At 47.4% G+C, this 64,859-nt stretch overlaps 1 non-coding gene and 1 pseudogene across 1 annotated transcript; one reads left to right on the top strand and one right to left on the bottom strand.

Annotated features, from left to right (window-relative positions):
• Positions 1-14,220: 14,220 nt before the first annotated feature.
• Positions 14,221-14,362, bottom strand: LOC139229544 (U4 spliceosomal RNA). Its single transcript, XR_011587746.1, has one exon. It is a non-coding gene; the product is annotated as a U4 spliceosomal RNA (small nuclear RNA).
• Positions 14,363-19,268: 4,906 nt separating this feature from the next.
• LOC139229457 (U2 spliceosomal RNA) lies at positions 19,269-19,506 on the top strand (annotated as a pseudogene).
• The last annotated feature ends 45,353 nt before the right edge of the window (positions 19,507-64,859 follow it).

Genomic DNA, 64,859 nt, shown 5'->3' with positions numbered 1-64,859 from the left:
TTAGAGATAGTAAGGGGAAAAAGTCACTGGTGGGTGTAGTTTATAGGCCCCCAAATAATAACTTCATGGTGGGGCGGACAATAATCAATGGAATAATAGAGACATGTGAAAAAGGAACGGCAGTAATCATGGGGGATTTTAACCTACATATCGATTGGTCAAATCAAATCGCACGGGGTAGCCTTCAGGAGGAATTCATAGAATGCATATGGGATTGTTTCTTAGAATAGTATGTTACAGAACCTACAAGGGAGCAAGCTATCTTAGATCTGGTCCTGTGTAATGAAACAGGAATAATAAACGATCACCTAGTAAAAGATCCTCTCAAAATGAGTGATCACAGTATCGTTGAATTTGTGATACAGATTGAGGGTGAGGAAGTAGTGTCTCAAATGAGCGTACTATGCTTAAACAAAGGGGACTACAATGGGATGAGGGCAGAGTTAGCTAAAGTAGACTGGGAACACAGACTAAATGGTGGTACAATTGAGGAACAGTGGAGGACTTTTAAGGAGCTCTTTCATAATGCTCAACAAAAATATATTCCAGTGAAAAAGGGCGGTAAGAGAAGGGATAACCAGCCGTGGATAACCAAGGAAATAAAGGAGAGTATCAAATTAAAAACCAATGTGTATAAGGTGGCTAAGGTTAGTGGGAAAATAGAAGATTGGGAAAATTTTAAATGACATCAAAGAATGACTAAGAAAGCAATAAAGAAAGGAAAGATAGATTACGAAAGTAAACTTGCGCAAAACATAAAAACAGATAGTAAAAGCTTTTACCGATATATAAAACGGAAGAGAGTGACTAAAGTAAATGTTGGTCCCTTAGAAGATGAGAAGGGGGATTTAATAATGGGAAATGTAGAAATGGCTGAGACCTTAAACAATTATTTTGCTTCGGTCTTCACAGTGGAAGACACAAAAACCATGCCAAAAATTGCTGGTCACGGGAATGTGGGAAGGGAGGACCTTGAGACAATCACTATCACTAGGGAGGTAGTGCTGGAAAGGCTAATGGGACTCAAGGTAGACAAGTCCCCTGGTCCTGATGAAATGCATCCCAGGGTATTAAAAGAGATGGCGGAAGTTATAGCAGATGCATTTGCATTTGTTATAATCTACTAAAATTCTCTGGACTCTGGGGAGGTACCATCGGATTGGAAAGCAGCTAATGTAATGCCTCTGTTTAAAAAAGGGGGCAGACAAAAGGCAGGTAACTATAGGCCGGTTAGTTTAACATCTGTATTGGGGAAAATGCTCGAAGCTATCATTAAGGAAGAAATAGCACGAATCTAGATAGGAATAGTGCAATCAAGCAGACGCAACATGGATTCATGAAGGGGAGATCATGTTTAACTAATTTACTGGAATTCTTTGAGGATATAATGAGCATGGTGGATAGAGGTGTACCGATGGATGTGGTGTATTTAGATTTCCAAAAGGCATTCGATAAGGTGCCACACAAAAGGTTACTGCAGAAGATAAAGGTACGCGGAGTCAGAGGAAATGTATTAGCATGGATAGAGAATTGGTTGGCTAACAGAAAGCAGAGAGTCGGGATAAATGGGTCCTTTTCGGGTTGGAAATCGGTGGTTAGTGGTGTGCCACAGGGATCGGTGCTGGGACCACAACTGTTGACAATATACATAGATGACCTGGAAGAGGGGACAGAGTGTAGTGTAACAAAATTTGCAGATGACACAAAGATTAGTGGGAAAGCGGGTTATGTAGAGGACACAGAGAGGCTGCAAAGAGATTTAGATAGGTTAAGCGAATGGGCTAAGGTTTGGCAGATGGAATACAATGTTGAAAAATGTGAGGTCATCCACCTGGGAAAAAAAACAGTAAGAGGGAATATTATTTGAATGGGGAGAAATTACAACATGCTGCGGTGCAGAGGGACCTGGGGGTTCTTGTGCATGAAACTCTTTTGAGTTTACCTGAAAAAACATAAACATTAAACTGTGCCACCCGCAGACATTTTCAAGGCCCCTTTTTTTTTCCTTTTTTTGTGTTTTTTTTTCTTTTTTTTTGGTTTTTTTTTGGGGCGCTAAAATCACATTTTTCCAAGTGCCCCCTATAAAAGGGGAGGGGGACACTAAAAGCACCGGCAATTAAAACAAATTAAACTTTAAAACGTAAAATCAAATTAAAATTTGGTTGCCGGGCGTGATGATGCACTCCAGTCCCTCCGGTGCCCACCTCTCGTGGAAGGCCGCGAGCGTACCGGTGGACACCGCGTGCTCCATCTCCAAGGACACCCTGGACCGGATGTAAGAGCGGAAGAGAGGCAGGCAGTCAGGTTGAACGACCCCCTCGACCGCCCGCTGCCTGGACCGGCTGATGGCACCCTTGGCCGTGCCCAGGAGCAGTCCTACGAGGGGGCCTTCGGACCTACCCGCTCCCCTCCGCACAGGGTGCCCAAAGATCAGGAGAGTGGGACTGAAGTGCAGCCAGAATTTCAGGAGCAGCCCCTTCAAATAATAAAACAGGGGCTGCAACCTTGTGCATTCCATAAAAACATGGAACACGGACTCTTCCAGACCGCAGAAATTGCAGGTGGCCTGGGAGTCCGTGAACCGGCTTAAAAATTTGTTGCACGGCACTGCTCCATGCACCACCCTCCAGGCCAAGTCCCGATGAATAGTGGGAAGACCCCTGCGTAGAGTGCCCTCCATCGGGGACCCCCGCCTCCTCCGGACGGCAGGATGGTACGCCATGGCGTGTCCGGACGGCCGGCGAGGATGGCAAAGTTGAGAGTGTGCAGGAGCAGCCCGTACAGGAAACCCCTCCGCGCGGAACTGAAAGGCATGGAAGGGATTTCCCCGAGGCGGCTCAAGTTGTGAGGCGCCGGCCCCCTTCTTGTGCATGAAACTTTTTTTGGAGTTCACCTGCAAAACATAAAACATTAAACGGTGCCACCTAAATTGGGACTTGAACCCACAACCTTCTGACTCAGAGGCCAAGAATCCCAAAAAGTTAGTTTGCAGGTGCAGCACGTAATCAGGAAGGCGAATGGAATGTTGGCTTTCATTGCGAGAGGGATGGAGTACAAAAGCAGGGAGGTCCTGCTGCAGCTGTACAGGGTATTGGTGAGGCCTCACCTGGAGTACTGCGTGCAGTTTTGGTCACCTTACTTAAGGAAAGATATACTGGCTTTGGAGGGGGTGCAGAGACGATTCACTAGGCTGATTCCGGAGATGAGGGGGTTACCTTATGATGATAGATTGAGTAGACTGGGTCTTTACTCGTTGGGGTTCAGAAGGATGAGGGGTGATCTTAGAGAAACATTTAAAATAATGAAAGGGATCGACAAGATAGAGGCAGAGAGGTTGTTTCCACTGGTCGGGGAGACTAGAACTAGGGGGCACAGCCTCAAAATACGGGGGAGCCAATTTAAAACCGAGTTGAGAAGGAATTTCTTCTCCCAGAGGGTTGTGAATCTGTGGAATTCTCTGCCCAAGGAAGCAGTTGAGGCTAGCTCATTGAATGTATTCAAATCACAGATAGATAGATTTTTAACCAATAAAGGAATTAAGGGTTACGGGGAGCGGGCGGGTAAGTGGAGCTGAGTCCACGGCCAGATCAGCCATGATCTTTTTGAATGGCGGAGCAGGCTCGAGGGGCTAGATGGCCTACTCCTGTTCCTAATTCTTATGTTCTCAATCAACATAACAAAAAAAAGACAGATTATCTGGTCATTATCACATTGCTCTTCGTGGGATCTTGCTGTGTGCAAATTGGCTGCTGCGTTACCTAAATTACAACAGTGTCTACACTTCAAGTAAGTATGTCATAGGGTGTAAAATGCCTTGGGGACATCCGGGGGTCTTGAACGGCGCTATTTAAATGCAAGTCTTTCCTTTCCAGTGGGGGATCTAGACCAAAAGGGCATAATCATATAATTAGAGCTGGGTCATTTAGAAGTGAAATCAGGAAATACTTTTTCACACAAAGGGTCGTGGAAATCTGGAACTCTCTCCACCACCCCCTCCCCCTTTTCCTGGCTCTATTTCTCTTTATAAGCTGTTCATCTGCAACATCTCCCAGTCGTGATGAAAGGTTTTTATTCCACTGATTTGTACCCCATGGCTGCAGGAGATTTATGAAATCAGTTGACATTTTAAATCACTAACAGTTTGAAGGATTAAAGATTCTCCTAATACCATTGGTGGCTGCTAGCACTTAATACAAGTGATGTCGTTCACACATATAAGCTTTGCTAATAACATTTCCAGCTTCATCTGAAGGGCGATGACCAGAATCTTAAGGCTGCACTTAAGGTGAAGGATGAGCTTGTTTAAGTGCAATATTTGCCCTTCGTGTTGCTAAGACTAATGGCAAATGCCCTGAAGGTACTTTGGAGTTCAGCAGGTAGAGATGAACAGTTCTGCAAGAGCTTGGTCAATGTGAACCTTGCCCGCAGCATGACTAAGACCACCTCTGTAACATCGGCCATCTCTGCCTTTGCCTCACCTCATCCACTGCTGAAGCCCTCATCCATGCCTTTGTTACCTCTAGACTTGACTATTCTAACATACACCTGGCTGGCCTCTCACATTCTACCCTATGTGATGATCCAAAACTCGGCTGTCCTAACTCGCACCAACTCCCGCTCACCCATCACCCACTGTGCTCGATGACCTACATTGGCTTCCAGTTAAGCAACGCCTCGATTTCAAAATTCTCATCCTTATTTTCACAACCCTCCATGGCCTCTCCCCTCCCTATCTCTGTAATCTCCACCAGCCCCACAAACCCCTGAGATGTCTGCACTACTCTAATTCTCTCTCTTGAGAATCCCTGATTAAAATTGCTCAGCCATCGGTGGCCGTGCCTTCTGTTGTTTGGGCCCCAAGCTCTGGAACTCCCTGCCTAAACCTCTCCGCCTCTCTACCTCTCTTTCCTCCTTCATGACGCTCCTTAAAACCTACCTCTTTGACCAAACTTTTGGTCACCTGCGTTCATTTCTACTTATACGGCTTGGTGTCAAATTTTTTAAATCTCGTATTACTCCTGTAAAGCGCCTTGGGATGTTTCACGGCATTAAAGGCGCTATATAAGTACAAGCAATTTCAACTTGCGCACTTTAATGGCTTCATGTTTGGTATCCAGTTGATCGCCATCCTTTACAATAATTGTGCACGGTCCAATCTGTTCAGAAAGTTATTAACCTTCACTCCTGGAAACTTTGATTGGGAAAAAAAAAACAGGGTCTCATAAAAGCATGATTGAATCCCCTGTGGCATTCTGTTATAGAGCCATCTGCCTTCTTAACCATTTACTATCTAATCTCCATTCAATGAATCTCTTTAACCTGCTGCTTTTGGATGATACACTAAACTAAGGCCCCTTCTCATCTGCCCGGTGGAATGTTAAAGATCCTATGGCACGTTTCAAAGTAGAGCAAGGGGGTACTCACAATGCCCTGACCAATACCATCAAAATAAACCACAGATTAAGCAGTCATTCATTCGTTGCTCTTTGTGAAAGAAAGAAGGAACCTGCATTTATATAATGTTTTTTTTTTACAGCCTCCAGATGTTCTGAAATGCATTGCAGTGCTTTTGAAGTGTAGTCACTGTCATAATGGAGGAACCACAGCAGCCAAATTCACACACATGTGCTCATGACCAGATAATCTGTTTTATTGGTTGAGGGATAAATATTGGCCAGGAGACTGGGGAAAACATCTCTGCTCTTCTTCAAAATAGTGCCATGGGATCTTTTATGTCCACCTGAGAGCAGACGGGGCCTCGGTTTAACATCTAACTCGAGAAACAGCACCTCCAACACCGTAGCATTTCTGTGCTCAAGTCTCTGGACTGGACTTTGAACCCAGGACCTTCTGACGCAGGGGTGAGAGATGTGCTCACTGAGCCACAGCTGACACCGTGTCAATTTGATAATCTGTTTTATTGGTTGAGGGATAAATATTAGCCAGGTTACAAGGCAAAACTCTTCTAAATAGTACCATGGGATGTTTTATGTCCACCTGAGAGGGACAGACAAGACCTCGGTTTAACATCTCCTCCAAAAGACAATTCCTCCAACAGCGCAACACTCCCTCAGTACTGCACTCCCTCATTATTGCACTAGCGTGTCAGCCTGGATTTTGTGCTCAAGTCTCTGGAGTGAGACTATGAATCCACAACCCTCTGACAGAGGCGAGAGATCTACCCACTGAGCTGCGACAGTAATGTTGTGGAACGTTACATAAGAACATAACAAATAGGAACAGGAGTAGGCCATATGGCCCCTCGAGCCTGCTCCGCCATTTAATAAGATCATGGCTGATCTGATCATGGACTCAGCTCCACTTCCCCGCCCGCACCCCATAACCCCTTATCATTTAAGAAACTGTCTATTTCTGTCTTAAATTTATTCAATGATCCAACTTCCACAGCTCTCTGAGGCAGCGAATTGCACAGATTAACAACCCTCTGAGAAAAGAAATTTCTCCTCATCTCAGTTCTAAATGGGCGGCCCCATATTCTAAGATCATGCCCTCTAGTTCTAGTCTCCCCCATCAGCGGAAACATCCTCTCTGCACCCACCTTGTCAAACCCCCTCATAGTCTTATATGTTTCGATAAGATCACCTCTCATTCTTCTGAATTCCAATGAGTAGAGGCCCAACATAATCAACCAATAAGTAACAGGTGCAGAATGGCAGTCACTGTGCTGCACTTGTCAACGCAATAGGATGCTTTAAAAATGCAAGTATTGTTCATTTTATTTACAAAAGAAAGACTTGGATTTATGTAGCACCTTTCACGACCACTGGATGCCTCAAAGCGCTTTACAGCCAATGAAGTACTTTTAGAGTGTAGTCACTATTGTAATGTGGGAGACACGGAAGTCGATTTGCGCACAGCAAGCTTCCACAAACAGCAATGTGATAATGATCAGATAATCTGTTTTTTGTTATGTTGATTGAGGGATAAATATTGGCCCAGGTTACCGGGGATAACCCCTCTGTTCTTCTTCTAAATAGTGCCATGGGATCTTTTACATCCACCTGAGAGAGCAGACGGGGCCTTGGTTTAACGTCTCACCCGAAAGACGGCACCTCCGACAGTGCAGCGCTCCCTCAGCACTGCACTGGGAGTGTCAGCCTAGATTTATGTGCTCTAGTCCCTGGAGTGGGACTTGAACACAAAGGAAATAGTGCTACCCACTGAGCCACGGCTGACACTAATTGATGATTATTTAGATTGAATATCTTCACCAGATTTAATGCTGTTTTAAAATGTGTCCAGTTCCCTTTGAAACAACCTCCAATATCTTTTCACCTGACCCAGTTATATGAGAGTAGCGCACCTGACACCCGTGCTACAGCCAAGGGCAGCTACTGCAGGTATTTATTGCTCCAAACAAGCAATAATTCAATCGCACCAAGGTCAGCTCAGACACCTAAGGAAGTGGGAGGGAGCAGGAAAGCTCGGACATTGCGCGTGCTTCTGAAATGACAAAACATGAGCAGTTTGGAGGACGGTGTGATTTTATTCAGTGTCTGAGTGATGGGACGAGCAAGCTGGATAAGAAAGAACAGCAAGGGACTGATTGATAGAAAAGCACACGAATTGAATGGAGCAATGTTGATATGGTGGCGGGCTGTGTATGGAGTCCCAGGAGCGGCTGTCAAAGCCTCTTCCCCCTGGGCTCTGCATCAAGGGCTGGCGTCTAGCCAAGAATTTTAGTATTCCAAACGGAAATGGGAAAGGACAAGGCTTTTTCCAAGGTTTCATTTTTAAACAGACTGCGATGGGCAGATATTCAATTTGCATTACTGTCCATTTCAATTGAACTGATGTTTCATGCAAAGTTCAGTGGTTAACTTTTGCTTTTGCAGATTTTACAACATGCCCATCACCGCCAAATGGGTCTGGCTCCCCCAGATTCCAACAGTTCTTTCTCTCTGCCCCAGCAGATTAAAGTGCATGCATCACAAGTACAACAACAGCACCAGGAAACTGTTTAAAAAGTAAATCAGACACGGTACATTGAGAATAATATTGCAACTATCATATTCAAATGCTGTCCAAGCCACATTAAAGACTTGCATTTATATAGCACCTTACACGGCCACTGGGCATCTCAAAGCACTTCACAGCCAGTTAAATACTTTTGGAGTGTAGTCACTGTGGTAATGTGGGAAATGTGGTAGCCAATTCGCACACAGCAAGCTCCCACAAACAGCAATGTGCTAATCTGTTTTTGTTATGTTGATGGAGGAATAAATATTGGTCCTAGGAGACTGGGGATAACTCCCCTGCTCTTCTTCGAAATAGTGGATCATTCACACCCACCTGAGAGGGCAGACAGGGCCTCGGTTTATTGCCTCATCCAAAAGACGGCACCTCTGACAGTGCAACGCTCCCTCAGCACTGCACTGGAGTGTCAGCCTAGATTTATGTACTCAAGTCCCTGGAGTAGGACTTGAACCCACAAGTGTCTGACCAGTTAAACAAATACTTTGGTTCTGTCTTCACGAAGGAAGACACAAATAACCTTCCGGAAATACTAGGGGACCGAGGGTCTAGTGAGAAGGAGGAACTGAAGGAATTCCTTATTAGGCGGGAAATTGTGTTGGGGAAATTGATGGGATTGAAGGCCGATAAATCCCCGGGGCCTGATAGTCTGCATCCCAGAGTACTTAAGGAAGTAGCCCTTGAAATTTTTTTTAAATTTCAAAATATACTTTATTCATATAAAAATTTGTACAGTACATTCAAAAGCAGTTCAGTACGTTTAGCTGCGGTCAGCAATCCCATACACTACATTTGGGTGCTGACGGCAGTTCCGTTCGATACATTTCCTTGCTTTTCAGTTCAAGTACAATTCGATACAATACGGGATACATTGTAGTACATTCAACAAATTACATTACATGTGTCACTACACAGTACACGGAATGGGTGACGGTACATTTACATTTTTCCTTTTCAACGTGCATTACGAAACAGACCTTGCATTGTACATGGCACTACATAGGTGTTTACAGATCATGGTGCTCCATGTACACAAAAAAGAAGTTACAAGTACAGCCCGAGGGGGGTTTTGGACTGATTCCTGCCCCTGGGTTGACCGTGGCGGAAGGGCTTTAAACTGTGGCCCTTCCCCACCGTGCCTTTGCGGCGACTGCACCAATTTTAAGTGCGTCCCTCAGCACGTAATCCTGGATCTTGGATTGCGCCAGTCTGCAACACGCAGACGTGGATATTTCCTTGCTCTGGAAGACCAGCAAGTTTCGGCAAGACCAAAGAGCGTCTTTGACCGAGTTGATGGCCCTCCAGCAGCAGGTGATGTCTGTCTCGGTGTGTGTCCCTGGGAACGGCCCGTAGAGCACAGAGTCCTGTGTTACGGAGCTGCTCGGGATGAACCTCGACAGCAACCACTGCATCTCTTTCCAGACCTGCCTTGCGAAGGGGCAATCCTGAAGTAGGTGGGTGACAGTCTCGTCCGCCCCGCAGCCGACTCGGGGGCACCGTGCCGTGCTGCTGAGACGTCGGCTGTGCATGAACGCTCTGACGGGTAAGGCCCTCCTCACCGCCAACCAAGCTACATCTTGGTGCTTGTGTGAAAGCTCTGGCGATGAGACGTTCTGACAAACGAGTTCGACAGTCCGCTCAGGGAACCACCCGACAGGGTCCACCCTCTCCTTCTTTCGTAGGGCGTCCAGGACCTTACGTGCTGACCACTGTTTTATAGCCTTGTGGTCAAAGGGGTTTTTTGTGAAAAACCTTTCCACGAAGGACAGATGGACAGGCATGGTCCAACTAGTGGGAGCAGCGTGGCCAGACCCATCCTTCGCAACACCGGGGACAGGTAGAACCTCAGCACGTGGTGGCACTTGGTGTTTGCGTACCGGGGGTCTGTGCACAGCTTGATGCAGCCGCACACAAAGGTGGCCATCAGGATGAGGGCCACGTTCGGAACATCCTTTCCTCCACTGTCCAGAGATTTGTACATTGTGTCTCTGCGGACACGTTCCATTTTGGACCTCCAGACAAAGTGGAAGACGGCTCGGGTGACTGTCGCGGTACAGGAGCGAGAGATGGGCCAGACCTGTGCCACGTGCAGCAACCCCGAGAGCACCTCACTCCTGATGACCAGGTTCTTTCCTGCCATGGAGAGGAAGCACAGCTTCCACCATCCCAGTTTTTGCTTCACTTTGGTGATACGCTCTTCCCAGTTTTTGGCGCACGCCCTGTCCGCTCCGAACCATATTCCCAACACCTTCAGGTAATCTGGTTTAACGGTGAAGGGAATAAAGGATCGGTCGGCCCAGTTGCCAAAGAACATGGCCTCGCTCTTGCTGCGATTGACCTTTGCTCCTGAGGCCAGTTCAACTGGTCGCAGATTGTGAGCAATCTGCGGACCGACTGCGGATCCGAGCAAAAGGTGGCCACGTCGTCCATGTACAGGGAGGTCTTGACCTGAGCGCCTCCGCTGCCTGGGATCGTCACCCCTCTAATGCCCACATCCCTCCTGATGGACCCGGCAAAGGGCTCGATACAACACACAAACAAGAGAGATGAGAGAGGACAGCCTTGCCTGACTCCAGATCTGATTGGAAAGCTTTCAGTTTCCCACCCGTTGATTAGAACTGCACTACTGATGTCTGTGTAGAGCAGTTGGATCCAATTGCGGATACCCTCCCCAAACCCCATTTTGGAGAGCACGTCCATCAGGTACGTGTGCGATATCCTGTCAAAGGCCTTCTCCTGGTCTAAGCTGATTAAACAGGTGTCCACCCTCCTGTCCCGCATGTAGCCGATTGTATCCCTGAGTAGCGCCAGGCTATCAGAGAGCTTCCTGCCGGGGACAGCGCAGATCTGGCCCGGGTGGATCACCAGCTCAAGAGCAGACTTGACCCTGTTGGCGATGACCTTTGACAGGATCTTGTCGTCCACATTGAGCAGCGAGATGGGCCGCCAGTTTTTGATTTCCTCCCTCTCCCCCTTCTGCTTGTAGATGAGGGTGATGATGCCTTTCCTCATCATGCGGCCGGCCAGAAGCATACCTCCGTACACTTCCAGCAGGTCTGGGCCCATCCAGTCCCACAGAGCGAATACAACTCGACCGGTAAGCCGTCGCTTCCGGGAGTTTTATTTGTCTCGAAGGACCGGACAGCCTTTGTCAGCTCGTCCAGAGTTAACGGGTAGTCCCGACTCTCCTGCTCGCTGTCATCTAAGATCTCCGAAATAGACGACAGGAAAGACTGGGAGGCTGCGCGGTCTGTGGGCTTGACGTCATACAGCCTGGCATAGAAGGATTTGCTGATCCTCAGCATGTCAGGCTGCGAAATCGTCACAGAACCATCTTCTTCCTTTAGGCTGGTGATCACAGAGCTCCCCCTGTGTACCTTTTGGAAGAAGAAGCGCGAACACGTCTCATCCTGCTCGCCGGAGCGGACTCTGGAACGGAAAATGATTTTGGAGGACTCTGAGGCAAAGAGCGAGGCTTGCTAGCCCTTCGCCTCTTCGAGTTCCTCCGCGACATCAGCCCCCATCGACTGCAACAGGAGCAGGTTTTGCTCTTCTGGAGTTGGGACAATTCCCTCTGTCTCCCTCTTGCCTCCTGAACACCTTTGAGGATGAAGAATCTCTTGATGTTCATCTTGATTGTTTCCCACCATTGCATTGGGGAATCGCAGAGGGGTTTTACGGTTCTCCAACCTTTGTAATCCCTCTTGAGTTCCTCAACGTTTTCCGGAGTCAACAGTTTTACGTTCAGCTTCCATATCCCTCTGCCAACTTTCTGGTTTTGCTGTGGGCGACAGTCGGCCAGTAGGAGGCAGTGGTCAGAGAAGAACACCGGCGTGATGTCGGTGGATCTGACCTTGAGCGTGTGGGACACAAACAGGAAGTCTATTCTGGAACGGACAGACCCGTCTGGTCTCGACCAGGTGTATCTGAGCGGTGCTCCGTCTGCAGGGTTGCTGAAGACGTCGCACAGCTTGGCATCTTTTACCGCATCCATCAGGAGTCTGGACGTGGTGCCCAGCTTGCTGTCGGCTCTGCTGGATCGTCCAGCCGCATCGATGATGCAGTTGAAGTCACCGCCCAGAATGACCGGCCCGGACATCGCCAGCAGCAGTGGGAGCTGCTGGAAGAGGGCCAGCCGCTCGTTCTTGTGAGCTGGGGCGTAAACATTAATTAACCTGAGAGGGGAGTTTTTGTACATTACGTCTGCTACCAGGAGGCGGCCGTCCACCACCTCCTTAACTTCGGTGATGGTGAAGTGGCCTCCCCGCAGCAGAATGCCCAGGCCGGAAGCCCGGCAGTCGTTGCCTCCTGACCATATGGATGGTCCATGGGCCCACCATCGTGACCACTGCCGGTAACCGCACTCCTGCAAGAACAACAGGTCCACTTTGACCTTGGCGAGGTACCCCAAGGTGGAAACACATCGTGCAGTGGATTTTACGCTACGCACGTTAATAGTAGCAATTTTTAAATCCATTTTAAAGCTATTGTTTACAGTTACAAACATTACACTTCAAATAACTCGTCCTTTAAGGCCGAGATCTGCTCAATGGCCAGTTCCAGCATGCGTAGGTTATTACTATGAAAGTCTACTGCACCTGGGCTGGCGTGGTCGTCATCCTCTGCCGTGGGAGTGTTTCGACCAGGGGACGGCTGCAGTGCTGTTATAAGGTCCGATACGTCCTCTGCACTGTCCTCGCCTGGTGTTGGTGGTTCCCTCCTTTCCTCAGTCGCGGTGGTCTCGAGCTGGTGTGCTTCGATCGCTGCGTCGCTCCCGGTATTCCGGAGGTGGGGTGTGCTGGGCTCTTCGCTGCTCCCGTTGTCCCGGAGCTGGTCTGCGTTGGTCGCTTCTTCGGCTCCCGGTGTTCCGGAGCTCGTGTGTGCTGGGCACTTCGCTGCTCCCGGGTTCCTGGAGCGAGGCTGTGCTGGTCACTTCACTGCTCCCGGTCGCCTGTGGCTGTGGGTTGGTGTATTGCCTCTTGTTTTGGTGGCGGTAGTGAGGGATTTTGTCTCGCCTTTCCTCATCAGACGAGCTGCCGTCTGTCGTGGACGTTAGCCGCCTCTTCCCTGTCGTTTCCGCAGGGGCCCTTGCTCGCCTGTTCTCCTTACGCTTGCGGGCCTTTTTCTTGACGGTCTCCCATCCCGCTTCATCGTCTGCTGTCTCCTCGTTCCTGGACTCGGTGCGCTGGGGCAGAGCTTCACTGCTGGCTGCTGGTGTGTCGCAGCTCGCGACAGCAGGCTTCTCTTCCTCACCGACTTGTTCCGAGTCCACGAGGGCAGTTGCTACTTTGCCCCGGGCGTTGGTCGGGGGGGGTGTGTGGGTCTCCTCTGGAGCGTTGTGTTCCTCAGCTTCCTCCTCCTCTCGTGCAATGTTCTTTGCTGCCTGCGCATAGCTGAAGTTGCGCTTCATTTCTGCACGCTCTCGGTGACGATACTCGAGGAGCTCAGCGCCCTTCCGGATGCACTTCCTCCACTTAGGGCGGTCTATGGCCAGGGACTCCCAGGTGTCACTGGGGATGTCACACTTTATCAAGGAAGCTTTGAGGGCATCCTTGTAACGTTTACTCTGCCCGCCTTTGGCTCGTTTGCCGTGGGCGAGTTCCAAGTAGAGCGCTTGCTTTGGGAGTCTCGTGTCTGGCATGCGGACAATGTGGCCCGCCCAACGGAGCTGATCAAGTGCGGTTCGTGCTTCAGTGTGAGGATAGCAGCATCAGGGCCAATGAAAATCAGCTGGAAACTCTGTGAATCCTGAGAGAGCAACTGGGGAGAGACAGAGAGAGAAAAAACAGAAACTGGGGGGTGTTGGGAGAGAAACAGAAAGTGGGAGAGTGGTATTTACTTGGTGATATGGTAGAAACATCCCAGAAGTTGCTTTTGTTTAAACATTACTTATCCTTAAATGCTTGTATTCTTTCTTTGATTTATGAATGATGGTACTCACCTGAGCATAAAAGAAAACGTCAAATATTTTATTCGAGGTTTAGCGATATTAAGACACAGAAATAAAGTAAATGCAGTAACATTTGCAAGTATTGGGAAAAATATCAGCGCAATAAATGTCCTATGAATAAATATTAAATGCTCACGAACACGTCAAAGCAGTGTTAACACAACCTATCCAATCCAAGAATGCTACATCGCACACGATTGGCTGCGGATAGTTTATTGTGAAAGTATATAACACCACAGGATATGTATTCACTTCTATTTTGTTTAAAAATGCAGTCTCCGCGGAGACTATCAAAAATTGCCGTTGCCGACTATATTTCAAGTCGTCATAAGCGGGGTATTGGGAAAAGTTTTCAATAAGCAATAATCGCGCCTCGGTTAAACCTCATCAGCTACGATACTGCCACTGCGCAAAGCTAATCAAATTACCCTGACGACCGGAGGTCTATCTGACGGATACTATTTACCGTTGTGGTGACCTATCTTAAAAACAAATTTTGTCATCAGATAAAGTTATGATTTCTTTTGGATCACATTATTTTCTCAACACAAATAGACAAAGAAATATTTTTTCAAACAAAATCATTGAGTTGGAAATAAAGGATTATGGGACGGTATCTAATATGTTAATCAGTGTATGATGTGCTGGCTACTTTGAAGTAACAGTGCGATACTGCTGAGATGCAAGTGGTATTGGGCAGAATGATGGAAACACACAGATCAGCTTTCAAGTCGATGATCTTGCATTAGAACTTTCAGATTTTCAGCATCGCCTGTATTTTGCTTTTGTTTAAACAGAATGCTGTTTGGCACTCTGAATATCTGCCGAATGTATTATTATCCTTTATTTGTATGCTAATAAAAATGGCAACTTTTGATTCTATTTTAGCAGTAGCAAAATGGATAGCAAATCATAGACTCATATAGCACAGAAGGAGGCCATTCAACACATTGTGCCTGTTCCTGTGGCTAAAAGAGCTATCCAATTTGTCCCACTGCCCTGCTCTTTCCTAATCTGAGGAAGGACGTTCTTGCTATTGAGGGAGTGCAGTGAAGGTTCACCAGACTGATTCCCAGGATGGCAGGACTGACATATGAGGAGAGACTGGATCGATTGGGCCTTTATTCAATTGGAGTTTAGAAGGATGAGAGGGGATCTCATAGAAACATGTAAGATTCTGACGGGATGGGACAGGTTAGATGCGAGAAGAACGTTCCTGATGTTGGGGAAGTCCAGAACCAGAGGACACAGTCTTAGGATAAGGGGTAGGCCATTTAGGACTGAGATGAGGAGAAACTTCTTCACTCAGAGAGTTGTTAACCTGTGGAATTCCCTGCCGCAGAGAGTTGTTGATGCCAGTTCATTGGATATATTCAAGAGGGAGTTAGATATGGCCCTTACGGCTAAGGGGATCAAGGGGTATGGAGAGAAAGCAGGAAAGGGGTACTGAGGGAATGATCAACCATGATATTGAATGGTGGTGCAGGCTCGAAGGGCTGAATGGCCTACTCCTGCACCTATTTTCTATGTTTCTATGTTGCTATAGATTATGGATCAATTCCTGCAGAGTGGAGGGTGGCAAATGTAACCCCACTATTTAAAAAAGGGAGAGAGAAAATGGGGAACTACAGACCAGTTAGCCTAACGTCAGTAGTAGGGAAAATGCTCGAGTCTATTATAAAGGATGTGATAACAGGACACTTAGAAAATATCAATGGGATTAGACAAAGTCAACATGGATTTATGAAAGGAAAATCGTGTTTGACAAACCTACTGGAGTTTTTTGAGGGTGTAACTGATAAAATAGATAAGGGAGAACCAGTGGATGTAGTGTATTTGGATTTTCAGAAGGCCTTTGATAAAGTCCCACATAAGAGGTTAGTGTGCAAAATTAAAGCACATAGGATTGGGGGTAATATATTGACGTGGATAGAGAACTGGTTGGCAGACAGGAAACAGAAAGTCGGGATAAACTTGTCCTTTTCAGAATGGCAGGCAGTGACTAGTGGAGTGTCGCAGGGCTCAGTGCTGGGACCCCAGCTCTTTACAATATACATTAACGATTTAGATGAAGGAATTGAGTGTAATATGTCCAAGTTTGCGGATGACACTAAACTGGGTGGCAGTGTGAGCTGTGAGGAGGACGCTAAGAGGCTGCAGTGTGACTTGGACAGGTTAGGTGAGTGGGCAAATGCATGGCAGATGCAGTATAAGGTGGATAAATGTGAGGTTATCCATTTTGGAGGCAAAAACATGAGGGCAGAATATTATCTGGATGGCAGTAGATTAGGAAAAGGGGAGGTGTAACAAAACCTGGGTGTCATGGTTCATCAGTCACTGAAAGTGGGCATGCAGGTACAGCAGGCGGTGAAGAAGGCAAATGGTATGTTGGCCTTCATAGCTAGGGGATTTGAGTGTAGGAGCAGGGAGGTCTTACTGCAGTTGTACAGGGCCTTAGTGAGGCCTCATCTGGAATATTGTGTTCAGTTTTGGTCTCCTAATCTGAGGAATGACATTCTTGCTATTGAGGAAGTGCAGCGAAGATTCACCAGACTGATTCTAGGGATGGCTGGGCTGTCATATGAGGAGAGACTGGATCAACTGGGACTTTATTCATTGGAGTTTAGAAGGATGAGAGGGGATCTCGTAGAAACGTATAAGATTCTGACAGGACTGGACAGGTTAGATGCGGGAAGAATGTTCCCGATTTGGGGAAGTCCAGAACCAGGGCACATAGTCTTAGGATAAGGGATAGGCCATTTAGGACTGAGATGAGGAGAAACTTCTTCACTCAGAGAGTTGTTAACCTATGGAATTCCCTGCCGTAGAGAGTTGTTGATGCCAGTTCATTGGATATATTCAAGAGGGAGTTAGATATGTCCCTTACGGCTAGGGGGATCAAGGGGTATGGAGAGAAAGCAGGAAAGGGGTACTGAGGTGAATGATCAGCCATGATCTTATTGAATGGCGGTGCAGGCTTGAAGGGCCGAATGGCCTACTCCTGCACCTATTTTCTATGTTTCTATGTTTCTATGTTTCTATGTTTCTAAAGGCTTACGTCCATAATAATGTAATGTGATTGAGTACTGTAGACGTGAGTAAGTGTGATCTTAATTCTTTATTCTAACTCCAGAGTGCTGGTACAGCATGGGAGGCCAGCTTATATACCGTGCTCCCAAGGGATGCTGGGATCCCTTGGAACTCCAACAGATACGCCCTCTGGTGGCGGTGGAATGCTAGTTACATAGGGTTGCATACATAACAGACAGGTTGCATACACGAGGGTAGTAGTCCCTTGAGTTTAGAAGATTATGGGGTGATCTAATCGAGATGTTTAAAATGCTGAATGGATCTGATGGGGTAGGTAGAGAAAAACTATTTGCTCTGGCGGAGGGAGTCCTGAACAAGTGGGCAATAAGTGGGGAAATATTGAAAAGGCTGTGGATGCTGGGGCGGAAATCTTCAGGTTTGCGATTGATAAAATTGTGAGGTATCTGTATTAAGGGACATGGAGCAAAGGCAAGTGAATGGGGTTGAATTACAGATCAGCCATGATCCAATTGAATGGCGGAACAGGATCCAGAGGCGGAATGAGCTACTCGTGTTCCTGTGTATGATGGACTGCACCACTCAGTCCTCTAACCGTGCTGAACATTTAATATCTTTTACTGGGGAAACTTCAGCTTGAGGAGCCATTAGAGATAAATTGGTTGAGACAACAAAACAGCTACTTACTGGAAGAAGAATACAGCTGCTATCACAATACATTTACCTGGTCAAGGTCCCGTTCTTCATGTGTAAGCCCAGACTAATTGACCATCGCAACCAAGCCTCACTTTACCTCCACACATCCAAGGACCTTTTCCAGCAGGAGTCAATGGACACTGAACAGAAGCAGGAGCCCTGGCTGAATTTTCCTTTCCCTCGGCCAGGGCACTGAATCAAATTGTAGCAGCGCCCAAACGATGTCCATTTAACTCAGCCTTGACCAAGGATCAGACCCAGGGCCTCCTGTTCGCAATGGCTGAGTACAACAACAGGCAATGCATTTACCTACTGGACCACAGGGGAAGCTATTCAGCGTTTGTTGGGATCTGGATATTTGATGAAGACGCATAAGAGGGCGGATTCCGGGGTGGGATGACCCCTGGTGAGAAGTGAAGCTTGTAGGACGATGGTTCAGGACATCACGTGCCCATGGCCCCAAAACCTGCCATCCTTTATCACATGCCTATCCTTTCCTGAACTTTGCCCCTTGCCAATGCCTGAGCATGGAATCAGAGCTAAGATCCTAAAGGGATGCAGGTTGGAGCACCAATATGTGGAGTCACAGTAGAGTGAGGTGCCTCCGTGACTAGGGTTGTTGCCAACACACCAGGATTTCCCTGGAGTTTCCCGGAATTAAAGATTCACCTCTTGGTTACAGCTGTGAAACACTCCCGGGACAAATATCATAGGAGCTTTTCAAAAATGGTGCGTTTTGTTCATTTTATGTGAATACTTTCATTTATTAATTATAGCAATATTGGAGATGGAGAAAAAAGCGCTGCTTGACTGGGTGAGGCAGCTGGAGGTGGGAGATCATGTGATGAAAACTCCAGGAATACGTCCAAGATGCACTGCAGCAACTCGCCAAGACTTCTCCGGCAGCACCTCCCAAACCCATGACCTCTACCACCTAGAAGGACAAGGGCAGCAGGGGCATGGAAACACCATCATCTACAAGTTCTCCTCCAAGTCACACACCATCCTGACTGGGAAATATATCGGCCGTTCCTTCATCGTCTCTGGGTCAAAATCCTGGGACTCCCTCCCTAACAGCACTGTGGGAGCACCTTCACCACACGGACTGCAGCGGTTCAAGAAGGCGACTCACCACCACCTCACGAGGGCAATTAGGGACGGGCAATAAATGCTGGCCTTGCCCGCGATGCCCAACTCCCGGAATGAATTAAAAAACACAGAGAGAGCAACCCTATTCATACCGGAGATACTCCCCTCCCCATTCAATACTGAGTGTCCAATCCTTCCCAATCCCGACTATTACATTGGGATAGTACTGAGAAGAAGTGCAGAGGCAGATACTTGCTCCAAAGGGAGGGAAGGTATTTCCAAAGTAAAGGCACTTTCACCCTCCAAGTCACACACCATCCTGACTTGGAAATATATCGGCTGTTCCTTTATCGTCAGTGGGTCAAAATCCTGGAACTCCATCCCTAACAGCACTGTGGGAGCACCTTCACCACACGGACTGCAGCGGTTCAAGAAGGCGGCTCACCATCACCTTCTCAAGGGCAATTAGGGATGGGCAATAAATGCCAGCCTTGCTTCTCGGCCTTTTGGCTAAGATCATGCGTAACTGACCTGACAGGGGAGTAACCATGACCCCAACGTGGTTCTCCCTGGATCAGGAAGGTGATTCTCCTATGCTTTTTGGAAATAGGAGGTGGGTGGGATGGTTTGACCCATCCATCTCCACAGAGGTGTGTGGGGGGCCTGACCCATCCACCTCCATGGCACGAACCTGGTATTGCAGTACTACCAGGAACGGTGCAGTGGCTCTAGGCCTTTTGGCTAAGAGCATTGGCGCAGAGTGATCCTTGATGTGTGCAAGGTGATCTCTGGCGTTTGTGATTTGACAAAGAATTGGAAAGATTGGCAACGAATTAAAAAAAAAAATGCCAGCCTTGCCAGTGACACACACATCCTAGGAATGAATACAAAAAAAATGTTACGATATTATTTTGACTCAGTTATTTATTATGAACTGGTGGAGCTGCTGTCCCAATGACAGCAAAATATAATGAGGCAGTGGCCTTTCAATGGAATGAGTTATGATAACATTTAAAAAATGTAATCCCAATCATTGTATGATAAAAAATGTGTCAACTTCAATGCTACCAGAAATATTGGTTTTGAAAAATATGTATCTTCAAGTAACATTCAAGTGTGGAGATTAGATAGGGCATGAATTATTCATCATTGTTACATCAAAGTGAGGAGAAATCCCATCACATGTTTCATTGTCAGCATCTTCTTCCACCTGTTGGGAACTAGCTCTGATGCAGTGCTGAGGCGAACAAGGCACTTTGATGCGCACTGCAAATATGCTCATGTTCTCAGCAGGAGTCCACAGGCGGGATTGTTGCCTCTGTGTCTTTATGACATGGTGTTTAAAAACAAAGCCTCTCTCTTTTTGCATCATTTTTTTTTTTGCTTCATCCCTTTCTCTTCTGAAGGCATTGACTTCCTGTGGGGGCACGTTTCCATGGACACCAGGCACCCGCTGGTGTGTCGTCATCAAGTCAGTCCAGACAGTGAGTGTAGGGGGTATCACAGCCAAGCCCAATCCTGTCTTCACACAATACCCAAATGTGCACTTTGACTGTGTTCTTTCTCCGACAGAACCTCCCAAACTGGCGCCCTCTACCACCTAGAGAGACAAGGGCAGCAGGCGCATGGGAACACCATCACCTCCAAGTTCCCCTCCAAATCACACACCATCCTGACTTGGAACCACATCGTTGGTTCCTTCATCGTCACTGGGTCCAAATCCTAGCACTCCCTCCCTAACAGCACTGTGGGAGCACCTTCACCACACGGACTGCAGCGGTTCAAGAAGGCGGCTCACCACCACCTTCTCAAGGGGCAATTAGGGACGGGCAATAAATGCTGGTCTTGCCAGCGACACTCACATCCCATGAATGAATAAAAAAAGAATAGGTGTCACTGGATACTAAACAGGAGCAGAAACCCTGCCAGTTCACCCCTCATTCATCCAGTCACTGAGGCTAATTGTACTTACCACTGCCTTTCCTGAGGTTAGCTAACATTACAGGCAAGGGATTGCCCGGATCTGGCCGATCTGTATGTCTCAGTGCTACACCAGGCACTGCATGTCAAAAAAAAAATTATTGGGACGTGAGTGACACTGGTAAGGTTGCATTTATTTTTATTGTCCATGCCATTTGCCCTGAGAAGATGATGGTGGGCCTTCTCCTTGAATAACTGCAATCCTTGTGGTGAAGGTACTCCCACAATGCTATTAGGTAGGGAATTCCAGGATATCCCAAGGCTCGGGGGGGGTCTATGGCCAAGTCAGATGGTATGTGATCTAGAGGAGATGGTGCTCCCTCGATTTTGCTGCCCTTGTCCTTATGGGCGGTAGGGGTCGCAGGGGAGGGGGACGCTGTCAAGGTAACCCTGGTGAGTTGCAGTGCAACCTGTTCATTATACATACTGCAGCCACAGTGCACCAGCGGTAAAGGACATTTACCCACTCAGTCAAAGGGTATGAAAAAATAAAGCAAGCAAACCAGGCAGGCAGAATGTAACACCAAAATCTTAATCTTTCAGCTTATCATAAAGAAAATAAAGTCACACTGAAGAGAGATGACATCCAAATAGTTTCACAGCGATCTTATCTGTCCAACTTTTGAGGCAGCCTGAGCAAACAATGTCACTGGCTTATTTGAAACTGTATCCCTTCCTGTGTTGCCTTCATTCTGTATGATAGGCACCAAGAGTTGGCCAGTTTATCATTCTGTTCTGTTACTTAGTGGCTGCAATAAGACCTTTTCTTTTCCTAAAATCAATACTATTTTTTAGTTGGCTTCTGTACTGACAGATTGAGAGAGGGATATTGTTTCTGATCACAAGATCAATACAGACAAGATGGCCATTTAGCCCATCTTAGCCCATCCAGAAAGACAGAAAAACCCCATTGGCAGCCAACAGGGTCTTGAATGACCCTAAGGTTTTGTCTCCACTACTCTACCCGGAAGTCTATTCCAAGCGCTGTGTGAAGACATTCTCCCTGACGTCAGTCTTCAATTTGCCTTTCACAAGTTGGAACCTGTGTTCCATTGTCACGGTTTACCATGGCGACTATTACAGACAGAATGGCATTTACGTAGCCCCTTTCACTGACCAAAATGCGAACATACGGACAATGATGGACAGGTCCATCGAGCCTGTCCCACACAATTGCGATACCTTGTGTATCACAACATATTCACTCCACCCCACCCGAAACCATGTGATCTCCTGGGAGAGGCAAAAAAACATTAAAAATCCAGGCCAATTTGGGAGAAAAACAATCCGGGAAGTTCCTCTCCGACCCATCTAGGCGATCGAAACTAGTCCGGGAGATCACTCTGACCTTGCATTCCCTGCAGTACCTATCTTCTGTAAGAGGCAATCTCCACCACAGCCAGAAACAAATCCTGCTTTCACTTGAAGGAATTCAGTGAGGTCTGCATCCACCACACGAGAGGGCAGCTTGTTCCGGAGGTCTACTATTCTCTGGGAAAAGAACCGCCTCCTGAAATCTAACCTAGATCTAGCCCTATACAACTTAAATTTGTGACCCCTGGTCCTACCTAACCTATTCCCAATGTCCCAAGGGTTTCTTCACTGACAAAGAGCTAGGCATCGAGCAGGAAGCAAGAGAGATGTCCAAAGTCACGATGGACCAAGTAGGCTTTGTGGATGCTTTTGAAGGTAGGGAGTGTGGTCGCGAGACAGAGGGCATTAAAGGAAGAAAGTCACAGAGCAGAGTGCAATGGAGCAAGGCCCTGCCACTGGAATGGAGGGGCAGGATCTACAGTATTACAGAAAGGTGCAAACCACTGAGCTGTATCAAATAGTCGGCGGCCCACCACCACCTTCTCAGGGCAACTTGGGATGGGCAATAAATGCCAGCCTTGCCAATCGCACCCACATCCTGAGAATGAATAAAATAATGATACAGTGGCCCATAACTTCTGGAGCAGGCCCTGCCTCTGCTCTGCCAGGGGAGGTGCAGTGGAGGCGGACTTCTGGCCTTGGACATTGACCGCGTCCCAAATGCCGGGGATGGGGTCATTTTAATAATCAGGGTGGGCGGTCCGTGCCTGTAAAGGCACTGCAGAGCAAACCGCGCACGCCCCGTTTCAATGGTTTTTACCACAGCTGTGGTTGAGGTCACCTCTTGAGCGAAATTTTTATTCCGATCCGGAAGTCGCTCTGAATGGGGGTGGAGACTACACGAGAGGGGCGGATCCGTGGTGATGGCAACACCTGAATCGCGGAAGTTGGGGGCGATGCGGAGTGACCGCCGCGATGATGTCATCACGGCGCCGCGCCAAGACGGGCTCTTCCCTTAAAGGGGAGAGCCTTCGCGATTTTAAAACTACGGTCCACTGGGCCACCAGGGAGGGTTTTGACCGGGCCCGGCCGAACCCAGGGGCATAATTGTCGGGCCAACACGGCAGCCGGCCGACAAAATAAAACACAGCGGCAACAGCAGTGCGCCCTCCCCTTTAAGGGAAACCGCACCGCCATTGCAGAAAGCCACAGCCTCGCTGGCCCACCGGGGAAAACAGGTTTTGGCACTGACGGGCGGGCCGTGGATTTTCAGAGGGGAATGTCGCCGTCGGAGGGATGGATCGGCGGTGCGTACGGTGATGACGCACTTAACACGGATCGGCAGCAGCGGAGCGGTAAGGAGGGGATCGGGGAACTGGCAGAAATCCTCTGGAGGACAATTGGGCTATCAGCAGCCATTCCACGCAAAGTCAGCAGCCACTCCACTTCGCAACGTGGCCGCCGATTTGCGGTGGTAACAGGCCTTGAGGAGAGGGGCAATTTTGGCCCCCATGAGTATTACCTAAATCACCAAAAAAAATTCCTCTCCCTGGCAACTGTCTGAGGCTTTGCCAGACCGCTCGAAACCTTGGTGTCGAACTTGACCCCGAGGTGAGCTTCCGACCACATATCCACTCCATCACTAAGACCCCCCCACTTCCACCTCCGTAACATTGCTCCACTCTGTTCCTGCCTCAGCTTATCTGTGGCTGAAACCCTCATCCGTGCCTTTGTTACCTGTAGAGTCGGCTTTTCCAATGCTCTCTTGGCCGACACCCCGTCTTCCACCATGTATAAACTTGAGTTCATCCAAAACTCTGCTGCCTGTGTCCTAACTGGCACCAAGTCCCGCTCACCCATCACCCCTGTGCTCGCTGACCTACATTGGCTCCCCGGTCCAGCAACGCCGCGATTTAAATCATCTCTTCCTTGTTTTCAAATTCCTCCATGGCCTCACCTCTCCCTATCTCTGTAAGCTCCTCCAACCCTACAACCCTCCGAGATCTCTGCGCTCCTCCAATTCTAGCCTCTTGCGCATTCCTGATTTTAATCGCTCCAACATCGGCGGCCATGCCTTCAGCTACCTGGGCCCCAAGCTTTGGAATTCCCTCCCTAAACCTCGCCACCTCTCTTCCTCTCTCTCCTCCTTTAATTCTCTCCTTAAACCTACCCCTTTGATGTAGCTTTTGGTAATCTGTCCTAATACCTGCACATGAGGCTCGTATCAAATTTTGTTTGGAGCACTCCTGTGAAGCGCCTTGGGACGTTTTACTACGTTAAAGGTGCTATATAAATCCAAGTTATTGTTGCTGGAATCATTTAAGGAACAATTCTATGCAGCAATGGGGGCAGTGTAGGATATTTCTGGAAATGTGAATTAAGATGGGCTCAATGGTTTTCTTCATCCGTAATGATCGTGTGATCTTGTGACTTCCCACCATCATTGTAAAGTTCCTCTCTATGTCTGAACATAAGAACATGAGAAATAGGAGCAGGATTAGGCTATTTGGCCCCTCGAGCCTGCTCCGCCATTCAATTAGATCATGGCTGATCTTTGATCTCAACTCCTCTTTCCCGCCCGATCCCCATATCCCTTGATTCCCCGAGAGTCCAAAAATCTATCTCAGTCTTGAATAAACAATTCAGCATCCACAGGCATTCTGGGGCAGAGAATTCCAAAGATTCACAATCCTCCGAGTGAAGAAGTTCCTCCTCATCTCAGTCTTAAGTGGCCGACCTCTTATCCTGAGACTATGCCCCCTAGTTCTAGACACTCCAGCCAGGGGAAACAACCTCTCAGCATCTACTTTATCAATCCCCTCAGAATCCTTGGGATGTTTCATTACGTTAAAGGCGCTATATAACTACAAGTCGTTGTTGTTATATGTTTCAATGAGATCATCTCTCATTCTTCTAAACTCCAGAGAGTATAGGCATAACCTACTCAATCTAGTCTGGAACTTAAGCTCATCACAGTGGCGTTTTGTTTGCTGTGAGGATTTTCACATTGTCAACTCGAGCCTCCCTTAATTGGCTGGGTTGATAAAGTCAATGTGTAACTGAGCTGTACAGAACAGAAGGCTGCATTTTCCGACTGGTGATTTGGACCGCATTCCTCGGTTATTTTTAGGTAGGCATCAAATTCATTTATTTTAAGGGACAACAAGAAAACCCCCCAGCCGTGCGGAGATGACGCTCTCCAGAAGCAGTCCTGTTAGTTAGAATAGATGAGAGCAATAGGTGATGAAGAGTCACAGCAATGAAGGGACTGCTCTCCCCCTGCCCCCTGCCCCCCACCTCCCACAACATCAGGCTGCAAGGCTGATGAGAAACACTATAGCTGAGAGAGAGAAAGAGTGTTGCAATGTAATTGAAAAAGTGAGTGCCATTTGTAGGGCAGTTCCAGAGTAGCAGTTCTTTCCCTACTCACAGCCACCGAGAGGCCCACTCTAAAGAGTCCCTTTAGTCCCATCACTGTTGCCCTGGTTAAAACACTTTTTTTTGGCGAGGTGCTTGAATAGGTGTACGAGGAATAATGAATCCTTTCATGGATCTGTTCCATGGCCAGAGGGAAGGCTTTCTGCAGGGTCGGGGTGAAAGGAAGGGAACGATTTAATCTGATCTTCTTCAGAAATCAAAGCACCTTGGCTCCATGATGTTCAAATCGCAGCTCAGTTCTGGCACCATTATGAAGCGTTATTATGTTGTGTTGGAAGGAACATTTGCTGATGCGGATAAATAAAATGACTGTTTATGCACACACTCCCCTCCCATTATAGATTTTTTTTAAAGCTTTTATTTTCCACAAACAGAGGAAGTGTTTTCTGCAGGGTTGGGGGAGTGGGGGAGGCCTTGCATTTATTCTTTATATTTTTAATTCCCTCTCCAATATTCTCCTCTCCTGAAGACCTCTGGCTGGGCTACAATTACAAAAGCAGTCACAGCTCTCTCGCACCTTGTTTGAGTGGCCATCCCTCACTCCAGAGACTTGAGCACATAATCTCGGCTCCTAGTGCATTGCTGAGGGAGCGCTGCACTGTCGGAGGTGCCGTCTTTCAGATGAGACGTTAAACCAAGGCCCCGTCTGTACTCTCAGGTGGATGTAAAAAATCCCATGGCCACTATTTCAAAGAAGAGCAGGGGAGTTCTCCCCGGTGTCCTGGCTAATATTTATCACTCAACCAACATCACTAGGAACAGATTATTGGGTCGGAACCAACCCCAGGTCCCTCTGCACCGCAGCAGGTTGTAATTTCTCCCCATTCAAATAATATTCCCTTTTACTGTTTTCTTCCCCAAGGTGGATGACCTCACATTTTCCAACATTGTATTCCATCTGCCAAACCTTAGCCCATTCGCTTAATCTATCTAAATCTCTTTGCAGCTTCTCTGTGTCCTCTACACAACCCGCTTTCCCACTCATCTTTGTGTCATCTGCAAATTTTGTTACACTACACTCTGTCCCCTCTTCCAGGTCATCTATGTATATTGTAAACAGTTGTGGTCCCAGCACCGATCCCTGTGGCACACCACTAACCACCGATTTCCAACCCGGAAAGGACCCATTTATCCCGACTCTCTGCTTTCTGTTCGCCAGTCAATTCTCGATCCATGCTAATACATTTCCTCGGACTCCGCGTACCTTTATCTTCTGCAGTAACCTTTTGTGTGGCACCTTATTGAATGCCTTTTCACCACATCCATCGGTACACCTCTATCCACATGCTCGTTATATCCTCAAAGAATTCCAGTAAATTAGTTAAACATGATTTCCCCTTCATGAATCCATGCTGCGTCTGCTTGATTGCACTATTCCTATCTAGATGTCCCGCTATTTCTTCCTTAATGATAGCTTCAAGCATTTTCCCCACTATAGATGTTAACCTAACCGGCCTATAGTTACCTGCCTTTTGTCTGCCCCCTTTTTTAAACAGAAGCGTTACATTAGCTGCTTTCCAATCCGCTGGTACCTCCCCAGAGTCCAGAGAATTTTGGTAGATTATAACGAATGCATCTGCTATAACTTCCGCCATCTCTTTTAATACCCTGGGATGCATTTCATCAGGACCAGGGGACTTGTCTACCTTGAGTCCCATTAGCCTGTCCAGCACTACCTCCCTATGATAGTGATTGTCTCAAGGTCCTCCCTTCCCACATTCCCGTGACCAGCAATTTTTGGCATGGTTGTTGTGTCTTCCACTGTGAAGACCGAAGCAAAATAATTGTTTAAGGTCTCAGCCATTTCCACATTTCCCATTATTAAATCCCCCTTCTCATCTTCTAAGGGACCAACATTTACTTTAGTCACTCTCTTCCGTTTTATATATCGGTAAAAGCTTTTACTATCTGTTTTTATGTTTTGCGCAAGTTTACTTTCGTAATCTATCTTTCCTTTCTTTATTGCTTTCTCAGTCATTCTTTGCTGTCGTTTAAAATTTTCCCAATCTTCTAGTTTCCCACTAACCTTGGCCACCTTATACGCATTGGTTTTTAATTTGATACTCTCCTTTATTTCCTTGGTTATCCAAGGCTGGCTATCCCTTCTCTTACCGCCCTTATTTTTCACTGGAATATATTTTTGTTGAGCATTATGAAAGAGTTCCTTAAAAGTCCTCCACTGTTCCTCAATTGTGCCACCATTTAGTCTGTGTTCCCAGTCTACTTTAGCTAACTCTGCCCTCATCAACCGCTCCCTGTGGCAGCAAGTTCCACATTATCACCACTCTCTGGGTAAAGCATCTTGTTTCACCCCTCTCCTCATTCATTAAACCACCTTACAATGTCACAAACAGGAGGTGGTGGCTCTGACATTTCGAATTTGGTGCAACACTAAGGTGCACATTTTCCCAACAAGGAAAGAAAGACTTACATTTCTATAGCGCCTTTCACCACCACTGCACTTCTCAAAGCACTATACAGCCAATGAACTGTAGTCACTGTTGTAATGTAGGAAACGCGGCAGCCAATTTGCACACAGCAAGCCCCCACAAACAGCAATGTGGTAATGACCAGATAATCTGTTTTTGTTATGTTGATTGAGGGATAAATATTGGCCCCAGGATACCGGGGATAACTCCCCTGCTCTTCTTCAAAATAGTGCCATGGGACCTTTTACGTCCACCTGAGAGAGCAGACGGGGAGACAATTTAATGTCTCATCTGAAAGGTGGCACCTCCGACAGTGCAGCACTCCCTCAGCACTGCACTGGAGTGTCAGCCAAGATTTATGTGCTGTACTGTGTACAGTTTTGGTCTCCTAACTTGAGGAAGGACATTCCTGCTGTTGAGGGAGTGCAGCGAAGGTTCACCAGACTGATTCCTGGGATGGCGGGACTGACATATCAAGAAAGATTGGATCAACTGGGCTTGTATTCACTGGAGTTCAGAAGAATGAGAGGGGATCTCATAGAAAGGTTTAAAATTCTGACGGGTTTCGACAGGTTAGATGCAGGAAGAATGTTCCCAATGTTGGGGAAGTCCAGAACCAGGGGTCACAGTCTAAGGATAAGGGGTAAGCCATTTAGGACCGAGATGAGGAGAAACTTCTTCACCCAGAGAGTGGTGAACCTGTGGAATTCTCTACCACAGAAAGTTGTTGAGGCCAATTCACTAAATATATTCTAAAAGGAGTTAGATGTAGTCCTTACTACTAGCGGGATCAAGGGGTATGGCAAGAAAGCAGGAATGAGGTACTGAAGTTGCATGTTCAGCCATTAACTCATTGAATGGCAGTGCAGGCTCAAAGGGCTGAATGGCCTACTTCTGCACCTATTTTCTATGTTTCTAAGTCCCTGGAGTGGGACTTGAACCCATAACCTTCTGACACAGAGGCAAATGTGCTATCCATTGAGCCCCGGCTGACACCTGACATGGATACTAACTCCCAGTGTCATCAGCACTGGGACTCCAATTCATGACCAGCAAGATTCGAATGAAGCACATTGATGAACGTACCATGAGGACAGTAACACTGGTGTATCCTGATGTATTATTGCGGAGCTTAATGAATGCCCACGAGTGATTACAAGACAATGGGCTAGAACCTCCACTTTTTTTACATGCTTAACGGCTACTTAATGCCCATTTTACCACTGAAATGACGTAATGCCCATATATCGCCTATTTTGGCACAAAATGGAAACTGGCGGACATTTTTCGGAAACTTATCGCCGAGCGTTACTTTCCCCATGTGCTTAACGGCAAGAAAAAATATTACCCACTTTTTTTGGGCGGAATCAGCAAAATGGGCGATTTCAATGCCCATTATATCGCCCAGCAAAATAACGCACGGATTTAACGCCAAGATTCAATATTAATGCCCGCCCACTTTCTTTTGTTGTAAAGAGCATATTTACTGAAATTAGCGACCATGAGGTCGCCGAGCTTCAATTTAACCACCTCAAACGCATATCGCCCACAATATCGCTCGCCCAACAAAACGCCCAGAAAAAGTGGAACTAACCGGAACGAATCACAGCGTTATGGACGCCATGTTCTAGATCACATGTTGAGTCCTTTAAAAGGCTGCTGTGCTTCAACCTCGGCAGAGTTCAGATGTACTCTGCAGGTTGTTGGAGTTGATGTGAACATCTGTAAAAACATCTTGACCATGCTGTGACCGATTGGAATTGAAGAGGTGTCTTCGTCAGGCCATTTCTTGTTTATGACCAATTGGTGGAAAACAGAGAGCTACTGCAATGGGGCCTGTCCTTTCTCACCCTCTCTTGGTGACCAAATACATGCAGCAGACTCGACATCGCCGAGGGAGCGCTCCACTGCATTATGTGCCCAATGTAAGAGGTGAAAGACAGATGAGGAGGACCAGACGTTACACCCCCCGCAAGTACAAGGAGAAGCATTCTTACCTCGATTTGCCCGACACCACCTGCCTTCGGAGACTGCGCTTCCACAAAGAGGTTATCACTGAGGTATGCCAGCTGATAAAGGCAGATCTGCAGCCTGCCAGCACCATCAGTACTGCATTGTCCGTCGAGGTCAAAGTCACCGTGGCACTGTCGTTCTACGTCTCGGGTTCCTTTCAGGCAACAGCTGACGACATTTGCGGACTTTCTCAGCATGCCACACATCGCTGCATTAGACAGGTCACTGAAGCCCTGTATGCACGCAGGAGGGACTTGATCAGCTTCCCTATGATCAGGGAGGCACAGAGTGAGAGGGTTCTAGGATTCTCCAGAATTGCAAACTTTCCCAAGGTGCAGGGAGCAATCGACTATACGCACATCGCGATGCGGGCACTTTTTCAGGATGCAGAAGTTTTCAGGAACCGCAAGGGATTTCACTCCCTGAATGTCCAACTGGTTGTTGATCACCAGCAAGTTATACTGGCAGTGAATGCTCAATTTCTGGGCAGCATCCATGATGCTCACATCCTGCGTGAGAGCACTGTATCTGACTTGTTTAACAATGAGCCACAAGGTCAGTGCTGGATGCTTGGTGACAAAGGATATGGCCTCGTCACTTGGCTGATGACCCCCCTGCGTGACACCCACACTGAGGCCGAGAGGCGATACAACGAGAGCCACAGAGCATCTCACATTTTTATGGAGAAAACCATTGGAGTGCTGAAGCAGTGCTTTAGATGCCTGGACCACTCAGGAGGCGAGCTCCAATACTACCCTGAGCAGGTAGCTCAATTTGTGGTGGTGTGCTCCATGCTGCACAACTTGGCTATCAGGAGGGGACAAGAATTGCCTGATGAGTCTGACAGTCATCTCACCAGAGAGAAGAAGAGGAGGAGGCGGACGCTGACATCGGCCCAGACAATCAGGCTGACGCTGAAGCCATGCCCCTGTCCCCCTGTACAGCGCATGAAAGGGCCCATGGTGACATGATAGCTGCAAAAGCCTTATGTCAGGAGCTCATCAATGATCGCTTTGCCTGAAAGAATGTTGGTGTTATTTACAAGGCTGACACACTGCTGGGTGTGCAGGTCATACATCAATGGTGGGCATCACCTTGGTGACAGTTAAAGTTTAAGTTGATTGAAGTTAAGTGTGATTATACCTTTTGATGTAAAGGAATCACCAGCGTGTAATGATGCAGTTATCTGAGTCAATGCGCTACAAGGTTTTGTTAAATAAAAAACATTTACACTGAACATTAGTCTGAAATCATCAGTATTTCTTATAAACCAACCCTTCCGCCATCCTATCCCCCGCCCCCCGCTTCTTCTCCCCACCTCTACGCCTTCCCCTCCTGACTCCAAGTTGCCTGGCCGAGGAGGTCCTCAGGCGATGCTTCATGGGGTGGGGGGGTGGGGGGGTGGTGACGGCCGAGGCACTGCTTGGACGGATATGGGAGAGGATGGTCCCAAGGTGGGAACGTGCTACGAGCCAGAAGTAAGATGTTGCTGCTGGCTCTCATGTGTGGTTGGCAATGGGGGTGTGTCACCTTGGGGTGCAGCGAGGCGCTCCGGGACTACTGGGAGCCCTCTGCCACCAGTGTTCCTGGCTACCAGCTCCCGTGCCTCTTCCATCCCTTTCATATTATATCTTATTTGTTGGTCAAAAACTCAGTGCCAACTATGTTCTTGGTGCTTAGTAGGCTTTTTGCTACTGGTGAATCTCCATCGTTCCTCCCACAACAACCAGACAAGCACACATCACAGCCACACATGCTTTCAGTGCCTCTGAGCTCCCTCTCTCTCTGTCTCCTCTTCTGCGTATGTCATGATGATCCCTGACCTCCTGAATCGTGGGAATCGAGCGTTGTCATGCCGTTGCTAAGGACTGCCAAACTTTACGGCAGAAGGTCAAAAAAATTTAACGCTACCGCCCATTTGATATCGCTTGCGGTAACGGCCATTTAAAAAAATGTAAACTAGGTGTTTTGAGAATGGGCGAGAAGCCGGCGATCTGAAAACCCTTTTTTAATGCCCACGTCGGAAATTTTACCGCCCACAAAAGTGAAGGTTCGAGTCCAATAATCCTGCTGATGAGTGATGAAGAACTGTGAGAGCGAACTGTGAGTGATTTATCGCTGTATCCAGGGAGTGCTGACCAGCAATTGTTCCCACATGTCCATTTTTATCACATTAACTGTGGAGCTCATAAAGATAGTTTGATTCCATTTTAAGTCCTTTTATTTTGCCAGTAACGGGTGTCGTGAGGTCACCGGTGGTCAGTGTGCCTCATGTTGTTGGTGCACTAACCAAAACGGGTAACCACCGTAACCTAAACTCGCCTGCCCGTGTCCTAACTCGCACCAAGCCCCGCTCACCCATCACCCCCTGTGCTCGCTGACCGACATTGGCTCTCGGTTAAGCAACACCTCGATTTCAAAATTCTCATCCTTGTTTTCAAATCCCTCCATGGCCTCACCCCTCCCTATCTCTGTAATCTCCTCCAGCCTCACAAGCCGCCTCCCCACCCTGCCCCACCGAGATGTCTGCGCTCCTCTAATTCTGCCCGCTTGGGCATCCCCGATTATAATCGCTCAACCATTGGTGGCCGTGCCTTCTGTTGCCTAGGCCCCAATCTCTGGAACTCCCTCCTTAAACCTCCGACTCTCCGCCTCTTTTTCCTCCTTTAAGACACTCCTTAAAACCTACCTCTTTGACCAAGCTTTTGGTCACCTGTGCTAGTTTCTACTTAGGTGGCTTAGTGTCAAATGTTTGTCATATAATACTCCTGAGAAGTGCCTTGGGATGTTTTACTACGTTAAAGGCACTATATAAATACAAGTTGTTGTTGTTGTTGTTGCTTATCAAGTGATAAATTTGGAGTTAGATTACAGAGAAGGAACAGTACACATTATCAAAAATGTAGCCGGGGTAAAATGGGGAGCCCTGTAGGTTAGAGGTTGGACTTTCTTATCTGGGCCCCAGATTCAAATCCAGGCTCACATGTGTGTCAGCCTTGGCTCATTTGGGAGTGCCCTCACCTCTGAGTCAGAAGGTTGTAGGTTCAAGTCCCACTCCAGGAACTTGAGCACAAGATCTTGGCTGACACTCCAGTGCAGTGCTGAGGAAGTGCTGCACTGTCAGAGTTGCCGTCTTTTGGATGTGATGTTAAACCGAGGCCCTGTATGCTCTCTCAAGATGATGTAAGAGATCCCATGGTACTATTTTGAAGAAGAGCAGGAGAGTTAGCCCCGGTGTCCTGGCCAATATTCATCCCTCAATCAACATCACCAAAACAGATTATCTGGTCATTATCACATTGCTGTTTGTGGGAGCTTGCTGTGCGCAAATTGGCTGCCGTGTTTTCCACATTACAACAGTGGCTACACTTCAAAAAGTACTTCATTGGCTCGTAGTAGTATTCCTGCTCGATACTACCTACTTAAAGCAGATTGGGACATCTGGTGGTCGTGAAAGGGCTATATAAATGCAAGTCTTTTTCTAATGGTCTGACAATCTCCTGCATTAAATCAGTTTGGGAATTGGCACTCAAGGCTTTACCTTGTGGGGGACCTTGTGCAAAGGTTTGGTTTGGGGCTTCTATTTTTTACTAGACATTATCATAAAATCATAGAATGGTTACAGAACAGAAGGAGGCCATTCGGCCTGTTGAACCTGTGCCAGCTCTCTGCAAGAGCACTTCAGCGAGTCCCACTCCCCCACCCTTTCCCCGTAGCCCTGTAAATGTTTCTCCTTCAAGTAGTATTCCTACTCGATACTTAATCAGGTGTCAAGTCAGAACATGTACGATTGTGAAAATGAATGTTTGCAATAGGTAATTGCAGCACAGAAACAGGCCATTCGGCCCAACCAGTCCATGCCGGCGTTTATGCTCCACTCGAGCCTCCTCCCGTCTTTCCTCATCTAAATCTATCAACATAATCCCCTATTCCCTTTGTAATGTATGTACATAAGGTCTGCCCACCAACAGGGGGCACTACTGTCGGAGGTCCTAGGGTCATAGGTACACTCGTGCTGGGCCCGGAATATAACTTGAACTTCACCTTTGTATCTTCACTTAAAGACTGAGCAGGTTACACCTAGTCACTGGCTCACAGTACGGGGTTCATTGTATCATTTCATACACCACACCCTTCTCTCTCATGTGCTTGTCTAGCCTCCCCTTAAATGCATCTATAGAATTCGCCTCAACCACTCCCTGTGGTAGCGAGTTCCACATTCTCAGCACTCTCAGTATAATAGTTGACACAGAGTGATCAGCTGTTACCATTGCGTAGGTGCCCCTTCACTGGAACCACTCAGGACCCCACTGCTGCTGCATGGTCCTAATGCTGCCCTCGCTCTTAGCGATCAGCAATGTCACTCAACCAGGATGGATACCGTGAAAAATGGGATAGAGTGGTTAGGGCTGAGGCGTGTTGCTGGGGCAGCTTGAGGAGACATTACTCTGCATCGTAACCTGTGCTGTACCTAGCCTGGGAGTGCATGATGCTGACATTACATGCCAGAATGGCAAATATTCCAATTTTCCAGCACTAAAATCCCTCGGCTTGATGAACATATTTTTTTGAGGCCCATCTAGAGGGTTTAGACAATAACATGTCACGATAGCAGAGTTGGCGAGCTTTATTTTTTTACTCTCCTCCCCTCGAGATGCTGACTCTTGTTAGAGCGCAGTCCAAAACACACCAGCGACCCTGCAGTACCTCGCTCAACGTCACTCTCCATGTGTGACCCTAGATAGTGGGGGGGGGGGGGGGTTGACAGAGCTATTCCACTGTAGATGCATCACAACAACGCCTGAACCTGTTGTCATCTGACAATTGTGTGCAATTCTGGGCACCGCACTTTAGGAAGGATGTGAAGACCCTGGAGAGGATAGGGAGGAGATTCAGCAGGATGATACCAGGGAAGAGGGAGTTCAGATATGTGGAGAGATTGGAGAAGCTGGGAATGCTCTCCTCAGAGCAGAGAAGGTCGCGGGCCTGTGAGGGGGGAAAAGTCTTGACGGTTAGTAGGAGGCCTAATTGAGGTATTCAAAATTATTAGGGGTTTTGATGGAGCAAGTGGGGAGAAATTATTTCCTCTGGCAAGTATGTTGATAACCAGAGGTCATAGATTTAAAATAACTGGCAAAAGAACTATAGAATCTGTTAAGTCCTGACTCTAATGTACTGACTTACACAAGACACATGCTGAAGTCAAGGTCACTCAGGATCTGCACCTTTAATTGCAGCTCTCCAGTGATGCACTTGCCTGAGACCCCCCTTTATATACCACAGTGGGAGAGGTATGGAGTGTCTCCTGCAAGTGCACCCCTGGTGGCAAGGTATGCTTATTGTTACAGGTCATATCCAGTTACAGTCATGTATAACATGGTAAGATGCAGATATATACAGTAGTGTGAGATACATGACAGAATCATAGAATGGTTACAGCACAGAAGAAGGCCATTCGGCCTGTCGAGCCCCTGCTGACTCTCAGCCAGTCCCGCTCCCCCGCCCTTTCCCTGCAGCCCTGCAAATTTTTTCCTTCAGATACTGATCCAACTCCCTTTTGAAAGATAACATTGAATCTGCCTCCACCACCCTTTCAGGCAGCGCAGTCCAGGTCTTAATCACTCGCTGCGTAAAAAAACTTTTTCTTACAGGAGCAGGGAGGTCTTACTGCAGTTGTACAGGGCCTTGGTGAGGCCACAACTTGAGTATTGTGTACAGTTTTGGTCTCCTAATCTGAGGAAGGACATTCTTGCTATTGAGGGAGTGCAGCGAAGGTTCACCAGACTGATTCCCGGGATGGCGGGACTGACATATGAAGAAAGACTGGATCGACTAGGCTTATATTCACTGGAATTTAGAAGGATGAGAGGGGATCTCATAGAAACATATAAAATTCTGACGGGACTGGACAGGTTAGATGCAGGAAGAATGTTCCCGATGTTGGGGAAGTCCAGAACTAGGGGTCACAGTCTAAGGATAAGGGGTAAGTCATTTAGGACCAAGATGAGGAGAAACTTCTTCACTCAGAGAATTGTGAACCTGTGGAATTCTCTACCACAGAAAGTTGTTGAGGTCAGTTCGTTAGATATATTCAAAAGGGAGTTAGATGTGGCCCTAACGGCTAAAGGGATCAAGGGGTATGGAGAGAAAGCAGGAATGGGGTACTGAAGTTGCATGATCAGCCATGATCATATTGAATGGTGGTGCAGGCTCGAAGGGCCGAATGGCCGACTCCTGCACCTATTTTCTATGTTTCTATGTTTCTATCGCCTTTGGTCCTTTTGCCAATCACCTTAAATTTGTGTCCTCTGGTTCTCAACCCTTCCGCCAATGGGAACAGTTTCTCTCTATCTACTCTGTCCAGACCCCTTATGATTTTGAACACCTCTATCAAATCCCCTTTCAATCTTCTCTGCTCCAAGGAGAGCAGCCCCAGCCTCTCCAGTCTATCAACGTAACTGAAGTCCCTCTTTTCTGAAACCATTCTCGTAAATCTTTTCTACACCTTCTCTAAGGCCTTCACATCCTTCCTAAAGTGCGGTGCCCAGAATTGACACAGGACTCCAGTTGGGGCCGAACCAGTGTTTTATACAGGTTCATCATAATTTCCACACTTTTGTACTCTATAATATCTCAATTTATGAAGTCCAGGATCCCCTAAGCCTTTTTAACTGCTTTCTCAACCTGCTGTGCCACCTTCAACAATTTGTGCACTTTTACCCACAGATCTCTCTGTTCATGCACCTATTTCAGGATTGTACCCTTTAGTTTATATATCCTCTCTTCATTCTTTCTACCAAAATGCAACACTTCACACTTTTCTGCGTTACATTTAATCTGCCACGTGTCCGCCCATTTCACCAGCCTGTCTATGTCTTCCTGAAGTGATTCTCCTAATCACTAGTCACCATACTTCCAAGTCTGCTTCTAACTAGAGAAGAAATGAGGAGAAATGTTTTCACACAGAGGATTGTTAAGATCTGGAACGCACTACCTGAAAGGGTGGTGCAATCAGATGCCATAGGAACTTGCAGAAGGCGATTGGACATGTATTTGAGGAGGGTTGATTTGCAGGGTTATGGGGAAAAGGCTGGGGTCGGGACTAAATTGGACAGCTCTTTCAAGGATCCAGCATAGGTCTGTTTGCTGAATGGCCTCCTTCTGTGCTGTAAGATTCTATGGGGGAGAAATTGCCCCATTCGGGGCACACAATTCGAATTAAATGAAATGTTAGCGCCCGGTGAGATGGGCAGTAAAATGTCCTGGAGTTGGGGGTCTTTGAATCAAAACAATCTGCGGGAGATAGAGGGGCGGAAGCTTGGCACGTCACTCAGAACCGCGCGGACGTGTCGCGCTGACATGTCACAAAGTCCCTCCCCTTCTTTTAAAGGGGAGGGCCGCTGCGAAGTCTGCAACTGCTTTTCTGGTGTCCACTGGGCCACCAGGGAGGGTCTTGGCCAGGCCAGCAGGCCGCCACCCAAATAGGGGGGGCTGCCGGGCTGCATGTTGGCGGCTCAGCCGAACCCGCGGCCGCCATTGTCGGGCCGACTGCAAAGTTGCCCGACAAAAAAAAATGACATCCTCAGCGCAAGGCCCTTCCCCTTTAAGGGCTGCCGGGACGCCCCAGCCTCAAGAGCTTCGTGACTCGCGCCAACCTTGCTCCCCCGGGACTATTTCCCTCGCAGGGCGTAAAGGGGTCGGCGCAGGACGATAAAGGTGTTGGACATCATCGCCGTGCGCGTAGCGCCCGGGGCGAAAACTACTGGGCACGGCACAAAGCAGTTTTCCTTCGCCCCCCCTATCCTGGAGGCAATTCGGACTGGGTCCCTTCCTGGAGGCACGAACAGGCCTTTTGGAAAGGGGCAATTTCAGCCCTTACTAAACTCTATGACATCCACTGTCCAGCAGGTGGAAGGAGCAGTATTTTCCCCCAGGCAGTCGATAGGTTGCTGCAGATGGTCTCATATCAGAGAGGTTTATATCTATCAGCCATATCCTGAAATGAGTTTCCTGCTTTGGAATTATTCCGTGGTATATATAATCATAAAATGTTTAAACTTAATGTGTGGAATTTTGGTCAATTTGTTTTTTTGGATAGGCTGGGGTTGTTTTCTTTGGAACAGAGGAGGCTGAGGGAAGATCTAATAGAAGTGTATAAAATTATGAGGGGCCTCGATTGAGTGGATAGGAAGGACCTATTTCCCTTAGCAGAGGGGTCAACAATCAGGGAGCATCAATTTAAAGTAATTGGTAGAAGGATTAGAGGGGAGTTGAGAAGAACTTTTATCACCCAGAGGGTGGGGGGGGGGTTTGGAACTCACGGCCTGAAAGGGTGGCAGGGGCAGGAACCCTCATCACATTTAAAAAGTACTTGGATGTGCACTTGAAATATCGGAATCGACAGGGCTACGGACCGAGAGCTGGAACGTGGGATAAGGTTGGATAGCTCTTTGTCGGTCGGTGCGGACACAATGGGTCGAATGGCCTCCTTCTGTGCCGTAAATTTCTATGATTCTCTGATTTTTGCTGTCAGTGAGTTTTATGACCAATACCTGATAATAATTACACAACAGGATTAAAAAATGTGATATCATCAATGCCAGTTTATCAAAACAATAAGCTGCAATTTATTTCTGGGAAATAAATCTCCGCTGATTGAATATTACATCCACTTTTTGATGATCAAATTATCTGCCTCTATTGTGGTCTGTTTTTATCTTGCTGTGTGTTGCCATCCTCTCTGTTACTCTTTCTCCCAGTCTCTTTCCGTGCCTCAGTCTTTCTCTGTACACTGTTATCAATACTTCAGCAATCATTACAGTGCTTGCCTGCAATTTTATCAGCACTTGCGTAGTAGTTCTTCATTCTAAAAATGGATGATTAATATCTGTTGCCGAGTACTTTACAGCTGACTGAATGTGTTCAGATTAAAATGGACTAATGCATTCACTTTTGCAGGATTTCAGTTCTCCAAGCAGAGCTCAGTGCATGAATAAAATTAAACACCTCAAGGTGAATGAGACAATCCATAAATCTTTTTCTTTTTCTTTTAAGTCCCCCGTCAATAGTCTCAGTTTAACAGATCATCATAATCTATTTTTATTTCAGGAAGATCTCATTAGCATCCTTTTGTTGAACCGGCCCCGAAGATCCAGCAATGAGCTTGTTAGACGAGAATAACTGGGGCCGATTATAACTCCCAGGCAGGGATGCGGCCTAGCGGGCGGCCAGCCTAACCGGGAGTGGTGGTGTGGAGGCCCAGTCGGTTCACAGGCCGGGCCTCATTAGCCCACCGCTGGTTGACTTCCTGACCGAAACAGGAAGTACGTTGCTTTAAGATGGCCGATAACTTCAGGAAGCCCGTCAGGTGACCTGACCTGTTTTTTTCTTGTAAACAGCAATGGCTCCCATCAACCGGTTCAGGCGGCCGGTCGAGGGGGTCGTTCAGCCCAACTGCTTGGCTCTCTTCCGTGGTTACATCCGAGTCAGAGTGTCCCTGAAGATGGAGCACGCGGTGTCCACTGGTACGTTCGCGGCCTTCCGTGAGAGATGGGCGCCGGAAGGATAGGAGTGAGAGGTGGGCGTCGGAGGGACTTGGAGTGCATCACCACCCCCGGCAACCAAATTTTAATTTGAATCACGTAATAGCCAAAGTTTAATTTGTTTAAGTTTGTCGGTTTTAGTGCCCCCCCCCCCACTTTAATCAGGGGGCACTTGATTTAATGCTTTATTGCTTTACAGGAAATATTAAAACAGCAATGGCTGCAATGCCACACTAGCCCACTGGCTGGAGCTATATTACAGTTTTCACACAAAGAATCGTGGAAATCTGGAACTCGCTCCCCCCCAAAGGCTGTGGCTGCTGGGAGTCAATTGAAATGATCAAGACAGAGATTGCCAAATTTCTGTTGAGTAGGGACATCAAGGGATTATGGAACAAAGGTGGGTAAATGGAGTTGAGGTGCAGGTCAGCCATGGTCTAATAGAATGGCGGAACAGGCCCGAGTGGAGGTCAGGAGTGAGATATGGTCGGATCTGTCCCAGATTACAAGGACACCCTCAAAGCCTCCCTGATAAAGTGCAACATCCCCACTGACACCTGGGAGTCCCTGGCCAAAGACCGTCCTAAGTGGAGGCAGTGCATCCGGGAAGGCGCTGAGCACCTCGAGTCTCGTCGCTGAGAGCATGCAGAAAGCAAGCGCAGGTAGCGGAAGGAGCGTGCGGCAAACCAGACTCCCCACCCACCTTTTCCCTCAACCACTGTCTGTCCCACCTGTGACAGGGGACTGTAGTATTGGACTGTTTAGTCACCTAAGGACTCATTTTTAGAGTGGAAGCAATTCTTCCTCGACTCCAAGGGACTGCTGCTGCTGCTGATGATGCCCCAGGTGCTGGCCTCCACAAAGATTTCCTGATGGTTTACCATTTTCATAAACAAAGGAGAGGTCAATCTAGTCATGTTAAAATGGAGCAGGTGACTTACCCACTGGCCTCCTGCACTGATCCTGTTGACTGTAATATTAAGGGCTTGCCAGGTCTCAGGATGAAGCCTTGGGCCTCCCATGCTCTGGGTTTTCCTCCCTCTCTCCCAATCGCAGTCCCCTCATGTCCTCCCCTTGAGCCTGTGCTGTCATCCAATTTGATTATGGCTGATCTGTACCTCAATTCCATTTACCCACCTTTGTTCCATATCCTTTAACACCCTAACCCCCAAAAATCTGTCGTTCCCAATCTTGAAAATTCCCATTGGCTCAGCATGAACAGCTTTTTGGGGGATCTGGTTCTAGATTTCCGCTACCCTTTGTGTGAAACTGATTTTCCTGATTTCACTCCTAAATGGCATAGCTCTAATTTTAAAGTTATGCCCCTTTCTTCTGGATTCCCTCACCGAAGGAAATAGTTTGAACCTACCCTGGTCGTATCCCTTTATCCCTCTGTTAGATAACTCCTCAAGGGATACAAGCCAACTGTGTGCAACCTGTCCTCATAATTTAATCCTTTCAGCCCCGGTATCATTCTGGTGAATCTGGAGATAAGTCATAGCATTTTTGGAGGGCATCATATTTTATTTTTATATTATGGAATCTCGATCCTTCTGCCCCTGCCCACCACCCCCCCGGCCAGAATTTACACTCCTGAGTACCACTGTTTATAGTTTCAATTTGTATTTAGGAGCGCCTTTAGTAATTAAGTTTATCTAACTATTTCTCAAGTTTATTAACCACACCAATTCAACTGTGTCAGGAAAGGGCAGCCTAGGAACATCCGAACATTGATGATACAGCACTGCACCAACATGATCCAATTATCTGTTTTTTTTTTTGTAAATTAAAGTGACTTTGAATGTGAGCTGAATCCACTGGAACATGAACTTTGGGAGTGGCGGGGTTAGGAGGAGGAAGGAAGACTCACGTCGGAGGAGTTAGGAAACGGTATCATTTAACATCTCACATCCAAGGTTATGGATGGAAACTTTGGTCTTGGCAGAGCCGAACTTTGGCCACGCCTCTGATTTGGACACAAGTGCACTGCACATACATTTCCTGTGGAGGCCGAGCTTGTTGGCACTGCTGGTAGTGTGGGAAATGGAAATGGAAACAGTGCTGGAGTCGGAAGGATTTTTTATTACTCTGACGTTGCACTTGAGTTCACTTGTCAAGATAATTTATGGGTAGCTGTACGTTGCATCTGTCCCACGGGCCTGGGTTACCCAGTAGTGTTTGATTATTCCCAGACTTGCCATTCCTCACCTTGATAAATGCAATGCTGCGGAGTGCACCCAAAATATACATATGCTGATGCTCACCACTACATTGATATACATCCGCACATACATAGCCACACTGATATACATGCTCACATCCATATCCATACTAATATACATGCCCATATACACATCTACACTGATATACATTCCCATATACACATCCACACTGATATACACGCCCATATACACATCCACACTGATTTACATGCCCACATACATATCCACACAGATATACATGCCCATATACACATCCACACTGATATACATCCCCATATACACATCCACACTGATATACATGCCCACATACACATCCACACTGATATACATGCCCATATACACATCCACACTGATATACATCCCCATATACACATCCACACTGATATACATGCCCACATACACATCCACACTGATATACATGCCCACATACACATCCACACAGATATACAAGCCCACATACACGTCCACACTCATTTCCGCAGTTAGTCAGGAAGTCGGCAAACGATGGGCTAATGAGGCCCGGCTGTTAAAATCAGCTGAGTTTTGCTGCTGCTGCTCCCAGACAGGCCGGCCACTCGCGAGGCCATCTTCGCACCCCGTGAGATAAAATCAGCCGAAATGTTTAAGATTGGATCCTTCATCAGAATTTTGTTTGTACGTGTTTTTATTTTTTTGATTGAAAAAGGAGTAGACTGTAGACTCAGGAAACAGATTTAAAGGCCGGCTGCACTGTTCCACCTCAGGCACCACGTAAAATACTTTCCAAACAGCGTGCTTCGCAAACGCTTCAGTTCACATCGTTGAAGTAGCTGGAAATATATGGCCCAGAGGGAGCGATCAGCTGTCAATCTCTTAAATCTCTCTCCTGCTACCTTCTCTCTTTCTCTTTAACATCTTCCCTCTGTCCTTCTCGACCTGCTCTACTCTTTCATTTATCATTCCTCTGTCTTTGGCTAGCGTCCTCTTTACTCTGCCCTTCTCCTTCTCTCCCATTTACCCTTCGCTTCTGTGTCAGTTGTGGCTCAGTGGATAGCACCCTCGCCTCTGAGTCAGAAGGTTTTGGGTTCGAGTCCCACTCCAGGAACTTGAGCATAAAAATGTAGGCTGAAGACTCCAGTGCAGGGAGTGTTGCACTGTCAGAGGTGTGTCGTCTGTCGGATGAGACTTTAAACCGAGGCTCTGTCTGCTCTCTCAGGTGGATGTAAAAGATCCCATGACACTATTTTGAAGAAGAGCAGGGGAGTTATCCCCGGTGTCCTGGTCAATATTTATCCCTCAATCAACATAACAAAAACAGATTATCTGCTCATTATCACATTGCTATTTGTGGGAGCTTGCTGTGCGCAAGTTGGCTGCTGCGTTTCCCACATTACAACAGTGGCTACACTCCAAAAGTACTTCATTGGCTGTAAAGTGCTTTGAGACGTCCGGTGGTCGTGAAAGACGCTATATAAATGCAAGTCTTTCTTTCTTTCTCACTCTTTGTCTTCCATTTTTCTTTTCCATTTGCTTTACTCCTCCTCATTTCTATCTTTCATGTCCGCGTCTTCACTTTCTCTGAATTTTCCTCTCGCTCATTCCATCATTTGGCCTTTTCTCTCTCTTTACCTGTGCTTCTTTGCATATATTTCATTGTTTCTTTCCAACTTCTAAGCACTAGTGTATATTAGACATTGGTGCACTAGCTCTCTCTCTCTGCCACTTTACCCCATTAATAGAGCTGAATGTCATAAGCAATATGGAAAAGGTAGATGCAAAAAATATTACTTCAAGCTAGATCATGAGATTAGGACAATGGGGTACAAGTTCAAGTGAGTAAAATATAATTTTAGAACTGATAATGGAAAGTTCTTTGCAGAAAGAGTGATTGGCACATGGAATTAACTTCTGGGTAGAGTGATGGAAGCAAAACAACAACAACTTGCATTTATATAGCGCCTTTAATGTAGTAAAATATCCCAAGGCACTTCACAGTAGCGTTATCAAACAAAATTGGACAATGAGCCAAATAACAAGATATTAGGATAGGCAACCAAAAGCTCAGTCAAAGAGGTAGGTTTCAAGGAGCATCTTAAAGGAGAAGAGAGAGGTAGAGAGGCGGAGAGATTTAGGGAGGGAGTTCCAGAGGTTAGGGCCCAGGCAGCTGAAAGCATGACCACCAATGGTGGAGCGATGGTAATTGGAAATGGACAAGAGGCCAGAATTGGAAGAATGCAGAGGTCTCAGAGAGTTAGAGGGTTGGAGAAGGTTACAGAGATAGGGATGGGCGAGACCATGGAGGGCCTCCATGGGTGAGAACACAAGGATGAGAATTTTCAATTTGAGGCATTGCCGGACTGGGAGCCAATGTAGGTCAGCGGGCACAGGGGTGATGGGTGAACAGGACTTGGTGTGAGCTTTGGATGAGCTCAAGTTTACGGTGGAGGAAGGTGGGAGGCCAGCATGGATGAGGGTTTCAGCAGAGATGGGCAGAGGCAGTGGCGGAGACCGGCGATATTACGGAGGTGGAGGTCGTCGGAGTTCGTGATGGAGAGGATATGGAATCGGAAGCTTAGCTCAGGGTCAAATATGGTGCCAAGGTTGTGGAATGATTGGACGTCATGATAGGAGTCTTGCAGGATTAATGAGCCAAGTTAGGCTGAATGGCTATCCTCAGCCACATTGCAGTAGTGGCTGACATTGGATGGTCAAGTATGAGCAGGGCAGAGTTATTTACTGGCACTGTGCCTCAGCGTAAACCTCAAACTCGATGCTGTTGAAAGCAGATACACATCAAGCCTGTTTCACCCCTTAATGTGTCTCTCCTGTTGCTTTGTGCAGCAAAGGAAAGCTGAGTTGATGTGCCAGATCGGAAATTTACCAGCGCTCAACGCATCGACTGAACACAGGCAGCCCTCACTGTAACCCCTAGGAGGTTGCATTCAATTCAGGTCAGTCTGATGCGCAATGAATGCAATCTCTTCAGGGCATGTAGTATGAATGGAATTTTTTGTTTCTCTCTTCTTTTGTCCTCTCTGCCTCTTTCTTTCATTTTAAGCTCTGAGTACTAAAGCAGCATTTCTATAACTGGCGGCATACAGCTGACAAGGTCAGCTGCATCTTACATTTCCTAAATATGCCCATCTCATCCTTTTACCCGGAAGGAGCAGGAGCCAAGCACAATGGGAACCCTGCAACAATGGCGACCTTGCATGCTTAAGTCCCTTGGACCACAAAGCTTGCCAAATTCCAAAAGCTTTACTGCTGGAGCGGAAAGTAATGCTTAGAAACTGGAAACCCCAGATTGGCATCAACTTTCAAACTCTGGCTTACCGATATGAGAATGTCCAGATTGAACCATGGAAGGGATTTGCAAGGGAAAACACGGGGCTACTTTCTTCAAATTGCAGAAATTTGGGATCGCAGACTCAGATGCACTGGCGGGGGGTGGGGTGGGGGGGCGCGGTGCCGTGGTTGCCACCTGTGGTTAACGGGCAATGTGCAACTCCCAGGCCCTGGTAATCCTTCCCTTGAAGCCCAGACAGCTCAGTCCTAATTGTGCTCATGTTTCTGGTTGGTCCTGCTTGTTATGAGCCCAGAGCTTTGGAAAGGGCTGCTCTTCACGACGTTGCCTCGATGGGTGCTCAATGAGAGCACCGAGGTTTGTTAGTATCAGCAACTCGAGATAGGATGGAGAAGATTGGGAGAGACCCCAGAAGGCTAGCGTCCTCTTTACTCTGCCCTTCTCTTTCTCTCCCAGTTACCTTTTCCTTCAGTGTCAGCTGTGGCTCAGTGGATAGCACACTCGCCTCTGAGTTAGAAGGTTTTCGGTTCGAGTCCCACTCCAGGGACTTGAGCAAAAAGTCCAGGCTGAGGGAATGTTGCACTGTCGGAGGTGCTGTCTTTCGGATGAGACATTAAACCGAAGCCCTGTCTGCCCTCTCAGGTGGATGTAAAAGATCCCATGACACTATTTTGAAGAAGAGCAGGGAGTTATATCCTGGCCAATATTTATTCCTCAATCAACATAACAGCCTATAGACCTGTTCCCCCAGCAGGAGCCAAAGCCTACGGAAGAGGAAGAAGGACAAAAGAAGGAATTTTCTTTCAAAACAGTGGGTTGGCAGAGTGATGAAGCAAGTTAGAGCTCAAATGAGCTGTGCTATAGAGTAATGAAGTTCATATTCTTGTTTTTAGTTCCCATATGATGAGTTCTTGACCGAAGTTATGTCATCAGGGGAAAGCCGTGAGTCGAAATCAAGCAAAGGACAGGACGTAAAAGTTGCAGTGGTGGCCCTAGAAATTTGGGTGCGCCCATTTTAGGTCCATGGGGTGGGGGTTGCTTGGATGCAATCGGTACACCTGAATGATGAGGCCCGAGGCAGCCCTGATATTGGGCATCGCGCCTTATTGCTATGAAGGGGGCGAGCCGCGGGGAGGAAGAGGCAGCGCGCCTGGCGGAGCTTTGCTGAAGTCGCCACCAGCGGCCCTCAGGTTAGTGAGGAATGGTGGCGATTGGTGCCAGAGGGGATACCAAGGAACATAGAAGAGCAAAACATCATCAAATGTCTTTCCTCCCTTGACCATAACGAGAGGGCACAGATTTAAGGTGGTTGGCAAAAGAACCAGAGGCGACATGAGGGAAAAGCTTTTAACGCAAGGAGTGGTTAGGAGTTGGAGTGCATTGCCTGATAGGTTGGTGAATGCAGATTCAATAGTAGCCTTCAAAAGGGAATTGGATAAATACTTGAAGGAGAAAAACATTGCAGGGTTACGGGGAAAGAGCGGGGGAGTGGGACTAACTGGGTTGCATTTCGAAAGAGCCGGCTCGATGGGCCGAGTGGCCTCCTTCAGGTTCAAGTGGCGGTCTCTGCTGAGTCAGCTGATCTCAACCAGCGGGTTGCAGCTCCAGCTGGCCTCAGCACTCTAGCTTAGGGAAGTTGGCCAGTTGTGCTCAATCCTGATTGCTGTCCAGTGACCCCCCCTGCTAGCAGTGTGACTGCATGGACAGAATCCAGCTCAGCATGATTGCCCTGCGGTCAAACACCCTGCCAACACTGCGGAGGTAGTTTTACCCTAGCCCGCCCAGCAGGAAGCTGATGGGATCGGATTGGCTGCCTGTGCTACACCCCGCCCGATTGAACTGTCCGTTGAAGTCAACAGAGAGTGCATTCGGACGGGGTGCAAAGCAAACGGGACGACCCGATGCCACCAGCTTCCTGACGGGTGGGTAAGGCTAAAATGACTGCCTCACTGTCAAGTCAAACAGACATTTATATAGCATTTATATAGCGCCTTAACGTAGCAAACACCCCAAGGCACTAAACAAGAGCGTTTCCAGTAAAAATAAATTTGACACCGAGCCACAAAAGGAGATATTCGGGCAGGTGTGTAAATGCTTGGTGGGAGAGGTAGGTTTTAAGGAGGGAACCTTAAAGGAGGAGAGAGAGGCAGCGAGGTTTAGGGAGGGAATTCCAGAGCTTAGGGCCCAGGCAGCTGAAGGCACGGCCACCAATGGTTGAGCGCTGAAAATCAAGGATGCGCAGAAGGCCAGAATTGGAGGAGCGCAGACATCTCGAGGAGTTGTAGGACTGGAGGAGGTTACAGAGATAGGGAGGGGCGAGGCCACGGAGGGATTTGAAGTCAAGGGTGAGGATTTTAAAATCAAGGCGATGTCAGACCGCGGGCCAATGTGGGTCAGCGAGCACAGGGGTGATGGGCGAACAATGTCGGTGAGCAATTAGGAAAACACCAATCGATAGCAAAGTGTCTCAGGTGGAGAGAAGGGAAAGAAAATCAGTGGGAATGAAAAAATAAAGGAAAGGAATAAAATGTCTTCTGCAAAACAGAAGTAACAAAACTAAAAATTCTTCTCCTCAAGCTGTGCAGTTACATTTAGATCAGCCAAAGCTTTTCAAAGGTGTTCGATTTTGCAGTAGGTCACACAAAGACAACATCATCGATATCTCCCTTCATTAGCACTCTCCTGAGCTAGGACTTGTGAAGGTGGGGGTTTAGGCTGCAATGTCAGAGCAGTGAGAGTGACGGCATGCCAGCAGAGTGCATTGATCGCAAAGATGGTTCTGAGAAACTGTCGAAGGTACCTCATCAATACTAGTTAACGTTGTTGGGTGTCACGTTCCAGTGCAAGCACAGTGATGAACAGCATTAAAGGCTCTCTATTTTTTCCTTCTTACTTTTTCCTCCCTTCTTTCTTTTAGGTTCCCCGTCAATGAATGCGATAGTCTGCAGCCATGATATGACAATAGCTAACCTTGTGTCGGCCGTGGCTCAGTGGGTAGCACTCTTGCCTCTGGGTCAGAAGGTTGTGGGTTAAAGTCCCACCCAAGAGGCTTGAGCACAAAAATCCAGGCTGACACTCCAGTGCAGTACTGAGGGAGTGCTGCACTGTCGGTGGTGCTGCCTTTCAGATGAGACGTTAAACCGTTCACCCATCACCCCTCTGCTCACTGACCTACATTGGCTCTCGGTCCGACAATGCCTTGATTTAAAAATCCTCATCCTTGTTTTCAAATCCCTCCATGGCCTTACCCCTCCCTATTTCTGTAATCTCCTCCAGCCCTACAATCCTCTGTAAATGATCGCATGGCATTATTTCAAAGAAGAGCATGGGAGTTATCCACGGTATTCTGGGCCAATATTTATCCCTCAATAAACATAACAAAAACAGATTATCTGGTAATGATCACATTGCTGTTTGTGGGAGCTTGCTGTGCGCAAATTGGCTGCCGCGTTTCCCACATTACAACAGTGACTACACTCCAAAAAGTACTTCCTTGGTTGTAAAGCGCTTTGAGAAGTCTGGTGGTTGTGAAAGGCGCTACATAAATGCAAGACTTTCTTTCTTACTTGCACTGGGACATGTTCCATTGAAGACTCAGCGGGTAAATGTGCTACCTGGTGTGCTATTGGATCACAGAGACCAGGAAGGTCCCAGGTTCAGTGGGTGCTTTGAGCTGATGTATCTGTTATATATGTATACTATAGATATAAGTTCTGTGTAGTCACTGTATAGCTGCATAAGATGGAGACTTGTTTACCGGAGGTACCATCAACAAGGTTCACACTGTATACATTATGTTGGCACCATCAGAGGGTGCAACTGGTGGAGGCCCAGGGGTCACCTGTACACCACAGGTACCCAGGTATAAAAGGGAGTCCATCATGTGGTATCCTCACTCTGGAGTTATATTAAATGGACTAAGATCACTACAGTTCCAGTACAATACTTTGCCTCATGGAGTCATTATCAGAGCATCAGAGCAGAGTGTCATGGTACATCAGTCATTGAAGGTTGGCATGCAGGTACAGCAGGCGGTTAAGAAAGCAAATGCCATGTTGGCCTTCATAGCGAGGGGATTCGAGTACAGGGGCAGGGAGGTGTTGCTACAGTTGTACAGGGCCTTGGTGAGGCCACACCTGGAGTATTGTGTACAGTTTTGGTCTCCTAACTTGAGGAAGGACATTCTTGCTATTGAGGGAGTGCAGCGAAGGTTCACCAGACTGACTCCCGGGATGGTGGGACTGACCTATCAAGAAAGACTGGATCAACTGGGCTTGTATTCACTGGAGTTCAGAAGAATGAGAGGGGACCTCATAGAAACGTTTAAAATTCTGACAGGTTTAGACAGGCTAGATGCAGGAAGAATGTTCCCAATGTTGGGGAAGTCCAGAACCAGGGGTCACAGTCTAAGGATAAGGGGTAAGCCATTTAGGACCGAGATGAGGAGAAACTTCTTCACCCAAAGAGTGGTGAACCTGTGGAATTCTCTAACACAGAAAGTTGTTGAGGCCAATTCACTAAATATATTCAAAAGGGAGTTAGATGAAGTCCTTACTACTAGGGGGATCAAGGGGTATGGCGAGAAAGCAGGAATGGGGTACTGAAGTTGCATGTTCAGCCATGAACTCATTGAATGGCGGTGCAGGCTAGAAGGGCCGAATGGCCTACTCTTGCACCTATTTTCTATGTTTCGATGTTTCTATCTAAAGACATAACAGTATCAATGGGGATGTACAGCTATCCTCAGTCTTCCTGGACTGGGGAAAGGAAAAAGATATTCATCAACAATTCCTCCTCATCATCCACGAGAATGTTTTATTTTATTCATTCACACAATGTGGGCACTACTTGCAAGGCCAGCATTAATTGCCTGAGAATATGGCAGTGAGCCACCTTCTTGAATACAACTGAGTGGCTCACTATTCAGAGGGTAGTTAAGAGTCAAGCACTTGCTGTGGGTCTGGAGGCACATATGGGCCAGACCGGGTAAGGACAGCAGATTTCCATTCCCAAAGGACATTAGTGAACCAGATGGGTTTTTACAACAATCTGATAGTTTCATGATCACCATCACTGATATTTTTTATTCCAGATTTTTAAAATTAATTGAAGTTAAATTTCCCCAGTTGTCATCATGGGATTTGAACTCGTGTCTACCAGAGCATTAGGGCTGCCCCTGGATTAGTCATCATCATAGGCAGTCCCTCGAAATCGAGGAAGGCTTGCTTCCACTCTAAAAATGAGTTCAGAGGTGACTGAACAGTCCAATACGGGAATTACAGTCTCTGTCACAGGTGGGACAGACAGTGGTTGAAGGAAAGGGTGGGTGGGACAGTAACATAACCATTATGCTACCGTACCACATGCTGTGCCCACATCTGGATGTGGCATCAGGTTCGGGATCAACTGTCATGCTCCCCATGGTAAATACGCTCGCGATATTCCAGGGATGATAACATGGCCCCTACACAGTGCTACTGGCACTAGTACTATTCAAGTACTCTAATTGCTTATGTTGGTATGAGCTGACCTCGAACAATAATGCAAGATCAGTAGACCACTCAGCCCCATTCAGACCCTCTGTTCACTTCATCATCATAGGCAGTCTCTCGAAATCGAGGAAGACTTGCCTCCACTCTAAAAGTGAGTTCTCAGGTGACTAAACAGTTCAATATGGGAATTACAGTCTCTGTCAAAGGTGGGACAGACAGTCGTTGGGTGGGTGGGGAGTCTGGTTTGCCGCACGCTCCTTCCGCTGCCTGCGCTTGTTTTCTGCATGCTCTCGGCAACGAGACTCGAGGTGCTCAGCGCCCTCCTGGATGCTCTTCCTCCACTTAGGGCGGTCTTTGGCCAGGGACTCCCAGGTGTCGGTGGGGATGTTGCACTTTATCAAGGAGGCTTTGAGGGTGTCCTTGAAACGTTTCCTCTGCAAACCTGGGGCTCGCTTGCCATGTAGGAGTTCCAAGTAGAGTGCTGATCTGCACCTCAACTCCATTTGCCCGCCTTAGCTCCAGATCCCTTGATATTCTGACCCAATAAATAGTATCGCTCTCAGTCTTGAATGTGCCAATTACCCCAAGCATTTACAGCCTTCTGGGGGGAAGGAATCCCAGATTTCCTGATTTTCCCTGCTAAATGTCCTAGCTGTAATTTTAAGATTACTCCCCTTCATTCTTGATTCCCCCACCAGAGGAAATAGTTTATCTCTAACTTACCCAATTGAATCGTTTTACCCTCTGAAATCTGTCACCAGCACAACTAAGAGATCGCCCATTTAAAACAGAAATGAAGAGGAGTTTCTTCTCTCAGAGGGTCATGAAGCTTTGGCATTGTCTACCCCAGGGAGCTGTGGAGGCTGGGTCATTGAATATATTTAAGGCGGAGATAGACAGATCTTTGAACGATAAGGGAGTCGAGGGTTATGGGGAGCGGAGTTGAGGCCAGGATCAGATCAGCCATGATCTTAATGAATGGTGGAGCAGGCTCGAGGGGCCAAATGGCTTATGTTCTAAGCAAGAAAGGAGGAAGTAGCATATTTGAAATAAAAATGATGCAGATTAAACCCGGCACGGCTGGTCATTTCTCTGCCCGCAAGATTCGTTTTCCACCTAATCACTGAGTTTGTACAGTCCCGTTATCGCCTCCCCCCCCAACCCCCCGCTTCCGCCCCACCCCCACAAGACCAACTGACTCAGCTCAGACTGGTTATGAACTACGCGAGTGAGTTAAGTGCTGCACCATCCTGGCAGTTGCAGTTTAGATTTTATTTTATAGAACCCAGGGTGAGAAGAGCTGAATCAGCAGAGATTGTTAGTACCAGATGTATCATGTTCGACTATTCAGCGTACGCACGTTGATTGGAGCAGAAGCTGCAGTAAGGTGAATATCATTCATAGATGATGCACTTCGCGGCAAAAGACACAATACATTGCTGAAGAATACAAAATCATTCCAGCAGGAGGGTCAGTAACCAGAGGAGATTTGTTTTTCCCCCCACAGGGAGTTGTTATGATCAGGGAGCGCTGCCTGAATGGGTGGTGGAAGATTGATAATAACTTTTAAAAGGAAACATTTGCAGGGCTTTGGGGAACGAGCGGGGTGTGGGACTAATTGGAAAGGCACGATGGGCCGAATGGCCTCCTTCACTCTTGTATGTGAATGGCTCAGTGGGTAGATCTCTCACCTCCAAGTCAGGAGGTTGTGGCCAAGCCAGAGACTTGAGCACAATCCAGGCTGACACTCCCCGTGCAGTACTGAGGGAATGCTACACTGTCGGAGGTGCCGACTTTTGGATGAGACGTTAAACCGAGGCCCTATCTGCCCTCTCAGGTGGATGTAAAAGATCCCATGGTACTATTTTGAAGAAGAGCAGGGGAGTTATTCCCGGTGTTCTGGCCAACATCACTAAAACAGATGATATGGTCATTATCACATTGCTGTTTGTGGGAGCTTGCTGTGTGTGAATTGGCTGCCGCGTTTCCTACATTACAACAGTGACTGCACTTCAAATATACTTCATTGTCTGTAAAGCGCTTCGGGATGTCCTTAGGTCATGAAAGGCGCGATATAAATGCAAATCTTTCTTTCATTTAGGCAGTTGTGTAAGATTGGTGTTCAAAAATGGAGCTATCCAACTTCTTTTAATGGCTTTTGTGGGTAAGTAATCTCATGGCTTAATTCTGAGCCATATAGACCAAAGGATCCCTGGTATGTGCTGGGAGAGCTGATGTTAGATGGGGAGTAATTGGGATTCGACAATTGGCTAGGGAGTGACCCAACCCTCCACCACCCCCCCCGCCCCCTTCACTAGAAAGTACATGTATATAGATGTCAGATGGGATGGCTCAGTTTATGATGGCCTCCTTGGTTGAATACCCCGCTGATTTTCACAGTGTTGGATCACATGTAAAAAGTAGGCATTTGTCTGAGGTACCTGGGATGTGAAGAGCTGTGTCAGGACATATGTCTGGGACACACAGCTCGCTGGTTCTGTTTAAAAAAATAAAGAAAGACTTGCATTTATATAGCGCCTTTCATGACCACCAGATGTCTCAAAGTGCTTTGCAGAGAATGAAGTACTTTTGGAGTGTAGTCACTGTTATAATGTGGGCAACGCAGCAGCCAACTTGTGCAAAGCAAACATTTCCCGCAATGTGATAATGACTGTTTTAGTGATGTTGATTGAGGGATAAATACTGGCCAGAAAACCGGGAATAACTCCCCTGCTCTTCTTCGAAATAGTGCCATGGGATCTTTTATATCCACCTGAGAGGGCAGACGAGGCCTCGCTTAACATCTCATCCAACAGACGACACCTCCGACAGTGCAGCTCTCCCTCAGCACTGCACTGGGAGTGTCAGCCTAGATTTATGTGCTCAAGTCCCCGGAGTGGGATTTGAACCCACAGCCTTCTGAAGTGAGGCTCGGGCTTAAAAAATAGCTCTGGTCTCTTCCGCTGTCAGGACGGGCGGTGGGCCAAGGTTAAAATTTAGCCCTCTGAGTCAGGAAAGTAAGGGAGAAAATGGGGGGGGGGTGCGATAATTGGTATATGGAAAAGAATAAAGGTGAAATGGTTAATGGAACACAATCAGGCTGAATGCTTTGCGATGTTGGATTTCACTTTTTTATTTTGCTGAGTGTAAAAGATGTCCTGTTTCTACTGGATCTGTATGAATTACTGTTGCGTGAACAATGCAGTAATTTGCTGACAGATGTGGATTGCGTAACAAACTCAGTCCAGTCTCTGCGGTGTTTTTTCAGGACAGCGTGCAGTCTCACTTGGAGCTGGTGTACTTGGTCACCGCCTTTGTCCCTCCCGACACGGCGTGCTTGGCCAGCTCCCAGGGCAGCAACAGGCGCTCGGCGGTGTGGTTCTCCCGGGAGCTGATGGTGCGGCGCTTGTTGTAATGGGCCAGGCGGGAAGCCTCACTCGCAATGCACTCGAAAATATCGTTCACAAACGAGTTCATGATGCCCCCATGGTCTTGGAGGAGATGCCAGTGTCAGGGTGAACCGTGCTTCATCACTTTGTAGATGTAGATGGAATAACTCTCCTTCCTCGACTTTCTGGTCCTGGCATTGCAAAAACATTTTACACTTCTTGTTTTGCCCAGGCAACTTGTCACTAGTTCTCTTGCACCCGTTATATTTAAGAGCTTGATTAACCCTTAGGAGACTGCAGGAGTGTTTTTTTTTAACTTAAAAAAAACGCACTTTGCAGTGAAGTAAAGGGGCCTCTTGCTTTATGAAATGATGGGGGGTGAATTTTGTCGGAGTTTCTCCTGCTCTGCTGCCACAACCTGGGCAGCCGTCCGGCGGTGACCCCGCTTATTCGCGTATTCAAGGCATCGTCCTTGGAAATCCTTTGTGCATCTTCTATATCCTTTTTCTAATATGGAAACCAGAATTGTGCACAGTACTCCAAAGTGTGGTATCTCTGCAATAGTGCATTTTATTTTCAGCAATAAATGGGAAAAGATGATCAAGCTAGATTTGATAGTCCACTGCGGTTGTGCAAAATTGCATTTGTAATATGATCCAAGCTGCAATACAATTCTACAGCCATTGCATGCTATACGATGCAGCCCTTTCGGTAACAGTGTAGCAGGCTTGCAGTGCACTGCTGTCTAAATGTATACATGAGGAGGGGGTGGGGTAGGAGTGCCATCTTGCCTAAGTTGCTGCCACTTGCAGGCATATTGGAGTGAGGTGGGTGTCCATGATTTTCATCCACCATCTTGCCTTTGGAACATCACAAAAGTGTTTGCGCTACTACTGTCTGTAATATGTCCTTACTATACAGTATAAATGCACACGAGGCCCATAATTGAGAGAAGGTCACTCTGTGACCAGTAACCTTTATTCGCCAACACTGAAGTGATGAAGGTGGGTGGAGCTTCCCCTTTTATACCTGAAAGTCCAGGTTGGGAGTGTCTCCCACAAGTTCACCACCTAGTGGTCAATGTTCTCACGGTGTACAACTTAGGTCAGTTTATACATGGGTTACAATGACAGTTAAACACATGACATCACCTCCCCCCCAAAGTCTTATTGGGATCACAGGTTAAGTCTCTCTGGTGGTTTACGCTCCCTTGCAGAGCGCCTGAGTTGGGGCTGTGGTTGTTGGGCGCTGGCCTGAGTGTTTGCTGTTTGCGGTGCCTCAGGCCTGTCCGGACTGCTCACAGTGACTGGATTCTCCTCCGCTTGGTTCCGGTGTTCGGTCACCTGTGGAGGAGTGAACTCCACATCGTGTTCTTCCTCTGCTTCTTCTATGGGGTTGCTGAACCTCCTTTTTGTTTAATCCACGTGTTTGCGGCAGATTTGTTAATTGGTAAGTTTAACTACCAGAATCCTATTCCCCTCTTTGGCAATCACAGTGCCTGCGAGCCATTTAGGCTCTGCAGCGTAGTTGAGGACAAAGACAGGGTCATTGACATCAATACATTGTGCCCTCGCATTCCCGTCATGGTATTCACATTGTGACTGGCGCCTGCTCTCAACAATTTCTTTCATGGTGGGGTGTATAAGGGATAACCTGGTTTTGAACGTCCTTTTCATTAGCAGCTCTGCGGGTGGGACCCCTGTGAGCGAGTGTGGTCGGGATCTATTGGCCAACAGGAGGCGTGATAAGTGGCTTTGTAGGGAACCCCCTTGGATTCGGAGCATTCCCTGTTTGATTATCTGCACTGCTCATTCCACCTGGCCGTTTGAGGCTGGCTTGAATGGTGCCGTTCTGACATGGTTGATACCATTTCCTGCCATGAAGTCCTGGAATTCAATGCTTGTAAAGCACGGGCCATTGTCGCTGACCAAGACGTCCGGTAGACCATGGGTGGCGAACATTGCCCGTAGACTTTCTACCATGGCAGAGGATGTGCTTGAATTGAGAATGTCACACTCGATCCATTTGGAGTAGGCGTCTACTACAACCAAAAACATTTTTCACATGAAAGGACCTGCGTAGTCCACATGGATGCGTGACTATGGCTTGGCGGGCCAGGACCAGGGGCTAAGGGGGCCTTCCCTGGGCGCATTTCCCAGCTGAGCACACGTGTTGCACCTGCGAACACAAAGTTCCAGGTCTGCATCTATCCCTGGCCACCAAACGTGTAACCAGGCAATTGCCTTCATCATGACAATGCCCGGGTGCTCATTGTGGAGTTCTCTGATGAACATCTCTCTGCCCATCTGGGGCATGACTACTCGGTTTTCCCATAGTAGGCAATCGGCCTGAATCAAGAGTTCATCCTTGCTGCTGTGAAATGGTTTGAATTCCTCAGGGCATGCCCCGTATGTGGCTGCCCAGTCCCCATTCAGGACACATTTCTTGACTAAAGACAGTAGCGGGTCTCTATTTGTCCAGACTTTAATCTGACGTGCTGTCACTGGTGAGCCTTCGCTTTCGAAAGCTTCAACAGCCATGACCATCTCAGCAGCATGCTCAGTTGCCCCCTCGGTGGTGGCTAGTGGGCGCCTGCTGAGTGCATCGGCGCAGTTTTCAGTGCCCGGTCTGTGCCGAATTGTATAGTCATAGGCGGCTAACATTGGTGCCCACCTCTGTATGCGGGCCGATGCATTTGCATTTATGGCCTTGTTGTCGGCCAAAAGGGATGTTAGGGGTTTGTGATCTGTCTCCAGCTCAAATTTCCTGCCAAGCAGGTACTGGTGCATTTTTTTTACAGCATATACACAAGCAAGTGCTTCCTTTTCTACCATCCCGTAGCACCGTTCTGCCTGGAGAACTGTGTGCCGCGTTAACAATGTTGACTCCCTGTCCATTTGCTGCATTTAAACCAAGATTTTTGTCAAACATCATTTTGGTCTCTTCCTCCCCTGAGATAAATGTCTGGGCCATCAAAGCCGCTGTTTCCAGGGTCAAGTCTTTGGTCTCAATCAGTTTCCTGAAAACCCCAGCGTGCCCGCTGCCCTCAATAAAAAAGTCTCACAGCATCTCTACTCTGCATGCATCTGGGAACTTACATAGGCTCGCCAGTCACCGGAGATCTGCCACGAAGTCTGGAACGCTTTGCCCTTCTCGCCGCCGGTGCGTGTAAAACCGGTGTCTCGCCATGTGCATGCTGCTCGCCGGTTTAAAGTGTTCCCCGATCAACTTACTGAGCTCTTCAAAAGTCTTGTCCGCCGGCTTCTCTGGCGCTAGAAGGTCCTTCATCAGGGAGTACGTCCTGGATCCACAAACAGTCAGGAGATCAGCCCTGCGTTTGTCGACCGAAACCTGTCCCAGCCATTCCTTAGTGACGAAACTTTGCTGTAGTCTCTCAATAAAATCGTCCCAATCATCAACAACACAATACCTCTCGTCTGTGCTGCTAGTGGCCATGCTCGCATGATTTAAATCCCAGTTTCTCGTCGCCAATAATATGTCCTTACTATACAGTATAAATGCACACGAGGCCCATACTTGAGAGAAGGTCACTCTGTGACCAGTAATCTTTATTCGCCAACACTGAAGTGATGAAGGTGGGTGGAGCTTCCCCTTTTATACCTGAAAGTCCAGGTTGGGAGCATCTCCCACAAGTTCACCTCCTAGTGGTCAATGTTCTCACGGTGTACAACTTAGGTCAGTTTATACATGGGTTACAATGACAGTTAAATACATGACAGTATGTCCCTTTTTAAAATTTGTTCCTGGGATGTGGACATCGCTGGCAAGGCCGGCATTTATTGCTCATCCCTAATTGCCCTTGGTAGTGAGCTGCCTTCTTGAACCACTGCAGTTTGTGTGGTGAAACTTCTTTGCAATGGTTTTGGTACAACTGAGTGGCTCGCTAGGCCATTTCAGAGAGCAGTTAAGAGTCAACCACATTGCTGTGTGGCCTGGAGTCACATGTAGGCCCAGACCGGCTAAGGATGGTAGATTTCCTTCCCTAAAGGACAGTAGAGTCTCTTTTACCTTGTTCGTTTTCTTTGCTTTCTGTCTCCCTTCTCATGTTTAATCTCCTGCCTTCCACCCTCTCACAGACCTTCCCTTTTGTTCTTTCTTCCCCTCCCCCTTTTGGTGCTTGTTAAGAACGTGTTCTTTCCGAACACTCTCCAGTTCTGACGAAGGGTCGTTGACCCGAAATGTTAACTCTGCTTCCTCGCCACAGATACTGCCTGACCCGCTGAGATTTCCAGCATTTTCTCTTTTTATTCCAGATTCCAGCATCCGCAGTATTTTGCTTTTGTTGTAGCGAGTGAACCAGATGGTTTTTTACAACAATCCTATAGTTTCACAGTTGCCATTACTGATACTAGCTTTTTAATCCAGCTTTATTTAATTAACTGAATTTTAATTCCCCGGCTGCCATGGTGGAATTTGAGCTCACAATGCCAGATCATTAATGCAGACTTCTGGATTACGAGTCCAGTAATATATGCTACCATTCCCACTGCCTAAATGACATATGTGCTGATATCGATTGTTTTTTGCTCAGTGAGGGGAGAGGAAATGAATCCTTTAACTGTCCCCCCATCCCCGACAGAGATTCCACTCTGATGGACTGTTGCAACTCAGATGTGCGGATGGCCTTTTAATTTTATCCCCTTCTCTCCTGAAGGTGCTAACTCATGGTAGAATACTGTTTACATACATGGCAACTGTTTTCAGCCCCATTTGTGCCATTGGCATGTGCAGGAGAGTTGAGCCATATTATGGAATGATTTCAGAGAACCTGAAATCGCCTGTTTCCAGCATTTAGTGTGAAATGGATCATAGAATCTTACAGCACAGAAGGAGGCCATTCAGCCTATCGTGCCTGTGCCGACTCTTTGAAAGAGCTGTCCAATTAATCTCACTCCCCCCTCTTTCCCTTTGGCCTTGCATTCAAGCATTTATCCAATTCCGTTTTGAAAATTGCTATTGAACCTGCTTCCACCGGCCTTTGAGGCAATGCATTCCAGATCATAACAACTCATAAGGAGCTCAAGCCTGCTCTGCCATTCAATAAGATCATGGCTGATCTTCGACCTGCACTCCACTTTCCTGCCCGATCCCCATATCCCTTGATTCCCTTAATATCCAATAATCTATCAATCTCCATCTTGAATATACGCAACGGTTGGGCTTCCACAGCCCTCTGAGGTAGAGAATTCCAAAGATTCGCCACCCTCTGAGTGAAGACATTTCTCCTCATCTCAGTCATAAATGGCCGACCCCTTATCCTGAGACTGTGACCCCTGGTTCTAGACTCCCCAGCCAGGAGGAACATCCTCCCTGTATCTACCCTGTCAAGTTCTGTAAAAATTTTGTATGTTTCAATGAGATCACCTCTCATTCTACCCTAAAGAATAGAGAGTGAAAATGTTTCCCCTCTTCTTTCCTTTGGTTCTTTTGCCAATTATCTTAAATCTGTGTCCTCTGGTTACCGACACTCCTGCCAGTGGAAACAATTCCTCCTTATTTATCAATACGCCTTGTCATTGTGAACACCTCTATCAAATCTCCGCTTAACCTTCTTTGCTCCAAGGAGAACAATCCCAGCTTCTCTAGTGTCTTCACATACCTCAAGTCCCTCATCCCTGGTACCTTTCTCGTAAATCTCCTCTGCACCGTTTCCAAGGCCTTGACATCCTTCCTAAAGTGTGGTGCCCAGAATTGGACACAATCTCCAGCTGAGGCCTAACCAGTGATTTATAAAGGTTTACTATACCTTTCTCATGAAAAGGGTTTCATGGTTGCCAGTTACCCTTCAGTAAATTGATGAAATAGTCATGTTTGAGCCTGGATAGTGAGTATCAGTTGGCAATTCCACATGGTGCGGTGGGGGCGGGGAAGGGACAATATAGTTCAGCTGAATCCTGCCCTTGCTTAATGTTCACACATACACGCATTGCAGGACAGTAACTTGATGGAGATCAAGAGCAGGAACCCTGGCTGATTTTTCCTCCAGTCCATAGTATAGGGGCACTGAAACCAATTCTATGATATGAAATGCTACCACAGCTGAGAGAGGAACATATAAGAACAGAGGAACATAGGAACAGGAGTAGGTCATTTAGCCCCTCAAGCTAATTCGGCACAAATTAGGAATCAAATCAGGAACCATCTGGGTCTAGGAAAATAGGAACAGGAGGAGGCCATTTAGCCCCTCGAGCCTGCTCCGCTATTCAATGAGATCATGGCTGATCTGCGATCTAACTCCATATACCCGACTTTGGCCCATAGCCCTTAATAAAAATCTATCAATCTCAGATTTAAAATGAACAATTGATCTAGCATCAATTGCAGAAAAGAGTTCCAAACTTCTACCGCCCTTTGTGTGAAACCACCCTGAAAGGCCTGGCTCTAATTTTTAGACTGTGCCCCCTAGTCCTAGACTCCCCAACCAGCGGGAATAGTTTCTCTCGATCTACCCGGTCTGTTTCCCTTAATATCTTGAAAGCTTCGATCACATCTCCCCTTAACCGTCTAAATTTCAGGGAATACAAGCCTACTTTGTGCAATTCTGCCCTCTTGAACATCCCTCATTATAACTGCTCAACCATCGATGGCCGTACCTTCAGCTTTGGGCCCTAAGCTCTGGAACTCTCTCCCTAAACCTCTCTGGCTCTCTACTTCTCTTTCCTCCTTTAAGATGCTCCTTAAAACCTACCTCTTTAACCAAGCTTTTGGTCATCTATCTTAATTTCTTCTTTTGTGGCTCGGTGTCAAATTTATCTGTTTTGTCTTTTAACACTGCTATGAAGCGCCTTGGGACGTTTTATTACGTTAAAGATGAGTCCGGGAATCTTTCTGGTAAACCCACTCCCTCCAAGGCCAATATATCCTTCCTAAGATATGATACACAGAACTGCTCACAAACATAATCATCATCATCATCATAGGCAGTCCCTCGTATCGAAGGTGACTTGCTTCCACGCCAAAAAGGTGTTTCAATGAAGGACCTAACATTCCAGATCCTGAACTACATCGTGAAGGGTGGAAGATGCCTGTGCGTGGATTTTTTTAACGTGTGGTGGCCGTTGCACACCAGCCACCACACGGGCTTGACTTAGCTAGGCCTTGGTCCAGTGGCAAGGATTACCCAAGACTAACTGGAGACCAGCTCTGCTGCACAGACCGAGCGCGCTCACATATCGCAGTGTGGGCTGGCCCATGCTGCCCCTGGACCCTCACCTCTTCTGGGTTCCAGATTCACGTCTCTCCTGGGCCCCGGTCACTTCCCTCTATGGACTCTTGCCGCTCCTTCGCCCCTCCTGCTGTGCCTACCCGCACTGCAACCAGCGACCTGGCTTCATAGCCGTCGACTTCCTGCAGCAGCACGCGCTGCTCCCTGCAGTGGTATGCCGCCACACGCTGTTCCCTTCAATGGCCCCGGTCTGCTGATGGTCTTGCAGGCCAGGACCGCGACGATTTCCGGGCCGGGCTGCCACACGCTGCTCTCTCCAATGGCCCCGGCACAATACTCCAGGTGTGGTACTCCAGAGTCTGGTTGGCTCTGTTACACATTGCCGTTACCACCTGATCCATCGGGGGAGCTTAAACAACAAACCTTTGTCAAAGAATTCTTCCATATTGCCCCTTTAAATATTGCATGGCTACAGTCTTAGGGTTGGGTTTTACGGCTCGCTGCTGCCTCTGGAGGGGCAGTAAGTTCTTCCGGGCGGAAGGACAGCTTCCAGCACCCCGCCGGGGTCTTCGGAGCCGGTTTCAGCAGGGCGCAGAGCATTACCGCCCGGGATAGGCGAGCTGGTGTGCAACGCCCCTGGTTGCAACACCGGTTCGATTTTTGGCTCCCTCCCGACCCGCAGCGCGGCACATAGTGCGCCCCCTGCTGGGACCGCCTGTGAAAGTGGGAGATACGACCTTTAGCGGCTGCAGTGAGATAAGTAATATCTACCTCGGGTAAGTGTGATTGTTTTTTTACTTTTTTTTTTACAATTTATGTTGTGGTGGCGTGAGTTACTTATTGGGAATGTTTTTGATTGTTTTTTTCAGGTTTATTTTTTTTCTCCCCAGGCCTCTCTCACAGCGCTCCGAGGCCGGCTGTTTAGCTCGGGATTTTTCCATGCTCAGCCGGCCTTGCGCCCGAAGAGAGGTGTGCAACGCCTCCCATAGCGTTCCGACCCACACTCAGGGCTCAACTGCCTAATTTTGCTGACTGAGGCGCAAACTGTTCCCTGGGCGCAAACTTTACCGCCCCGAAATCATCAAAGCCGAAAATCCAGTCTTAGACTTGTGTTGTGTTGTACAAGCTCCTGATGTACCAGCCAACCACTAATGTGATCCATAAATACAGTAATTAAAAGAAGATTTTATAGGCTATTAGCTTTGAAAGCTTTATGCTGGGTGTAGATGGTTTGTGACCTGTACGAACCACAGGCAGATTGAGAGTGTGTGTGGTCTGAAAGAAAATAGCACAATTATAAGTTCAATCATTTCTGTCAGTATTTTGCCAAAAGCAGCACAAAATTTAATATAACTCAGTTGGTTTCTCCACTGTCTTGGATATTGTTTCTAACGCCTTCAGCGTGACTCTGCATGTGCCAGTTAATATGTATTAAAACCTGGACAGGTTTTTTAAATAATAACAACAACAACTTATATTTATAAAGTGCTTTTAATGTTTGCGAAATGTCCCAAGGCGCTTCACAGGAGCGTTATGAAAATAATTTGACATCCAGCCACATAAGGAGGAGATATTAGCACTGGTGACCAAAAAGAGGTAGGGTTTCTGGAGCGTCTTAAAGGAGGAAAGTGAGTTAGAGAGGCAGAGAGGTTTAGGGAGGGAATTCCAGAGTTTGGGGCCTCAGCAACAGAAGGCATGGCCACCGATGGTTGAGCAATTATAATCAGGGATGCTCAAGAGGGCAGAATTGGAGGAATGCAAAGATCTTGGGGAGTTGTGGGGCTGGAGGAGGTGACAGGGATAGGGAGGAGTGAGGCCATGGAGGGATTTGAAAGCAAGGATGAGAATTTTGAAATTGAGGTGTTGCTTAACCGGGAGCCAATGTAGAACATAAGAAATAGGAGCAGGAGTAAACCATTTGGCCCCTCGAATCTGCTCCGCTATTCATGGCTGATCTGATCATGGGCTGAGCTCCACTTCCCTGCCCACTCCCCACAATCCTTTACTCCCTTATCGCTCAAATATCTGTCCATCTCCGCCTTCAATATATTCAATTACCCAGCTTCCACAGCTCTCTGAGGCAGAGAATTCCACAGATTTACAACCCTCTGTGAGGAATTCCTCCTCGTCTCAGCTTTAAATGGGCGACCTCTTATTCTAAAATGATGCCCCTCAGTTCTAGATTCCACCATGAGTAGAAACATCCTCTCTGCATCTACCTTGTTGAGCCCCCTCATTATCTTATATGTTTTAGGAGGTGGGTGGGGTGGTTTGACCCATCCACCTCCACGGAGGTGTGTGGGGGGCCTGACCCATCCACCTCCATGGCACGAACCTGGTATTGCAGTACTTCCAGGAACGGTGCAGTGGCTCTCGGCCTTTTGGCTAAGAGCATTGGCGCAGAGTGATCCTTGATGTGTGCAAGGTGACCTCTGGCGTTTGTGATTTGACAAAGAATTGGAAAGATTGGCTACGAATTAAAAAAAAAAAATGTTTCAATTAGATCACCTCTCATTCTTCCGAACTCCAATGAGTACAGGCCCAACCTACTCAATGTTTCTTCATAAGTCAACCCCTTCATCTCAGGAATCAACCTCATGAAGCTTCTCTGAACAGCCTCCAATGCAAGTATATCCCTCCTTAAATAAGGAGACCAAAACTGTAGGTCAGCGAGCACAGGGGTAATAGGTGAGCGGGACTTGGTACGAGTTGGGACATGGGCAGTGAGTTTTGGGTGACCAAGTTTATGGAGGGTAGAATGTGGGAGGCTGGCCTAAAAGAGAGAATTTCTCCGACAACCCCCACCCCACTAAACCTTCCGTTACTCTGACTGCCCTTTTGTGCATTCTCCATCCCCTTCGCCCCACCATTTGTGGCCATGCCTACAGACGTGTAGGCCCCACACTCTAGAATTCCCTCCCTAAACCTCTCCAACTCTCCCCTCCCTATCATCCTTTAGGATTTTCATTAACGCCCACCTGTTTGGACCAAGCTTTTGGTCACCCCTCATAATTTCTTTCTTTATCTCGGCAACCATTTTTGCACCTCTGTGACAAATTTCTACGTGGAAGGCGCAATGTAAAGGCAAGTTACTGATGTCTGTTTTCTCATCTTTTCTGGAGTCCCCGCAAAATGAGCCGTTGCTCAGTCGAGAGAATAGGCAGGTGATCTGAAATGCTCAGTCACACCACCGGGTGGTTCATTGAGGGTTATCTCACCAAGATGGATCTGGACCCAGCCTCTAGCTGGCATGCAGCAGTGCTTTGTGATAACTTGCTCAGTGATAGTTCTACTTCTGGAAGAAATGTCACTCTGAGCCATCTCTGGTGGGACAGCAGAGGTGTGGAGCTCTCCATGAGATGCTGGATGCAACTAATTACATCCAGTCTACTATATGTGCCTCCACTCTCTTCTACCATCAGTGGCTACCCTTGTGCCCCTTCACTCTGGAACGCTCCTCAAGTTCTTCGGCCTCACTAAGTTCCCTTGCTATGTTCAAGTGCTGCCTTAAAAAATACTTCTTCAGCATTGCCTTCCCTAATTTCCCTCCTACACCTGGTCAGATGTGACTTCTGACCGTAAAGCCACTTGGGATGTTTTGTGACGTTAAAGGCACTATATAAATGTGAGTAGAATGGCAGAGGAAGAGCTTGCGACCTGTCACTACATAGAAAAATGCCCTGGGTGACCAGTGTGCCACAGCACCATATCATCCAGCCTAATGATATTTTAACAGACAGAAGTTTCTGAAAGAATTTTCTCCTGTGTCAGTGATGAAAAGAAGGACTTGGCA

Source organism: Pristiophorus japonicus, chromosome 18 (assembly GCF_044704955.1).
Source record: "Pristiophorus japonicus isolate sPriJap1 chromosome 18, sPriJap1.hap1, whole genome shotgun sequence".
In the NCBI taxonomy this organism is placed as follows: Eukaryota; Metazoa; Chordata; class Chondrichthyes; family Pristiophoridae; genus Pristiophorus; species Pristiophorus japonicus.
This window is presented reverse-complemented; position numbering and strand designations above follow the sequence as displayed.